The sequence below is a fragment of the Marmota flaviventris genome, chromosome 9, assembly GCF_047511675.1.
Source record: "Marmota flaviventris isolate mMarFla1 chromosome 9, mMarFla1.hap1, whole genome shotgun sequence".
Classification (NCBI taxonomy): Eukaryota; Metazoa; Chordata; class Mammalia; order Rodentia; family Sciuridae; genus Marmota; species Marmota flaviventris.
Genome location: NC_092506.1, coordinates 108,596,970 through 108,669,058, shown reverse-complemented (window position 1 = coordinate 108,669,058; position 72,089 = coordinate 108,596,970). Strand labels below are relative to the sequence as shown.

Genomic DNA, 72,089 nt, shown 5'->3' with positions numbered 1-72,089 from the left:
ATATTTCCCTGGGGAAACACAAGCGCGGACTAGACTAGCCCAATCTGAGGGAGTCATACAAAATCTAGTAAGTCCCTCCACCTGAGTGAGAGTGAAAGTGGCATCCATGCCATAAGTGCGGACGGATTCTGCCAAGGTTTTAACTATCTTAAAGTCTAAAGGCTCATGATATCTTCCCCTATTATTGTCCTGAAACACCGGGTACGCAAGTCCCATATCTGTATTAACTGTCCTCCAAACTTGTGCATGAAAAGATCTCCCGGAACCTTGGCTCCCCCCCACATACGGGGGTGGGGCAACAGGCATCATATCTTCTTCTAAATTTTCAACCTCCTCCTCCTCAGAGTTTTGTTGACCAATATTACATCCCTCCCCCTTCTTACAGTAGGCATGTGTGCCTTGTGTCTCCTTTTTCTTCTTTTTCATTTTTATCTTATGTAGTTGTTGTAACAATAATCAAGGTCCTCAGAACTCTCTGAGTCGCTTGTGTTCTCAGGCGTTCTGAATTCGGTCAAGTCTGGGTAGAGCCTTCTCCTATTTTTATCTTCAGGCTCTTTTGCCTTCTCACTACTGTTACTTTTGATACTCTCTGCCACTTCACTATGTGATCCTTCAGATTTTTCCTCATGTAGTTGCTCAAGAACGGCCTGACCCTCACTCACAGCTTCTTGGCATTTACCATCTGTAAGGCAACTACGGACCATTTTCCAAAGGGGTATCACCCCACCCTCTAATATGCCCTGCTCAGAAGCAAAGTCAAGATCTTTGCCTAATTTATCCCAACTAGGTACAGTAAGGCTGCCCGAAAATGCAAACCACGGTGCAGCGATATCTATCTTCTGTAAAAATCTCTGTAAAGTACTATGTTTCACTTCCAGGCCCTTGGAACGCAACAGGCCATCTAGGGCCAGGAGAAGCGGACTTGAAGATGCGGCACCCATGACACAACAACAAAGGAAGCACAAAAAACAAAAGTGAAAGTACACAGTGCAGCTGCAATAAAATGTAATGCTCTCTCTTTCTTTACAGAGGAGCTGCCCCGCTTTGGTCGCGGATCCCACTTACCTGGGACTAACCCCGCTTTGATCGTGGATCCCACTTATTGGGACTAACCCCGCTTTGGTCGCGGATCCCACTTACCTGGGACTAACCGGTGCACCACCCCTGACTGCTGAAAGTTCTGGTTCCCGGGTCTCGGCACCACTTGTCGCGACCCCTTGCCCGCAAGGAAGATGCAACTCAGGAATCTTCTTTCAGCAGTTTATTCAGGTCCTTGATATTTCTTCTTCTTTCTTCTTCTCTCCTCCCGGATGCCCTCCCAGCCTTAATAAAGCATCCCAAGCCCCAATGCAAAGCTGCCGCGTGGAGCTTTCTCACAGGGTGGTAAAAAATCATGTGCCAACTCTCTCAGATAAGGAGTTGTTTGTCACATACCACAGCGGAGCCAGCGCCATATCGTAATGGCGACCATAGTCTGCAGAAACGGCAGAAGCGGCTCACCACAGTTCCATTCCAAGTTTTCTGAGGAATCTCCATACCACTTTCCAGAATGTTTGCAACAATTTGCATTCCCACCAACAATGTATGAGTGTACCTTTTTCCCAACATCCTCACCAACATTTTTTGTTGTTTGTATTTATTGCTGTTTGTATTCTTAATAATTGCCATTCTGAATGGGATGAGATGAAATCTAGATTACTTTTTTTCTATATTCCTTTCAATTATTAAAACTTTTGATTATATGCATTTATCTGTAATTATATTTAATAAGGTCTACTATTATTTCTTTCTTTTTTTTTTTTGGTACTGGGGTTTAAACTCAGGGGTACTCTACCATTAAGCCATATCTCCAGCCCTATTTTATATTTCATTTAGATACAGGGTCTCACTGAGTTGCTTAGCACCTCACTAAGTTGATGAGGCTGGTTTTGAACTCACAATCCTCCTGCTTCAGCCTCCTGAGCCCCTGGGATTACTGGCGTGCACCACAGCATCAGGCACATTTATTTCTTTAGTACAGTTTCCTCTCCATTTTGGAAATTTTCAACCCCAGGATTGCAAGCAACCCAAGTTTATTGTTTATTGATTTCAAATAAAGAACTTAGAGGACTCAACAGAGAGTTTCTAGATATTTTACTACTCACATACTCCTCGGTGGCAACAGGTCGGGATACAGTGAAAGGCTGCCAACACCTACAGGCAGAGAGGGAATATGTAGCATAGGTTGCATGCCCACTGCGCAGGTGGAGTTTCACAAAAGTTTATGTGTACATTCAATCAGGGGAACGCTGTTTAGATCCTCACCTAAAGCCTGGACGTAAGGAAAGTGGTCAGCTTTCCCTCTCCATCTCCTATGTCATTGCATTACTTTAATGTTTTTATCTCACTGCAAGCTTTCTGAGGCACTGATTAGTGTTTAACATAACAGGAATCTATCTGATAGATTCCTATCTGACTTCCATAACCCTGTGCAAATATTTCAATAACATATATTTCACAAGTTCTCAGAATTACTAGAGGCAGAACAGATATTTCTGTTTTCTTAAAAAAAAACAATTTCAATTCATAAACTAAGGCTTGGAAATGCAAACAACATTTCAAGTCATTTAATACTGATTACCCATTAATATGAAATGAAATGCTGGAGGTGATTTGTTTAATTCCTAGAGTATCATCTCACAATTCTATACACAGAAACCTTGTAAACACATCCAAGCAAAACTAACAGAAAGCCCATAGGTATGTGCTTGCTACATATTGGCATGGTTTCATATAAGCATCTTATACATACATACACATATATTGAGATATATAAACACATATATTGTTGTAGTATCATAAATTGGAGTATACAATCAAGTGAACAGGACATAGAAAATCAGGAAGAAAATGTCTTCTAGTTTGCAAAGTGGGGAATAGCCTCCCCTTTCTCATGACAATTATGCTTTTATGGCATGAGAAAAACATGACACTACATTAAAATGTTTGTTATGCATTTGAAAGCAAACTAATGGCAAAGCAAGTGCTGTTTTATGCCTGTTAAATGAGGAAGATGATTTTTTAAATACAAATTATAAATTTACATGCTCATTTTGGGCAAAGAGGAATAACGTCTGATGCTCTGCCTCTGGGAACAGTAGTGCAGAAGAGCACTGGAAATCATGTGTTACTTGGAGACATCCATGTTTCTCTACTTAAAGCTTTGAAGCTTAGATACACATAGAACACAGCCATGACCTTCACATAAAAGCAATTTATCTGACTTCCATAACTCTGAGAAACCTTTCTTTCTTTCTTTTTTAAATTTTAATTGCTTTTATTAAAAAAAAAAAAACACGACAGTGGAATGCATCACAATTCTTAGTACACACACATATATAGAACATAATTTTTCATATCTCTGTGTGTGTGTGTATATATATATATATATATATATATATATATATATATATGTATGTTCACATCAATTAATGTTCTGAGAAATCTTTATACTGAGGGGAAAAAAATCATCTGGATAGAGCCATCAACAGAATAGAAGAAAGGGGAGATGTGCAACCAGTGGATGCCACAAAGAGCTTCTGGGTCTTACTGATAGGGACAGTGAGTTACCTCTCAGGAGGACTTACTCAGTTTTCTCATTACTATTATTTTAAGGTCACCTTTGGAAAATTACTAGGGTAGGGGGAAAGAGGAATTATTTTGGTAGCAATTTACTTCTTTGCACCATTAAAGACATCATTTTTTCCTTCAAAATGGATAGTGAGTTTTGGGGTGAGTGGTATTCATCTTTATTCTGAAAACAATTTGAGAATTTTAACATTCCTAACTATATAAATACCCCACATGACTGCATGTTTCAGTCAGTTTTTCTGCCACTGTATCCAAAAGAATGGACAACAACAATTAGAGGATGGAAGTTTATTTTGGAGCTCACAGATTCATAGGTCCTAGTCCATAGACCCTGTTCTTTGGGGACCAAGGTGAGGCAGGAGAGTGTGGCAGAGGAAAGTAGCTCAAGACAGGCACCAGGGAGAGGATGGGGGAGAGGGGCGGAGGAGTGGGAGGGAGGGAAAGAGCTCTTAACAAAGACAAAATATAGAGCTCCAGGATTCACCTCTGCCACCTACCTGCCTACCTTACATCCAGTTAATCCCTATCAGGGTATTATTGCACAGATTGGGTTGAAACTCTTGTAACCTAATCATTTCACCTCTAAACTTTCTGGGGAGGGGGGTGGTACCTTATGTTTAAACATCACAACACAAGGGTAAAATAATGACACTACTAAATCCGAAACAATACATGTGTGAAGAAAAAGACATGGTTTCTTTCAGACATGGGAATATCTGTATGAAATTATCAGGAAATAGTGATGGTAGCATAATCCCAAAGTTATATAGCAAGGAATGTTCTATACACAAATATCAAGAATATAAAAGGATATCATCAAATGTATTTATTCTCTAAATTAAGACAAATAAGTCATGCTTAGAGTCATGTTTTATATGTATTATGCATAATCAAACATGTTGAGGGTTTTGAATTATTTTTAAAAACATTCCATTGTAATACAGGTTAATCCAGCTAGATGAATTCTGAAACACCCAAGTGCCTTTTCTGTGTGTGATCCTGTGATTTCAGTCCACCCTTGGCACCTTTCTTCCAAACAATCAAGTAATGGCAGTAATCTCATGTCTAATTGATAAACATTGTTTTCTCAATTGTTTCTTTATCAAAATTCTATGATTTTTAAACTTTTTCTATGGAAAGTACACTTTTCATAAAAACTACTTTTTTGGAGAAGCTTATTGAAGGCAACTTTGACATCTTTGTTCCTCAAGCTGTAGATCAGAGGGTTCAGCATGGGCACAATAATGGTGTAAAACACAGAGGAGACTTTTCCTTCGTCCATGGAGCTGACTGCTGATGGCTGCAGGTACATGAATGCAGCAGATCCAAAGAAGAGAGCAACAGCTGAGATGTGGGAGCTGCATGTGCTGAAGGCTTTGGCTCTGCCCTCAGTGGATCGAATGTGCAGGATGCTGGTTATGATGAAGATATAAGAGCTTAGGATGGACAGGGCTGGGACAAAAATATTGAACACACTGAAGCACAGAACTACTACCTCATTAACAAAAGTGCTAGAGCAGGAGAGCTCTAATAGTGGAAGAACATCACAAAAGTAATGGTTTATTATATCATCCTTACAGAAAAGCACCTTTAGCATGCAGGCTGTGTGGGCTGTGGAACCAATCAAGCTCATGCTATACACCTCAGTTAGCAACCAGGAACAGACTTGATTAGACATGGTTACATTGTAAAGCAAGGGGTTACAGATGGCAACATAGCGGTCATATGCCATTACAGCCAACATGTGACACTCTGCAATTGCAAAAACAATGAAGAAGTAGAGCTGAGACATGCATTCCGGGTAGGAGATGGTATTTTTCTCTGTCACAAAGTTCACCAACATTTTGGGTGTGATCACAGTGGATTGACAGAGGTCAATGAAGGAGAGACTGCTGAGGAGATAGTACATGGGTGTGTGCAGGTGAGAGCTGAGCCCAATCAGTGTGATCATGCCCAGGTTCCCCACCACTGTGAGCACATAGATTCCTAGGAAGAGGAGGAAGAGGGGCAGCTGGAGCTCTGGTTTGTCTGTTAATCCAGAAAGGATGAATTCAGTCACTATGGAAAGATTTCCTTCTGCCATTTTTCTTCTGAGAGTTCTAAGCAGAAAGAGAAGAAATAGTTTGTAATAGATATTATTGATCCATTGCACAATGCAGATTGAAATATAATTAACATCTATTCAGCCGTGTATCTCCAGGTTTCTACAAGTTCTTTCCCTGTCATTACTCATAGATCTTGTGATACCAATAATTCCTATAAACATCAAGCAGAACTGTCTCTATTTGTGTTCCATGCTATGAGAGTGGATTTTAGTAAAACTTCTCCCTGACCATCCAAGAAAATGCCACGATAACTTTTATTGACTGTTCCAAAACTTCCCATGGTTTTTAGTAGTCTTCTCAAGAGTTGGGCAAAGAAATGTGTTTTTCTTACTGTTAAAATAACAAAGGGTCTACAAAGAAACTATTAGAGCTAATAAATGAATTCAGCAAAGTGGCAGGATATAAAATCAACACGCATAAATCAAAGGCATTCCTGTATATCAGCGACAAATCCTCTGAAATGGAAATGAGGACAACCACTCCATTCACAATATCTTCAAAAAAAATAAAATACTTGGGAATCAACCTAACAAAAGAGGTGAAAGACCTATACAATGAAAACTACAGAACCCTAAAGAGAGTAATAGAAGAAGATCTTAGAAGATGGAAAAATATACCCTGTTCATGGATAGGCAGAACTAACATCATCAAAATGGCGATATTACCAAAAGTTCTCTATAGGTTTAATGCAATGCCAATCAAAATCCCAACGGCATTTCTTGTAGAAATAGAGAAAGCAATCATGAAATTCATATGGAAAAATAAAAGACCCAGAATAGCAAAAACAATGCTAAGCAGGAAGTGTGAATCAGGCGGTATAGCGATACCAGACTTCAAACTATACTACAGAGCAATAGTAACAAAAACAGCATGGTACTGGTACCAAAACAGGCGGGTGGACCAATGGTACAGAATAGAGGACACAGAAACCAATCCACAAAACTACAACTACCTTATATTTGATAAAGGGGCTAAAAGCATGCAATGGAGGAAGGATAGCATCTTCAACAAATGGTGCTGGGAAAACTGGAAATCCATATGCAACAAAATGAAACTGAATCCCTTTCTCTCGCCATGCACAAAAGTTAATTCAAAATGGATCAAGGAGCTTGATATCAAATCAGAGACACGCCATCTGATAGAAGAAAAAGTTGGCTACGATCTACATACTGTGGGGTCGGGCTCCAAATTCCTCAATAGGACACCCATAGCACAAAAGTTAATAACTAGAATCAACAAATGGGACTTACTCAAACTAAAAAGTTTTTTCTCAGCAAAAGATACAATAAGAGAGGTAAATAGAGAGCCTACATCCTGGGAACAAATCTTTACTCCTCACACTTCAGATAGAGCCCTAATATCCAGAGTATACAAAGAACTCAAAAAATTAGACAATAAGAGAACAAACAACCCAATCAACAAATGGGCCAAGGACCTGAACAGACACTTCTCAGAGGAGGACATACAATCAATCAACAAGTACATGAAAAAATGCTCACCATCTCTAGCAGTCAGAGAAATGCAAATCAAAACCACCCTAAGATACCATCTCACTCCAGTTAGATTGGCAGCCATTATGAAGTCAAACAACAACAAGTGCTGGCGAGGATGTGGGGAAAAGGGTACACTTGTACATTGCTGGTGGGACTGCAAATTGGTGCAGCCAATTTGGAAAGCAGTATGGAGATTTCTTGGAAAGCTGGGAATGGAGCCACCATTTGACCCAGCTATTCCCCTTCTCGGTCTATTCCCTAAAGACCTAAAAAGAGCATGCTACAGGGACACTGCTACATCGATGTTCATAGCAGCACAATTCACAATAGCTAGACTGTGGAACCAACCTAGATGCCCTTCAATGGATGAATGGATAAAAAAAATGTGGCATTTATACACAATGGAGTATTACTCTGCATTAAAAAATGACAAAATCATAGAATTTACAGGGAAATGGATGGCATTAGAGCAGATTATGCTAAGTGAAGCTAGCCAATCCCTAAAAAACAAATGCCAAATGTCTTCTTTGATATAAGGAGAGTAACTAAGAACAGAGTAGGGTCGAAGAGCATGAGAAGAAGATTAACATTAAACAGGGATGAGAGGTTGGAGGGAAAGGGAGAGAGAAGGGAAAATGCATGGAAATGGAAGGAGACCCTCAGAGTTATACAAAAGTACATACAAGAGGAAGTGAGGGGAAGGGGAAAAATAATACAAGGGGGACAAACGAATGTCAGTAGAGGGGGCAGAGAGAGAAGAGGGGAGGGGAGGGGAGGGGAGGGGGGATAGTAGAGGATAGGAAAGGCAGCAGAATACAACAGACACTAGTATGGCAATATGTAAATCAATGGATGTGTAACTGATGTGATTCTGCAATCTGTATATGGGGTAAAAATGGGAGCTCATAACCCACTTGAATCAAATTGTGAAATATGATATATCAAGAACTATGTAATGTTTTGAACAGCCAACAATAAAAAATTAAAAAAAAAAAACAACAGCATGAAAAGTACTTACACCAATATTAAACTTAATGATGATGACTGAAAGACTTTCCCCTAAGATGTTGAAACAGACAAAATGTCCATTCCTTGCACATTTATTCAACTTTATACTAGTGAATCTAGCTAGGGAAAAATCAGGCAAGAAAATAAAACTACAAAGTATCCTAATTGGAAAGCAAACTGTGACACTATTCCTATTTGTAAATATAAAAAGCTTGTATACAGAAAACTGTAAGGAACCTATAAATAAGGGGAAATCTATTTAAATATTTTAATTCTTAATCCTATTGTAGAATACAAAGTCAGTATAGAAATTCAATTGGTTTTACACATTTACAATTAACAGTAAATAAATCTACTTATAAAACATGGAAAAGAATAAAATATTTAGAATAAACTAAATAAAAGCCACCAATGCATTGTATATTAATGGCAAAATGTCCAATTGTTATAAGTGTTTCATGGCAATGCAATAGGTAAAGAATATTTTTTTTCAACAACTTTGGACAAGATCGCTACTTGCACAGAATTAATTTGAACATCTTTCTCATGCAACCCAGAAAAATTAACACAAAATGTGTCATAAAACTAAATGTGAGACATGACAGTAATATTAGAAGAAAAGTCTAAATAATTAGAGCTTTGTATTTGATAGTAATTTCTTAGGTAAGATGCCCAAACCAGAGAGTATCATATTTTTTTTAAATAGTCCTTTAAAGGGTACCATTAAGAAAGAGATTTTGTAACAATACACAAAATTGTGAACATACTTTCAATGCAAATTAAATTTTGTGGATACTAGCAATATCACAGAGGAGCTTGTGGTCAGGATCTATCAAATAATTTAAAAATGAAAAGTTCAATAACTCAATTTAAAATTTTGGAGGATTTTAATAGACATTATTCTAAGTATGATACATGAATGACTAATAAACATTTATAAATATGTCCAGCATCATTAATTGTTAAGGAAATCATGCTGATAAAACTTTTCACATTATTTTAATCAGATTTTCTGCACTGTGACCAAAGATCTGACAAGAACAGTTTTAGAGGAGGAAAAATTTATTTGGGGCTCTCAGTTCCAGAGGCCTCCGTCTACAGATGGCAGCTCCATTGCTGTGGGCCTGACGTTTGGCAGCAACAGGGCAGATGGGTGTGATGGAGGAAAGTGTCTTAGGACATGATAATCCTTAAGCAAAGAGAACAGATAGCACCAAATTCATGCTTCCAATGACCTACCTCCTCTAGCCACAGCTTACCTGTCTAGTTACCACCCAGATAATCTTTATCAGGGGATTAATGCATTGATTAATTTAGGCCCTAATAACCCAATCATTTAACCTCTAAACAGTCTTGCATTGTTTCACACATGAGCTTTTGTAGGATACCTAATATCGAAATCATAATACACATTCATCTGGAAGGTTATGATCAAAACAAGTCTTGGCAAGAATGGGAAGGATTGTGAATCTTCATCCATTTTATCAATTTCTGGTAGGACTGCAAAATGAAATAAACTGTGAGGAAAACAGTTTTTCAAAATATGAAATGTAGAGTTATCTCCTGGCCCCAAAATTTTACTGCTGTGTAAGTACTCACAAGAAAAGAAAACATACTTCTATAACAAAAAGTTATATGTGAATGTCCAAAGCACCTCTGCTTATGAGAACCAGAGAGTGAAAGCCACCAAAATGCCCATTCAGGAATGAATAGTCAAACAAAAGGTAGCATATTCTTATAATGGAACATATAAGAACAATAAAAGGTACTGAGATATGGCACATCATGAATGTTCCTGAAACACTTTAAATGAAAGAAAGCAGACAGAAAAGAGGACACATTGTATAATTCTACTGATATAAAGTGACAGATCAGTGTCTGCCCGGGGCTGAGCAGGAATGTGCTGGATGGGACTGCTAAAGGGCATGGGTCTTATTTGGATTTTCAGGAAGGTGTTTTATCATTAAACCATGGTGATAGGTGTATAACCACATGAACATACAAAAATCACTGAATTAAAGAGTTGAAAAGGTAGATTTTATGTCAGCTATATTTCAGCAAATATTTTATAAAAATTTAAATGACTACAAAATAATAATGACACCATTCTAAACACAAAGAGTACTCTATTATGACTTAACTTTTTTTAACTCTCCTGTAAACCTTGATGTTCACATGTGTATTTTTGTCAAGTCTGTCCATTAAGTTCTCTCCAAACAATGTACAAATTTCTCAGGTAACACACAAATTGTGCTACATAACACAAAACAGGAAAAGCATAGCCCTATCTTGCTATTGACTATTAAGAAATTGTAGCTGCAAAACAGAAACATACCCAGTTAAAGTTTTTATTTCTATGTCTTTATCAGACAAAAATCAATATGTTAAAAATAGATATTATTAAGCAAGATTGAATTGCAATACAATTGTAAAATTGTCAGAAATACATAGCAGCTTTAAGTGAAGTACCAGGAATTTGCTTCCTGATATCTGCTTTGATTTTCTATTTGGTCACCTCCTATAGAGCACAAACTTCCCTAATTTGGGTCAATTCAATGTTTACTACAAAAGCTGTCCAAAAAGAAGAAAAGCTGAAGTATATCTACATTAGGAAATCGTTTTTTCACGATTGTGGCTGATTCTGTAAACCCAACTCCCACAGTTTTATATTTATCTCTTCAGTTTTTAATTTTAATACATTTTCTGATTTTGCCTGTAATAATAAAGCTGAGTTCCCATACTACTATGGTTTGAAAGTCCTCAAAATTCCATGTGTTATTAATGGGGCTGGGGATGTAGCTCAGTGTCTTCTATGTCCAAACAAGTATCATATGATATGATGATTATCTGAAAGGACCTATGGTAGTTCCTCAGTATTAACTCATAATTCTTTTTCTTTTTTCCTCTATCATTTAATCCTGTGAGATACCATATAATACTGACTAATAAAGAATGATAAAAATAGTTTTTCCATCTATAAGTTTAAAAAATTTTGCCGAACACTGATGTATGTGATATACCATCTTTAACAGTGACATCACAGATAACATGAATAAATTTTGTGTGCCCCTGGGTATGTTACTTTTGCCTCTATGTAGCATGTACTGATTCCAGTTGATCTTTTCTACACTTAATTGTAAATTTATTACAGTGCTGGTAAGTGCCTTGCATTTAGCAAGTCTCAATGAAGATGTGATCAATAACATAACTGCAAAAAGTGTATAGATAAGTTTATACAGAATCCAAATGAATGAGCAATGCTCACACTACCTGGGTTGTAATGAGTAAACAAAGAAGCATTTTCCATGATTCATTACTGCAAGACACTGAGAGATGATAAAGGAATCTATGCTCACCAATGTATTTGACTCTTCCCTGAGAACAGGGAGAAACAGATAAAACAACCATGTGCATTTCTATGAAGTCTGAAAGAGAGAGTTCAGCAGAAGATTTTAAGATTTTAAAAGTCAAGATCTGAAATTCAGACTCACCTCTCGTTCTTCTCAAAGAGTTCAGTATTGTTTATTTTTTCTTCTTAGTTGCTCTGGAGGAAAAATGACTTTGGTGGTAAGAGGTGATCACAGACCAAAGGTATTCTTTGAGTCACTAATCTTGAGATCTTATGAATCTGATGCCCAAAGCCACTTGGCCCTCTGCAAATGTTGACTGATATGATGATGATTATTATTTTTTTGTATACTTGGTATAGTTAATAAGAGTGTGATTAGGAGTAATCAATGATAATGGCCTCTCATGGGAATCTCATACTACAATTGTGTACTCTGGGGAAAATTCACAAGTTTCTTTTTTCAAATTTGGTTCTAAATAGTTGAACATGGTCACATTTGTGCAATTCATTGTTCTTGTTTGATTATGGATTAAAAAGAATGCGGTAAGAGATATTGTTAGAACTCAGTGACTTTCATGACAACACATTTAAAAATTAAAATTTTCAAAAAAAATTGAGATTGCACTAAAATAATTTTCTTAAATCATTATCCTACTAGTGAAAAATAGAAAAGCAGAAAATACCACCAAAGTATATAAATTTGAAAGTTTTTATTTTTTTATCTCTATTAGATACATTTAAATTATATATATTAATAAACAAGGAATTCTAGGGTTTGGTAACTTGGGGGCTGAATAGAATGGTTTCATTCAGACATAATCTTAAAATTTAGATATTGGTGAGGAGGTTCCTGACTAATAAAGAATAATAAAAATTGTTTTTCTATCTATAAATGATAGAAAAATTTTGCAGAACAATGATAATATATGTAATATAAAAATTCTCTTCACAATAAATTATTCATTTGGAAGCAAATTTACATTTAATATTGTTATCATTCATTATAAAATAATGTATGAATTTTGAGATAAACATTGCAATAAATTCTTTGGATCCATTTCTAGGCTCAGGTGCACAGATTTCTCTGCTACACAGGTGCTTGATGATCCAAAAGGAGAATGCTAGAAACCAGAATATGGAACTATTAAATTTCAGGGAAATCGTCACTGACTTCCCTCAAGAGGAATGGGAATGCCTGGACCCTGTTCAGTGAAATTTATATAGAGATGTTATAGAATTGCAGAAACTTGGTCTTCCTGGATCTTGCTGGCTCTCCACCATCTCTGGCCACATTTCTGGAGCAAAGGAAAGAGCCCTGGTGTTAGAGTCTGTAAACAAGTAAGGATGGCTCCTGGCAAATGTTAGAGTCTGTAAACAAGTCTGGATGGCATCTGGCATTTTGCCAGAGGGAGTGGTTTGTGAAGTAACGCCAGCGAGCCATTAAGTGTGGAAATTCCTTATTGGTTGACTGCTGTATCGAGTGAGTTTATGTTAATTAGATAAGCTGTGTGGAATGTATATATACACCGCTCCTGTCCTACAATAAACGGTGGTTTCTACTCCTGCTATATCAATCTACACAAATTATTCGTCACCCCCCGGTTATTTTGCTGCAGCCGGACTGCGGCACCCTGAAATTTGAAGAGGCAAGAGAATGTAGCCAAATTCTCAGTTCTTCCACTGAAGATAGCAGAGTGGATCTGAGCAACAACCCTTGACACATGCCCCCACACACAGCCCAGAAGGGAAGTAGTAAAAGAATAGCTGACCAGATAGTCTCCACAGGAGCTCAGGCAAAGATGGGCAAACTGATATCATATACCCAACATGGTGATGGATAAAACCCTGGTGAACTTTATAACCCTGATCACAGGGTTTTGAACCATAGATGGCCCACAGACAGCCTACACCCATAGATGCTGCAGTTCTAGGCAGCCATCACATGCTAAGATAGCAACGCTCAAAACAAAACCAAGAAAAGACTCAGTGGAGGTCAGATACAGGTTGCCCAATGAACTATATATCCCAGTCATAGTGACAGTACCCTGGAAATCTACATGAGTCAGAGAGGGGAGGATTCCGAACCACAGACTAACCACAGAAAACCTGAAATCAGAGGTTTTATGCTTCCAGATAGCCACTAGGTTTTATGCTACATTAAAGAAGGTCCCGTGAAGGGGACGCAGTGCACAGCATCCTTCAGCAGCCAGTGCAACAGCCCTGAATCTGCACCCAATTGAAATAACCACCAAATACAGTAGAACAAATACCCTGTGAACATGTAGCTGTAGGCCCCTGTACTGACAAAAAAGAAATAGGTGGTGAGAAATCCACAGCAACCAGGGAACAGTGATGGTGGGTATCTTCTAAAGGTCCCAAAGCCTAATGGAATTTGAGCTAGGAAGACTCAGTGAGAATTTTTCTCTACCTTGGCATAAATTATTATAAATATCCCTCATATCCATTTTGATCATTTATAATATACACACGTATGTATTCATGTTGCTCTTCACTTTGCATTGACTGTTGATTCCTTCCTATTTGATATTGTACCCTCAAACCTTTTTAATATTTTAAAGCTTTAACTGAAATCATTTTATCTTTGATTTCCTAGCTCAGATTTACACCTACTCCTCTTATCCAGTCTTTTCTCTCTTGCATTAACCACTACTGCCTCAAATCTCCACTGGCCATCTTTTTCTTCCTTATACCTTGGTTAGTATTATTCTTTTCTATGCTTTCTATTTCTTCTCTTTTTCCTTTTGAAGATTTTATCTTTTCCCCCATATAATGTAAGCACCCATATAATGTAAGCAGAAATTTACTATCTTTAGTAACTAATTTCTCAGCCCTGTCTAGAATATTATTAAAGACACAGATATAATATAAAATTGTCACAATTTTATTCCTGGATTAGAGGAACTATGGGTGGCAATATTTTCAACAAAGTTTGCTTCTCCTAAAATTGATTAGTACATGCCTTTAGTCTGAAATGATTTAGTAAGTAAGCTTTAATGTTTCCTTTCAAAGTGGTGCTGATACTGGGTACAGCAGAGGAGACACATTCAGGGGGAGTTTCGATACCTGGATATTTGCCAGCTCTAGGCTCTTAAAGAAAGAAACTCACTGTGGTGTCAGCAGAATCAGTCATTGAAGTGTTCTCTGCTGTGTGGGGTAGTTTGTTCATTTGTTTTTTTGTACCTCGTGTATGTCTAAGTAGAAAATAAAAGTAAAAGTGATAATCATCCCAGCAGATGAGTAAACATATAAGTGGTGTGAAAAAGCAAAGGAAAAAAATCACCTCAAAAGGCTCAAAACATTTCAATTGATTCTGTTGACACCACAGTGGAGAAAATGTTGGAAAAAGAATTTAGAAAGTTCATAGTTAAAATGTTCAATGAGTTAAAAGATAATGTAAATGATGAACATAGAGAGAAAATAGATAAAGTTAAAGACAATATCCATAAAGAGATAAATATTCTGAAAAAGTACCAAACAGAAATCCTGTAAAAGAAAGACTCAATACATCAAATTAAAAAATTCTGTGAAAAAAAATCACCAATAGATAAGACCACACATAAGACAGATTCTCAGGCATTAAAGACACAGATATAATCTTGAAAATAAAGTTAATGATGAAGAAAATGTTTTAAGAGACCATGAAATTTGGGATAATATTAAGAGAAAAAAACATAAAAATTATTGGAGTATACGAGAACAACAAAACACAAATAAAGGAATGCATAATCATTTCAATGAAATAATATCAGAAAAATCACCAACATCAGGAATGAGGTAGGCATCCAAATAAAAGATGCATTTAGAACCCCAACAGGAAGACCAGAGAAGTTCCTCTGTAAGGCATATTATAAATAAAATGCCTAATTTACAGAATTAAGATAGAATTTTAAAAGCTGCAAGAAAAAATGGCAAATCACATTTAGAGATAAGTCAAAATGGATTTCAACTCATTTCTCAACCCATACCCTAAATGCCAGGACTTAAAATTATATATTAGAATCCCAAAGAAGAAGGTGTCAAACAAAATTACTACATGCAGCAAAATCTTCCATGATAAGTAGAAACTAAAAGAATTACTATGCCTATGGGACAAAACCTACTTAATGAAATATTTTATGCAGAATAAATGAAAATAGAAATAAAAACCAGAAAAAGGATTAAATTTACTATAATATAGCCAATTAAAGGTGAATCAAGACTGAAATAATCATTCAATAAATGAAAATGACAGGAAATAAAAAATTGCTTTTTCTATAAAACATTGAATGTAGAAGTTCTAAAATATACAATAAAAAGATATAAATTGACAGTTTGTATTATAAAATGAAACCCAACCATATGTTCTTTATAAGGGACTCATTTATAGGCTAATATATCGACAAGTTAAAAGTGAAATGATGGAAAATGATATACCAAGCAAATGGAAATGGAAAAGTAAGCAGGGGTAATTATTCTTATATCAGACAAAGTAGCCTTTAAGCCAAAATTAATCAGAAGAGACAAAGAAAGTCATTTCATTCTAATTAATGGACTCATCCAACAAGAAGATATAGTGATTGCAGACACTTTGCCCCAAACATCTGTGGACCTCCATACACAAGCCTTCTCAATATAAAAAAATCAAATAGGTGACAATATAATCATACTGATTTCAGCACACTTATCTCACCATTAGATAGGTCATCCAGACAAAAGTTAAGTAAAGACTCTTCAGATCTAAAACAAAAAAATATATTATTAATCAAAAGAACTTAACAGATATCTATAGAACATTTCATCCATCAAGAAACTGAATTTATTTTCTTCTCAGAGGCACACGGAAATTTCTCTAAAACAGATCAAATTTAGGACACAGAGCAAGTCTTAGAAAATGCAAAAAATATACAGTAATTCCTTCCACCTTATCAGATCACAGTGGAATAAAAATAGAACTCAATAACAAGATAAAAAAAACAGAAAATATTTACACAGAGAGATTAAATAATATATTTTTGAATATGGAGTGGATCATAGAAGAAATCAGGGGAGAAAAATTCTTAGAAACAAATGAGAATAGGGATATAACTCGTCAAAACTCTCTGGGACAATATGAAGGCCATTCTTTTCTTTTTCTTTTGAAGTGAGAATATATACGTTTTGATATGTAATACAACAAAACTGGGCCTTTACTATATTTACTATAAATTCTTCATCACTAGATGAGCATCTGAATCACCAGTGTCCAAGGACAGATTGGTCGCAGTGTGTACAAAGGTTAATATTTTCCAACTTCAATCTGTTCAGCAGGTTTGGAGAAACTCAGACATTCCAAGATGGAAGAAGCCCATCAGAAGTAGAAATACCTTTATTCACTAGTAGTAACTAATTGGGGAAGGGTTAGGTAGGATGAAGAATTGAGTTGCTCTCATGACCATGTAGTTAAAATCCTCTGTGATCTACTTTCTCAGATTTTGATAGTAACCACATAGGGGTATTAAATATGAAAGTCTGAATTTAGCTTTTACGTAAATCTTTGGCTGCACAAATTTTTTCTCATACATTGCTGGCAGAACTGCAAATTGGCAACCACTATGGGAAGCAGTACAGACAGTCCTCAGAAAACTTGGAATGGAATGGAATCACCATTTGACCCAGTGATCCTGCTCCTTGGTCTATACCCAAAGAACTTAAAATCAGCATACTATGTCAATACAGCCACATCAATGTTATGTCAGTTCAATGTACAATTGCTAAGGTATGGAACCAACCTATGTGCCTTTCAAAAGACGAATGAATAAAGGAAATGTGATATATATATATACACAATGGAATATTACATTAGCCATAAAGAAGAATGAAATTATGGCATTTGATAGTACATGAATTGAACTGGAGAATATCATACTAAGTGAAATAAGCCAATCCAAAAAAAACCCCAAAGGCCAAATGTTCTCTCTTACATGAGGATGCTGACATAGGCTGAGGGGAAATGAGTGGGGGGAAGAGAAGGGATGAGAATGGGAAAGGCAATAGAATGAATCAGACATAATTTTTCTATGTTTATATATGAATATACTACCAGTATAACTCCACAGCATGTACAACCACAAAATTGGAAAGTTATATAACATGTGTATATATATATATATATATATATATATATATATATATGGTATATATATATATATATATATGGTATGTCAAAGTACATTCTACTGTCATGTATAACTAAAAAGAACAAATTCAAAAAAAGAAGTATGAAAGTCATTCTAGGAGTAAAGATTAGAGCACTGAGTTCCCACACTAAAAATACAGAAAGATCCCCCAAATAATCTAACCTTAGATCACAAAGTCCAAGAAAAATAAGAACACACTGATTCCAAAATCAATAGAATACAGGTAATAATTAAGATCAGAGCCAAATGAAAATGAGAATAAAAAAATACAAAGTATTAATGCCACCAAGACTTGGTTCTTTGAAAAGACAAACAAGATTTATAAGCATGTAGGAAGAAGAAGAAGGAGGAGGAGGAGGAGGAGGAGGAGGAGGAGGAGGAGGAGGAGGAGGAGGAGGAGGAGGAGGAGGAGGAGGAGGAGGAAATGAAGAGAATAGAATTGAGCCAGAAAGCCCTTTCTGGATGGGGATGCTATAAGAATAAATACAAGCCCATAGAAATAAACACAGAAATTCTGAGACATTATGTAGACTACTCCACCCAGCATGGCATATACCTCATTTAGTGAGTCTTAATAGAGATTAAAATATTGTATTTGTATATATACATTTCATATTGCATTTTAATCACATTTAATGCTCTTATCCCTATTTGATGCAATGCTACATACAAATTTTAAACTCTAGAGAGACAAAATTGAGTCATTTATGGTTTAATACAAGTACCAGATAATGCAGAAGGAACCTGTTAATAATTCTTGATATTTACTCTCTTGCTTCCTCAAAAATAAATGTCTTTAGTCTTGATTTGATGCACTGTCATCTAAAGCCCACATCATTTCTCAACTCCTCTTGCAGCTGTGTTTTTGTGTGACTAAATCCTTACAAGGTGGAAGTGAGATCTATTACTTTTATGCAGTGTCCTTCAAGTTAGGGGATGTTCTCTTTTCCTTCCATATATATCTGTCTAATGATCAGATGGTGGAAGTGAAGGAAGTATCAATGTTATCTGATACCAAAGATGGAAGATACATTAGCACAGTAGAGCAATTATTTAAAGATATAGATATATATCTGATGAGTCACCTTGAATCCTTTTCCAGTTTAAGACAATATGGTGTGTGCATGCATATGTGATTGTGTGATATACATCGAAACCTAACCATAAGCAATACAGAAGGTAAGAAATGATTCTGCATAATGTTCACTCCTGTGATATTCTCATGATCCCCCAAAATTCTACTAGTAATTGTGGAAGTATATTCTTTTGTAATTAATCCATGCTTCTATTAGAGAAATAAAAGACGACTCTGAGAATGTTAGCATAGTATCTAGTATTAAAATGTATTTATTCTTAAATTACTTTCAATTATTTGAACTTTTGATTATTTATATTCTTCTATAGTGGTGTTTAATATGTTCTTTATATTTTCACTTTTTTTCTCCTTTGCAATAACTCTTCTTCTTAAATATCTCTTATCAGTCTATTTTTAATTAGTACTCCACTTCTATTTTGGATACTGTTAGTTGTGCCAATATTTAAATAATGTATCTTCCAGCAGTTCTCTGATTATTAGACAGTTCAGGTATTTTTTCTAAACAGTTTTTATACCCTTAATGCATTAACAAATTATTGGAAAGATAATAAATATTTCTTAAGTTGTCATTCTATATTTAGCCCACTAGTATAAAAAAATCTCTGGATATCACTTGCTTAATTCTTAGAATATTGTCTTAAAATTACATGCATACATAAACCTTTTAAAACAGAAGAAATAGAAACTCAATGCATACACATACATATGTGTGTTGCACATTAGCTTATATATACATGAATATTACTTACATACGAAACCAAATATGGTTAGATACACAAAAATATGGATATCTTTATTGAAATATAAAATTAGGTAAGATGTTAAGAACCATTTAATATATATAAAATCAGAAAGAAAGTGTGTTCAAGGTTTCAAACTGTGGAATATCTTCTTTCTCATTACAAGTTTTGATTTTATAGGGGACGTTACATTGAGGTGTTCATGTCACATGTTGGACAGAAAGCAGATGACAAAGCAGCAAGCATTGTTTTATGTCTGTTGGATGAGACAGATGCTTAAAAAATATGATCTTACCAGCTTAAATGTTTGTGCAGGGTTAAAGAATAATAAATAACATGTGCTCTGCCTCAGGGCACAGCATAACAGAGAAACAGGGAAGAATATGCTGTTACTTAGAAATATCCATGTTTGTTTCTTCAATACAGCATTTTTTTTTAATTATGGAAAGCTTACAGGCATAAGGAAACACAAACATGATTTGCTACCTAGAAGTGGCTCTCACATAAAACAAACTCTTGGTCTCTAAAGAATCAGAAACTCTGCTGAAGATGAGAAAAATCATCTAGATAGTGCTATCACCATCTAGAAATGGCTCTCACATAAGATAGAAATATTTGGACTCTAAAATCTGAGAAATTGATGGAGAAAAATGAGAAATATCATCTGGGAACTATACCATGGCAGAAGGCAGGGGAGCTGAGCAACTTGTAGATGCCACCATGAGCCACTGAGACTTGTTGATGGCAATAAGCACCTCTCAGGAGGAGTATCTCATTTTTTTTTTGGTGGTTGTTTTCCAAAGCACCAATGGGAGTTTAATAGGGCAAAGTGAGAAAAGAAAATTTATTGGCTGAAAGTCTCCTACATGAACCATAAAATAAGTATTTTTTATTAATTAATAGTGAATTTAGATAGCACTTATCTGACTTTTAACTTTTCCTTCAGGTTAAGTAAAATATAAATGCATTAGCTAAAAATGCTATTTCTCAGTCTGAGACTCTACACAAGGGATTGGAAAATGAGCACTAACTTCTTGGGTTATAGAGTAATGTGCAGAGAATTGTCAGAAAAATAGAAGTGGTAACATACTCCAAAAATAGTCAAGCACAGAATGTTGCATGGATAGATGTCTAAATGCACATAACATTCAGTCTTGCTTTTTTATTGTCATTTATTGCATTCTATTGTTATCTCCTGCATAGAAATGTTCTCATCACATTTTATGTGCATCAATATTCCTTAGTTTAGTTGTTTACATTTTGTAAGAATTAGAAGTTATTCTTTGATAGTCTCAATATTTTCTGGACCTGACTTTTTAAACTAAATATATTGGAAAGCAGTTCTGAAATTGTGATATAAATAAACAGTTTTAGCTAGAGAATATACAAAATATAATGACCATATGTATTTATTCTCTGATTTAAGGTAATGAATTTTGCCTAAAAAGACCAATGTCCCAAATGTATAAAACATTAATGACCATGTAGAGGATTTGAAGAACTGTTTAAAATATTTAGAGGAGTTACAGATTATCCAGGGCAGATGGAATCTGGGATTTCCCAGTGGGGTGCTATCCTCAATGTGTCTGATTTTGTTTATCCAGTCTTACCCTTGGCACTGTTTTTTTTCTTTTTACTTCCCAAATAATCAAGTACTAGCAATAATCTCATGACTTGAGGACATTCCTTTTTTTTCTTCCCCCAGAATTGCTTCCTTACTGAATCTGTACAAATTACAAATTTTTCCTAAAGCAAAATAGCCTCTTTCACAAACTTCTCTTTTCAAGAAGTTTATTTAGGGCCACTTTGACATCCTTATTCCTCAGGCTGTAGATCACAGGGTTCAGCATGGGCACAACAGTTGTATAAAACACAGATGATACTTTCCCTTGATTCGTGAAGCTGACCGAGGATGGATGCAGGTACATGAATGCCAGTGAACCAAAGAAAAGAACAACAGCTGATATGTGGGAGCTGCAGGTGTTGAAGGCTTTGGCTCTGCCCTCGGTGGAGCGAATGCAAAGGATGCTGGCTATGATGAAGATGTAAGAGCCAAGGATAGTCAGGGGTGGAACAAGGATATTAAATGCACTTAAGCATAAAACTACTAACTCATTGATAAAAGTGATGGAGCAGGAGAGCTCCAGTAGTGGAAAAAGATCACAGAAATATTGGTTTATTGTATGAGCATTACAGAAAAGCACTCTAAGCATGCAGGCTGTGTGAACTGTTGCGCCAATCAAGCCCATGCTGTATACCTCAACCACCATCCAGGAGCATACTTGAGTAGACATGGTTACATTGTAAAGCAAGGGGTTACAGATGGCAACATAGGGTCATATGCCATTACAGCCAACATGTGACACTCTGCAATAACAAAAACAAGGAAGAAGTAGAGCTGAGTCATGCATTCAGCATAGGAAATGGTGTTTTTCTCTGTCACAAAGTTTACTAACATTTTAGGGGTTATCACAGTAGAATGGCAGAGGTCAATGAAGGAGAGACTGCTGAGGAGATAGTACATGGGTGTGTGCAGGTGAGAGCTGAGCCCAATCAGTGTGATCATTCCCAGGTTCCCCACCACTGTGAACACATAGATTCCTAGGAAGAGGAGGAAGAGGGGTAGCTGGAGCTCTGGTTTGTCTGTTAATCCAGACAGGATGAACTCAGTCACTGTGGAGAGATTCCCTTGTGCCATTTTCTTCTGAGAATTCTAAATAGGAAGAGAAAAGAATTTTTGAAATAAGTATTTATTGTGAAGTCACACAATGGAATACGAAATAGAATCCAAATCTTTTCACACAGAGAATCTTCATTTCACATCTTCTCCTTCACTGTTAGCTGTCAATGATGTTGCAATAACAGCAATGTGTGACACATAAATAAGTATAAGTAGAAACTTTTCCTATTTGTGCTCTCTGCTTTACTATTTGATATTCAGTCCCTGAAGTCCCACAGAACTGTCCTGAAAACTTTGATTGAGTTATCCAAGTAGTTCTCATGCATTATATATAATCTTTTCAAGTGGAAGAAAGTACCTTTTTATGGTAAAATAACAACAGCATACTAAAAAAAATCAATATTACACATAATGATGAAAGCACTGAAAATCTTTCTTTCTAAGATAATGAACAAGGAAAAATATTCACTCCCTGTGTTTTTATTATATTTAGTGATGACATTAAAGGTCTGGCAATGACAATCAGGAAAGAAAATTATATGAAAATTTAGATTAGAAAAACTATCTCTATTTATAAATGTCATAATCTCATACATAGAAAATCCTAAAAATATCTTTAAAAAGAACTGTTAGAATGAATTGAAAAGTGAAACAAAGTGGTAGAGTAAAAAAATCAACCAAATAACCTAGTTGTTTTTCTACACAAAACTCCACTTGCAATAGCATGAAAAAATGAATATGAACAAAACAAACAAATGAAAGAAATGCAAGTTATTCCTCTAAAATTAAAGCAATAACTATAATAACTATTATTGGGGAGATACTGCCATTAATGGAAAGACATCCATGTCCATAAATCAAAAGGCTCAAACTTTTTATTCAGTGTCATCCTTTCCAAACTCCCATTTCTTTTTGTTTGTCTGTTTGTTTGTTTGTTTAAGCATTGGCAGACTGATGATATAATCTTTCTGAAAATTCAAGGGTTTCAGAGTAATCAAAACAAATTTGAAAGAGAAGAATAAAGCTGGGGGGTTCACATTTCCCCATTTGAAACCATACTACGAAGTTCCACTTCCCTATTTAGAATCTTATTACAAATTTACAGTGATCAAGATGATGTGGTTTTGTCATAAGGATATGCACACAGATCAATGTAAGAGTATCAATCCAAAAGTAAATAGACATCTGTGAACAACTGAGTTGTTATATGGATTCCATGTCAATTCAATATGAGTAAAAACTTTTTTTAAGCCAATGTTGCTGAGTCAATAAAAAATATAATTTGGGCTTGGAAATGTAGTGCAGTGGTAACACACTTGCCTCGAAGGATGAAGCCCTGGGTTCAACGTTCAGTATTGCCAAAATAATAATAATAACAGTAAAAAATAGTAACGATAACAATAATAACAATAATTTGGTGCTGATAACGCCAAGGTCGCGGGTTCGTTCCCCATACGGGCCACCAAATGCCGCAGTCTGGCTGGGCACAATTCAGGAGCCACTTATTAAGCAGGAACAAACTTTATTTTTTGAATGCACACGCCGCACCATGCGAGCTCTTCAGGAATTCTCTCAGAGCCCAACTGCCATCACCACCACCGGCTTCCCACAAGCCTCTCTGTATCTTCTCGTGTATTCTGTAAATTCATGTGTTTTGTCAACTTTATTTATAGGCTTATGGCTTTCTAAGTGGTTATGGAAACTTACTTTCTTGTTAGTTGTAAAGTCACAATCTGTACACTGATATTTTTTTCTCATCAAATGATCAGGATAATGCTTCATGTGTCTTTTTAAGAATCCCCTGGATTTAAACTTTTTTGTGCAAATATGGCAAGGGTATACTCTCAGCGGCTGTCCATCAGGACCTATTATAACAGCTGTTTGCCACTGCCTTGTTTCTCCCTTTCTCCTCTTCTTGGATTTCTGTGTAAGTACTTTGTTTGTATTAATGCTATCACAAATTTGAAGGTACTGTGCTGTTATACTACTCAGTAATAATAATTTAGACCTCTTTCTCACACTCAGCACAATAAATGAACTACAAAATGCTCCAAGAACTAAAAGAAAAAACTAACTTTATGATAGTAATAATAATAATAATAAATGACTAAATCATTGAGGTCTAGGATTTGATGATGTTTTCTCAGATAAGATGCTAAAACCAGAGACCACCATAGAAAAAAAATAGTTAGAAACCATAAAAAAGTTAAAAAAATAAAAATAAAAATGTGTACATTAAAGAACAATATCTACAGTAATTCTGTAAAACACATATATGGAAATTACTTTTTAGTAATAATAGGTTTTTGGAATACTAGTGACAGCAGGGAAGTACTCATGGTCAGTATACATAAAGAACTCTTAAATTTAACAATGAAAAGGACAAACAGCACAGTGGAAATAGGTCAGAGGATTTAAATAAATATTCTTCCACTTGAGTCACACAAATGACCAATAAGCCCCTGAAAATATCCACCTCATCATTTATTATTAAGGAAAATTAAATTGTAACCACAGTGAAAAGACATTTCACATTTATCAGAAAGACTATAACTCAAAGGACAGGTATATATAAGGTTTGAAAAGAATGTGAAGACATTGAAACCCTCATCCATTGCTGGAGGGACTGTACAATGTACAAACTGTTAGGCAAACAGTCAGTTCTTCAAATTATGAAGCATAGTGTTATCTCGTGGCAGCAATCTCATTGCTGGGTGCATACAAGAACTGAAAACACATCCACAGAAATCAAAATGTGTATGACCAGAGCAATGGTAATTACAAGAGCCAAAGGGTAGAAGCCACCCAAATATCCATCCTGTGAGGAATGAGCAAACGAAATGTAGCATGCCCACATGATAGAACATCATTCTGCAATAAAAAGGAATGCTAAGTGAAAGAAACCAGAAACTGTACATTGTGTTGTTCCACTTATAGGATGTGTCTGCAACAGAGAAATACATAGAGAAAGCAAGCTTAGTATCTGTCTTGGACTGTGGGGAAGGAGGTATTGGGGTAGGACTGCTAATGGTATGGGACTTTATTTTGAGTGCTGATTCAAATATTCTGTTAGAACAAAAGGGATGGTTATAGACTTCATGAATATTGCTAAAAAACACTGAACTCTATATATGAAAACATGAATTATATAATGTCAGTTATATTTCAATAAATGTGCTATAAACATTAAAACAATAAGAAAATAATATTGATAACTTGCTCACCATTCAAAACATTCCATCACATCATACTGATGTGTGGCCATCTGTAAGCCTTCCTCATCTATTTTATGCCTGGTGGATGTATGCTTCTGTACTTAGGTCAAATATGCCCATTAGGTGTCATAATTCTCTCCCACATACACTCAAAAATGTGCTATATAGCTTCAAAAACTATAATAACCTTTTGCTATCATGGGAACTTTTCCCTTGATATATTATCAAGGAAAACATAGGCATTTTTAACTGCTATTAAAATGTAACAGACACAATGCAGACACATGGTCAATTTAAAATGTTCCTCTATGTCTTCATCAGAGAAAAATATCAGCAAGTGAGCAAGGGGTAATAATTATCATTATTATTATTATTTTCTATAATAATAATAATAATAATAATAATAATAATAATAATAATTATTATTATTATTAAAGAAAACTGAATCACAGTACCTGGAAAAATTGTCAGAAAATATCCAACATTTAAGTAGGGACCCAGTAATGTGCTTCCTGATACCTGCTTTCTTCTGACTCTTCATTGGGCCAATTTCTGCAGAGGACAATCTCCAATACTGTGCCTATTCTATACTAGAAAAGCTGAAGAGTGTCTCACGTAGAAATTGTTAACTAATGACCAAGCCCAAATGTTGCTGATATTGTAAATCCAGACCTGGGAGCTTCCTACTTAGTTCTTTGAAAAGACCCACGTATTCATTTTAATATACCTCCTAGCTGTACCTCTATTAATTAAGCTGAACTTCCATACTTCTGTGGTTTCAATGTGTCCTCCAGAGTTCATACATTGCAAACTTGATTCCATGTGCCAAAGTATTGAGAGTTGGGTCCTTTACAAAGAGATGAGGTCATAAAGTGAACTGATTAGTGGTTTTTTGAGAATGGGATAATCATCACTGGTATGGATTCCTAATATAAGAATTAGTCTGCCCCCTTTCTTCTATCTCATGTGTTTACTCTTGTCCCACCTGATCATTGTCATGAAATGCAGCAGATATGACCTTTGACCTTGAACTTCCCAGATTCCAGTATATTAAGCCAAATAAATTTCTGTTCATCATACGTTACCCAGTTGGTGGCATTCTGCTACAGAAACACAAAATGGACAAAGACACATATCCTTCCATATTCTCTACTCTTTACAATTTTCTTGCTGAAAACTTTTTCAGTGTACTTGGCCTCCCACAAGGCTGTCCCACTGAGTGCTACCCGCATCACAGAAGCTCAATTATCTCTTGCTTAGTCATTGCAACTCTGACAGTAGGTGTGGGACTCTGACCCATTCCATGTGACCAGTCCCCACTAAAGTCTGACTCTGACACATATTGTTTATGTCTATTGCTTCTGGTCCTGCTTTGCTAACACTACCTGTGTGCTTCAATATCTTGGACCTTCGTAGAGAATTTCCACTAACCTGCCCTGCATTAATATTCTTAGCCTCCATTTGTCTGATTCATCTTTGGGATCAATGAATTACAATCAAAATACAAAAACAACTTAAGAGAAAAAAGTTATGTTTGTTTCTTAACAGTTTTATTGAGGCAGAGTTGATAATGCAAAATTTGTACATTTTTATTGAATACAATTTATTTACTTTATACCTAGCCAAACACTAGTAATATTACCATCACACTCAAGAAAATTGACATATATATCACCTCCCATAATTTGTTTCCCTTTGCTTTTTTCTTTGTTTTCCTTCTGTTGCTTGTGGTAAGAATACTTAATATAAGATCTCCTCTCAACTTGGAAGTTGTTGTTAGCCTTAGGAACCATACTGAACACTTTCAGGACTAGTTTATCTAACATGACTGATGAATAATGAACAACCATTCCCTATTTCTCTCAACATCCTGTCCCTGGTTTCCATTATTGTATCCTCTGCTTCTATGAGATTGACTCTTTTAAAGAACTTAAAGGAGACTCATGGAGTATTTGTCTGTTTGGACTGGTTTATTTTACTTAGGATAGCATCCTTCATGTTCATCCATGTTGTATAAAATGTCAAGATTTCCATTGGGGAGAAAATAGTTTTGAGTGTTTATAAAAGAAAGCAGCATTACTCAGAATCATCATAAGGTTGATAAAATATACCCAAAGTTTGTGTTTCATTAGATTTTTGCTGTATTAGTAGGGTGAAAGAATAGGATGCTACTTGGTTTTCCTGATTTTAATAAAATATTGGCTAAATCTCTTGTAGTGACCTGATGTTATGTGAAAATAGAGAATAATACCTCATAGCTATGTGGACTCAGCTCATATCTGAAGATAATCAATCATAAGTGAGAAATGTTGAGGTTTTCTCACCATAGGAATTATAGTCAATCTTGTCTTGAAAAAAAAGCATTCAGTCATAAACTTGGATTATGCCACACCAGAAATTATTTTGAAATTCATAAATAATAGTAATGAAGGGTTTTATTGGTGGTAATGCTTCATGAAGATACTGCTAGGATGTAAATGTGGATTCATATTAAAAGGAGTTTAATACTGATAAGCAAAAAGTTTGTTGTCAGAGTTTAGGATAGAGAGATAAATAAAGAATAATTACTCTTTGGAGTGTTAGAACCTAGAAGGGGACAAGGAGGTCGACTACACATTGGTAAATAGCATGATTGGGAAGAGGCTAAAGAACACCATTGTTATGGTCCTAGACCAGAGTGGGTGCCCCTGAAGGTTTTTCTGGACTAACTTGTATTCTTAACAGTGATATGACTAATACATGAAAGGATTTTGGTTGGCTCACAGTTTTAATTTGTAATGTTCTTTTTGTTTTTTGTTTTCATCTATCACCTTATCCTGTGTAATCTTATTTACTAGTTAGGACCCTTTCTTTAAGATCTTTAATTGTTCCCAGTGGCTCGGGAGGCTGAGACAGGAGGATTGTGAGTTCAAAGACAGTCTCAGTAACTTAGTGAAGTTCTAGGCAACTCAGATAGACCCTGGCTCTAAATAAAACATTAAAAAAGGGATGGAGGATGCAGCTCAGTGATTGAGTGTCCCTGAGTACAGTTCCCAGTAACAACAACAAAAGATATTTAATAGTCTCATTTAATAAGACCCAATTCTGCAAGCCCTTGACTATGTTATATTTTCCTCCATGTAGCATGTCCTAATTCTGACATAACTGAGTTATTTACCAGCTTTTCTTCTATACTTAATTGTAAATCCAATATAGTACTGGCAAAGTGCCTTGCATATATTGTCTTAATATAAAGTGATTAATAAAATTACAGTAAGAAACTTAGAGATAAGTTTATGCAGAATCATAATGAATGAACAAAACCATTACAGGCCTGAGTGGAAATAAATAAACAAGGAGGCATTTGTGTTCTTAAGATGGTGTGGCTGTAATTATAAAGACTGAGAAAGACAGATAAACAGCTACATGCAACTCTATAATCAGAAGATTTCAAAACGTAAAAATCAAATTTTGGGATCCAAACATACCCCTCTTTCTTCCCAGATAATTCGATGTTGTCTATTTGTTCTGCTCAGTTGCTCTGGAGGGAAAATTACATGTATGAGAGGAGATAGACCAAAGGTATTCTTTGAGTCACTAATCCTGATCTCTGCTAAAACTCACTCCCAAGGACAATTGGTTCTCTGCAAAATTTGGCTGATGCAATGATTTCTTAAGCTGGGTATAGATAATAAGAGTCTGATTAGGAGCAAACATTGATAATGACCTCCCACTGGAACCTCATCTCTCAAGTGTCAACTGTGGGGAAAATCCACAATGGTTCTCATGTGTTTAATATTACCAATGTTCTTATTTGATTATGGTTGGAAAAGAAGGATGTGAGAGATATTGTTAGAGTTCTACTAAATTTCATGCCATGATATTAAAAATAAAAATTTCTGAAAACTTTTGAGACATACACTGAAGGAATTGTTGAAAGAATCATATTTTTTTGCAAAAGAAAAAATATTATATAATCAGGAAAGAAACTAATTTTATAAGACTTGAAATTGTTTTATCTGACCTCTATTCTCTGTATATAATACGATACACTCATAAAATAGTAGTTCTTAGAATTTTTGACTTGGCTTGAATATGAATAAAAGCTAAATTTTTCATTGAGCTTTTATGCTCAAATACATTTGACATTGACAAAGACCAGTGATGAATACCTAACAAGACTGAAAAAGAGAGATGATTACTTCTTTCCTTATAAAGATAAACTTAAATATTGAGAAACAACGAACATATATACTATAAACATTATTCTCATTCTAAAATGATTGAAAGTCATCTTGTATTTAATGTTTTTACCAAATATCCACTAAGTATAATATAATTTTGAGACAATAATTGAAGTAGGTTTTCACAATTAAATTTACCTGAAATGTTTTGAATTTTTATTAGTTATAGACCTTTACTCTGGTGTTATAAGGTATTTTGGGAATTGCTAAAGTTTCCACTAAGTTTTTCTTTTCAATTATTTTTTAGTATAGATGGACACAATATATTATTATAAAATAATTATTATTTACTTTTTTATGTGGTGCTGAAGATTGAGCCCAGTGCCTCAAACATGCTAGGCAAGTACTCTACCATTAAGCCACAACCCCGGCCCTACCATTAAGTTCTAAAGTGAAAAAACTTAGTAACATAATTTATGGCTCCATAAAAAATGTTGCTCATCAATAAAGATCTAACCTTAGAAATAAAAATAGGATGAAAACAATACACAACTTTTGTTCTCAAGAATTTGATTATTTTTTTTATTATTTAATTGATTGTATTTTTTAAATACATGACAGTGGAATGCATTACAATTCTTATTACACATATAAAGCATAATTTTTCATCTCTTTGTATATAAAGTGTGTTCACACCAATTCATGTCTTTATACATGTACTTTTTTGCATTACAATTCTTATTAACATATATACCACAATTTTTCATATATGTTTGTATATAAAGTAGGTTGACACCCAATTCGTGTCTTTATAAGTGTAATCTACAGCAGTTGTTAATAGTAAACAATACCAGTGGACACATCATTACAGTAAGGATCATGAACCAAAGGTGAACCCAATTGCGACCTGGACTGGTGACAAATGCATGAGAAGTAACCTGTTGGTTTCAGCAGGCCATTCGAGATGGTGAAGCTGTGAGACTGAAGAGAAGACCACAGGAATGGACACAGAATTGTAGAGATAGTATATAGACTATTTCACCCAGCATGGCATGCACCTTTCTTGTGGATTTTGATAGATGTTAAAAATATTTTATGTTTTATGTATACTTTACACATTTCATATTTTTCATATTTTAACTGGTACATTATAGTTATGCGTAACATTGTTACTTAGCCAAACATGCATGCAATACAATAATATAATTTGTTCAGTATGATTTATCAGAACTTCCTCTTTCCTTAAACTCCTCCTTCTCCCTGGTACTGTTCTTCTATTCTACTGGTCTCCCCTCTGTTTGAATAAGATCCATCACTATAATTCCCCCCCCTCTAGTTTCTACATATAAAAGAAAACATATGTCCTCAATTTTCTGAGCTTGACTTACATTTATTAATAGAATTCTCTCATGTTTCATCCATTTTCGTGTAAATGACATAGGTTCACTCTTGCTCATGGCAGAGTAAAACTCCATTGTGCACATGTACCACATCCCCTTTATCCATGCATCCATTGATAAACACCTAGGCTGAATCCATAATTTGGCCACGGTAAATTGTGCTGTTATAAACATGGGTATGAGTGTATCATTATAGTATGCTTCCTTAAAGTCTTCAGAATAAATACTGAGAAGTGGTATAGCTGGGTCATATGGTAGTTTAATTTCTAATCTTTTGAGGAACCAACATTCTGATTTCTATAGCAGCTACACTAATTTATAATCCCACCAGTAATGGGAAAATGTTCCTTTTCCCCTATATCCTCTTCAGTATTTATTATTGTCTGCATCCTTAATGACTTCCATTCTAACTGGAGTGAGATGAAGTCTCCAATTTTTATTTCCATTTCTCTGGTTGCTAAGAATGTTGAAAATTTTTTCATATATTTGTTTTACATTAGTATATTTTCTTTTGAGAAATTTATTTTTAGTTCATTTGTTTATTTATTGATTGGGCTATTTGGGGGGTTGGAGTTTTTACAAAAGTTTTTGTGTATTCTGGATATTAATCTTCTTTAGGAATAGCTAACAAAATTTCCTTCTCCTGAAGTCTGTTCCTGTAATATCCTGATGGTCCACGAAAATGCTAAGAGTAAGTGAGGAACTATTTTTTAAGTTAATGTTTATATTAGATAAATGAAGACAAACTACATAAGAACACTATACAAGTTTATCAGAGTACCCAGTGACAAACTGTGTTATAATTCTATGATCCTTTCAATTATTAAGCGTTTTTATTGCCTATGTTCCTCTACAATTATATTTAATATAGTCTATTTGTTCCCTTTTCCTATTCTGTAATAGGTTTCATTCTTCAAGTTTCTCAATCATTTTTTAAATAGAGATCCCTTTCCATTTTGGAAATTTTCAACCTCAGGAAAATGTCAATCCCAGAAAAATAAACACCCAATGTTTACTATTTACTGATCCCAAAGAAAGAACGTAGAGAACTCAAAAGGAAGTTTTTAGATGTTTTACTACTCACACACTCCTCCATGGCAGCAAGTTGGGATACAGTGAAGATCTGCACTACACCTATAGGCAGAATATAAGTACAGGATATTTTACATTCCCACTGCACAGGTTGAGATCCACAGATGTATTATAAGTACATTCCTTTATTTTACATCCAGGGTAACTCTGTTTAGACCCTGATGTAAAGATTGGAGATAAGAGAAGTGGCCTTCCTCCCTACAACTCCTTTGTCATCACATTTTTTATCTTACTACAAGCTTTTCTAGGCTCTGATTAATATTTAACCCAACAGGAATCTAGCTGATATCTATGCAAGTATTTCAATAGCATATATTCCACAAGTTCTCAGAATTACTAGAAGCTGAACAGTTATTTCTGTTTTTCTAAAAATGAATTCAATATATAAATAAAGGTTTGGAAATGTAACCATCATTTTATAAATAGTCATTTAATACCTATAAACCATTAACATAAAGAAAATGCTGAAGGTGATTTGTTTAATACCTAGAGTATTATCTTACAATTATATACACATAAAACTTGTAAAACATACCCAAGCAGTATGAATGGAAAACCCACATATATACATGCTTGTTACATATTGACACATACTCATATAAATATCATATACATATATACTCATGTATGGAGAGACATACACACATATATTTTTGTAGTATCATTAACTGGGTATAAAAATAAGTGACTAGGACACATAAAATTAGAAAGTTTCTTTTAGTTTTCAAAATAGGGGATTAGCCTCCGCTGTCTCATAACAATTTTACTTTTATGGCATGAGAAGTACAAGATGCTGCATTGGAATGTTTGCTATGTATTTTAAGGCAAACTAGTAGTAAATCAAGAGCTGTTTATGCCTTTTTAATGAGACAGATAGGGCTGGGTATATAGCTCAGTTGTTAGAGTGCTTGCCTTGCATGCACAAGGCCCTGGATTCAATCCCTATCACCATAGAGAGAGGGAGGGAGGGAGGGAGAGAGTGAGAGAGAGAGAGAGAGATGATTTCTTAAATGCAACTTATAAATTTACATGCTTATGTTAGGCTCTGAGAAATCCTTCTAGTGAGGGTAAAACTCATCTGGATAGAACTATCAAGAAAATGGAAAGGGAAGTTAAGCAACCAGTGGATGCCACAAAGAGCTTTTGGTTCTTACTGATGGAGACAGTTAGTTACCTCTCGTCTTACACACGTTTTCTGGTTGCCATTTTTAAAGATACCTTTGGGAACTTAATAGGCCAAAGCAAAAAAGAGAAATTCTTTTGATAATAATTTACTTTTTTAACCATAAAATAAATCATTTTCCTTTCAAAATGGATAGTGAGTTTTTGGGTAGGAAAGGTACTCATCATTCTTCTGAAAATAATTTTGCAATTTTAACTTTCCTAAGTACATAAACACTCCCCATATGAATTCATGTTTTAGTTGGTTTTTCTGTTACTGTAAACACAAGATCAAAGAAACACAGTTATATGATAAAATGTTATTTTAGAATTCACAGATTCAGAGGTCTTAGTCCATGTACTCCATTCTTTGGGGCCTCAGATAAGGCAGCACATCATGTTAGAAGAGTGTTAGGATATAGCACATAGGGGTGTGCAGGTGAGAGCTGAGCACAATCAGTGTGATTATGCCCAGATTCCCCACCACTGTGAGCACATAGATCCCTAGGAAGAGGAGGAAAAGGGGCAGCTGGAGCTCTGGTTTTTCTATTAATTCAGCGAGGATGAACTCAGTCACTAGGGAATGATTTTCTTCTGCCATTTTCTTCTAAGAATTCTAAGTAGGAAGAGACTACAATTTTGAAATTATATTATTCATCCGTCTCACATTGTGGTATGAAACAGAGGTCAAGTCTTGTCAGCCATCTACCTCCAGGTTTCCACAAGTCTTCCCTTACCATCTAAGACTTTACAATCCCAATAATATATGTCTTGTAAACAAACATAAAACAGAACTCTCTCTACTTTTGTTCTATGCTGTGATGATAATTTTTAGTAATACCCAGTCTCTCACCACCCAAAGAACTATTCTGATAACTTACATTGAGTGCTCCAAAACTTCCATGACTTTTTAGTAATCCTGTCAAGTCCTGATAAAGGAAAGCTATTTTTCTTACTGTTACAATAGCCACAGCATAAAAAGCATTCACACCAATATTACACTTGATGATAAAAGACTGAAAGATTTTCAAGATGTTGAACAAGATAAGATGTCCACTCCTTGTACTTTTATTCCAATTTACTAGTAGATCTAGCTACGGAAATCAGGCAAAACAATAAAATTACAAAACTTCCTGATTGGAAAACAAAATGTGACACTCTCTCTAATTGTAAATGTCAAAAACTTGTATACAGAAAAACATGAGGAACCTGTGAATAAGAAAAAATATTATATTGGAAATATTTCAATTAATAAGTCTAGTTGTGGAATACAAATCAGCACATCAATTTAATTGATTTTACACATATGCAATTAGCAATGAGGAAATCTACTTATAATGTCATGAAAAGAATAAAATGCATAGCAATAAACTAAATAAAAATGATGAAAGACATTGTACTTAAAATTTTAAAACTTTCAATTGAGTTGCTATAATGGTTTCATGGAGATGCAACAGAGAAAGAATAAATTTTTTCAATAATTGTGTGCGAGAATAATGGTGCACAGAATTAATTTGGACCTCTTTCTCATACCACCCCCAAAACTAATTCAAAGTGGGTCATAGAATGAAATGTAAGACATGATGGCACTATTAGAAAAAAATTCTATATAGTTGTGGCTTTGTTTTGATAGTAATTTCTTAGATAAGATGCCAAAACCAGGGAGTACCATACAAAAAATTAAAGTGGGTATTGTGAAAAAGTTTTTAAATATTCCTTTTGGGAACACCAGGAAGAAAAGGATTTTATGACAATGCATAAAATTGGGACAATGCTTTTAATGTATATTAAATTTCATGGATAATGATAATAGCCAGGGAGAGCTTATGGTCAGGATTCATAGTGAACAATATAACAATTAAAAGGTCAATAACACCCTTTTAAAAGTCAGAGGATTTTAATAGACATTATTCTAAGTGAGATACATGAATGACTAACATAGCTACAAATATATTCATCATCATTCATTATTAAGAAAATATAAAGGAAATCATAATAACAAAATATTTCACATTGTTTTAATCAGCCTTTCTGCCATTGTTACCAAAAGATCTGACAAGAACAATTTTAAAGAAGGAAAAGTTTATTTGGAGGCTCACAGTTCCAGAGGTCTTAGTCTACAGATGGCAGCTCCATTGCTCTGGGTCTGAGATGAGGCAGAACAACAGGGCAGATGAGTGTGATGGAGGAAAGTGTTTCAGGACATGATAATCCTTAAGCAGAGAGAACAGATAGCACCACTCACTGGGGACAAAATATATAGTCCAAAGTCATGCTTCCTATGACCTACCTCCTCCAGCCACAACCTACCTGCTTATAGTTATCACACAGTTAATCTCTATCAGTGGAATAATGCACTGATCAGATTAAGGCTCTCATAACACAATCATTTAAACTCTAAACTGTCTTGCATTGTCTCACACATGAACTTTTGGAGGATACCTAGCATCTAAATCATAATACACATTCATCAGGAAAGTTATGATCAAAACTAGAGATCAAAACAAGTCTTGGCAAGAATGGGAAGAATTGTGAACTTTCATCCGTTTCATCAATTACTGGTGGGACTGCAAAATGGAATAAACTTTGAGGAAAACAACTGCGGCAATTCTTCAAAATATGAAATGTAGAGTTACCTCCCGGCCCAGAAATTTTACTGCTGTGTAAAGTACTCACAAGGAAATAAAACATACATCCATAACAGAAAGTTATATGTGAATGTCCAGAGCTGCTCTGCTTATAAGAACCAAAGAGTGAAAGCCACCCAGGAATGAATAGAGAAACAAAATGTAGCATATTCTTCAATAAAAAGGCACTGAAGTATGGCACATCATGAAAGCACTTGAAACATTTTAAGTGAAAGAAAATAGAAAAGAGCACACATTATATGATTTCATTGATATAAAGTATGCAAAACAGGAAAATTCATAGGGACAGAAAGTAGCTTATTGTCTTCCAGGGACTTTGGGCAGGGAGGTGCTGGATGGTACTGCTAATGAGCATAGGTTTTTGTTGGGGATGTGATGAAGGTGTTCTATAATTAAAAAACAGTGATGTGTGGATAACTACATGTACACACAAAAATCACTGAATTGAACAGTTGAAAAAAGGTAAATTTCAATAAATGCTACATTTCAATAAATGTTTTATAAAAATTAAAACAAATACAAAATAATAAGGACATCATGCTGAACAAAAGAGTATTCCATTATAAATCACTCACTTTTTACTGTTCTGTAAACCTTGATATTCATCTTTGTATTTTTTTTTCAAATGTATCCATTCAGTTCCCTCCAAACAATGTACAAATCTCTGGTGTCACACAAAAATTATGCTATATACTCTCAAAACATGAAAAGTATAGCACTGTCTAGCTATTAATTATTAAGAAATTGCAGACACAAAGTAGAAACACTTAATTAAAAATATTATTTCCATGTCTTTATCAGAGTAAAAGATCAAAAAGCTAAGAGAGATATTTTCAAGCAAGATTGAATCAAAATACACTTATAAAATTGTCAGAAATACACAGCAGATTTAAGTGAAGTACTACAAATTTGCTTCAGGATACCAGCCCTCTCTGACTCTCCATTTGGTCATCTCTTGCAGAACACAAACTTCCACAATTGTGGGCCAATTCTATGCTTGCCTATAAAGCTGAAGTATGTCTACAGTAGGAAATCATTATTTCATGATTGAGATAAAATGTGGCCAATTTCATTAACCCAACACTACAGTTTTCTAGTTGTATTTCATAAAACGTCAGTTTTTTATTTTACTGCATTTTCTGATTGTATCTGTAACAACAAAGCAGAGCTCCCATACTAATATGTTTTAAATGTCCTCAAAATTCCATGTATTGTAAATTTGGTGCCCAAATTTAATTGTGTTGAGAATTGGGACCTTACACAGGAGATTAAGTCATGAGGTGACTGAATCATCAGTGTTTTGAGAACAGGTTAATTACCATAGGTGTGGGTTCCTAATTTAAGAATGAGATGGGCTGCTTCCCTCTCTCTCTCAAGTGAGTGTCTTGTGTCCTTAAAAATTCCACTATGTGATTTTTGTGGCAAAGGCCATTGCCATATGTGACCGTTTGACCTTGGACTAGAATCTAGCCTTCAGAACCTTGAGACATACAAAGTTCTGACCATTGTACATTACTGGATCTATGGTATTTATTTATTTGTTTTTGTACTGGGAATAGAACCCAGGTATGCTTAATCACTGATTCACATGTTCAGCCCTTTTTATGTTTTATTTTGAGACAGTTGCATAGGGTCTCTCTATGTTATTGAGAATGGCCTTGAACTTGTGATCCTTCTGCCTCAGCTTCCCCAGGCACTGGGATAACAGGTGTGTGCCAACATGCCTGGCCCGTCTGTGGTACGCTCCTGTCACAGAACAAAACAGACTAAGAAATCTGTCCCCCACATATCTGATTCTTTACATTTCTCAGTCAACTTCTTTTTCTGTGTTCCTTGCATCTCAAAAGTCTGTCCCACTAATACTGGTTCCCAACAAATAAGGCCCATTATCTCTAACCCATTCATTCCAATTTTGACAGCTGTTATGAGCTGTGACTCATTCCATGGATTGAGATCCCCCAATGCATCAGTGTGACTCTGACACATTATCTTAATTCCTACAGCTTCCTGTTTCTCTTTACAAGTGTGTGTGTGTGTGTGTGTGTGTGTGTATTTGCACGTGTGTGAATGTCTTAGGCATCAGGGGAATTTACAAATAACCTGTCCTTCATAGTGATCTTGGCTCTGTTTGTCAGATCCTTCTTGGAGATAAATGTACCAAATGCAAAATACCAGAACAGTGTGAGGGCAAAAAGATTCTGTTTGTTTCCTAACAGTTTTATTGAGGAAGAATGTATATACAAGTAACTGTACATATTTAGTGTGCACCATTTGTTGAGTTTAGACCTATCTAACTCTCATAATATTAGTACAACATTCAAAGTAATTGATACATCTACTGCCTCCTAAAGTTCCCTTATGTTCTTTTGTGGTTTTTGTTGGTTTTGATTATGTTTTTTGTTTGTTAAGAATATGTAATATGAGATCTGTCTTCTTAAAGAGAGGAAATGCACAATATCTACTCAATAGAACATCTTTAGAACTTGTTCATCTAACATAAGTAAATGTTTATACCCATATAAACATTATATATGGGTATATATTTCCTACCTCCCACCCCTGCCTGCTTCCTGTTATTTTTTTTCTCTGCCTCTCAGTTTGCAATTGTAAACACAAAATATATGCAGATTTTGTTTCTTTGGACATTTAATGTACTAATAGAGTGAAAATATGGGATAATCCTGAGTTATCCTGATTTTTGTAAACTTTCTGATAAATCCTTTGTAGTTAGTGATCTTATAGACACAAACTACGGATGTGGTGTAGATGAACATAGAGAACAATGTGTCATAGTTAAGTGAAATCAGGTAACGTCTGAACAATAATAGTAAGGTGAATATCTTAAGTTACAAATCTAGAAATCTTATGTTTAGAATTATTTTGAAAATCAGAAGAAATCAACTTGAACTAGCAATCCTTCTGCCTCAGCCTCACTAGCCTAAATTTTAAACATTACTTTGAAAATCAAAGGAATTCAACGTATACATATATAGAATACAGTGAAACAGTTTGTCTTAGACATAAAATAAAAACAGCTTTCATTTACTTCTCTGCTAAAATTCTGTATATTGATACATACCAGCAAAATATATATATCAATATATATGTATGTATATGTATGAAAGCTGTGGAGACTTTAACTCATTATATCTTTTGTTTCTCTTCTATCAACTTATCTTGTGAAATCCTATTTAATAGTTAAGGCCCTTTAGTTAAGATCTTTAATAGTGACGTCATAGTTAATAAGACCAAATTCTGTGTGTCCATGAGATGTTATTTTGATTCTCTGTAGCATGTAGTATTTCTGGATTCACTGAGTTACTTACCGGTGCTTCTTCCATACTTATTTGTAAACACATTACAGTGCTGGCACAGTGCCTTGCATACATCGAGTGTCAATAAAAGGTGATCAATAAAATTAATGCAAGAAGCACAGACATGAGTTACTACAGATTAAAAATGAATGAACAAAACTTCACCCTGCCTGAGTTGAAACGGTTAAACAAAAAAGGGTTTGCCATGATTGCACATTGTAGAGGACCAGTTGATAACATGGGAACATGTGCTCACCAGGGAGTGTGGTCTTACATTGAGAATAGGAAGAGTCATAAGCAACTATGGGCATCTCCTGAAGCAGAAGACTATTATTTTTATAGTCAAGGTCTGGGATTCACACATACTCCTCCTCCTTCCCAGAGTGTCTAGTGTTATGTATTTTTCTTCTCAGTTGCTCTGGAGGAAAAGGATTTTTTTAAAAATTTTTTATTGTTGGTTGTTCAAAACATTACATAGTTCTTGATATAACATATTTCACACTTTGAATCAAGTGGGTTATGAACTCCCATTTTTACCCCATATACAGATTGCAGAATCACATCAGTTACACATCCATTGATTTACATATTGCCATACTAGTGTCTGTTGTGTTCTGCTTTTTGATGATGTGAGGAAGTGACTTTGTGTTACTAATCTTAATCTCTGTTGAAGCTGATGCCCAAAGCCACTTGCCACTTGGCAAAGTTTGGCTGATGTGATGATTTTATATGCCGAGTATAGATAATAAGAGTCTGATTAGGAACAAACAATGATAATGACCTCTCACTGGAATATTATCTCACAAGTGCCTACTCTGAGGATAATCAACAGTTAAGGTTTTTTTTTCCCTCACATTGGTTCTCAAGTGTATAGTATTTTCAATATTCTTACTTAACAATGGATTAAAAGGAAAGATACAACAGATATTGTTAGAGCTCTAGTGAATTTTATGAGAAGTCATTTAAAAATTAAAAATTTCAGGAAATTTTTGAGACACTGAATGAATTATCTGAAGTTATTTCTTTTGAAGGAAAATTATAAAAGTATAATGAGTAAGCAATGTTTGGAAGATTTGTTTTTATTTTCATTGATCTGTACTAACTATATTCAATTAATATGATAGGATACAGTGAAACAGTATGTCTTAGACATTAAATAAAAACAGCTTTCATTTACTTCTCTGCTAAAATTCTGTATATTGATACATACCTGCAAGAAGTGCCTAGCAAGACTAGAATGGAAAAATGTCCTAATTTTTTCCTCATGAAAGATAAAAGAATTTTTGAGGAATAATGAAAACGTGTTATAGAAATTATTCTCATGTAAACTATTATGGAGTAAAATTTATTTAATATAACATTTTACCCAATGTTCATTAAATGTTACATAATTTTTCTTTTAGTTTTATTGATTTTATTTTTTTAAAATACATGACAGAAGAATGCTTTACAATTCTTATCACACATATAGAGTACAATTTTTCATCTTTGTATATAGAGTATGTTCACACCAATTCATGCCTTTATAGATGTACTTTTTTCATTACAATTCTTATTACACATATATATCACAATTTTTCATATCTCTGTTTATATATAAAGTGTGTTGACACCCAATTAGAGTCTTCATACATATACTGTGGATAATGATGTCCATCACATTCCACTGCCCTTTCTAATTCCCTGCCCCTCCCTTTCCTTCCTACCCCTCTTCCCTATTTAGAATTCATCTATTCCTCCCATGCTCCCCCTCCGTACCCCACTATGAGTCAGCCTCCTTATGTCAGAGAAAACATTTGACATTTGTTTTTTTGGTATTGGCTAACTTCACTTAGTACTGTCTTCTCCAACTCCATCCATTTACCTGCAAATGCCATGATTTTATTCTCTTTTAATGCTGAGTAATATTCCATTGTGTATATATGCCATATTTTTTATGCATTCATCCACTGAAAGGCATCTAGGTTTGCTCCACAGTTTAGCTATTGTGAATTGTGCTGCTATTAACATTGATGTGGCTGTGTCCCTGTAGTATGCTGTTTTTAAGTCATTTGGATATAGACCGAGGAGAGGGATAGCTGGGTCAAATAATGGTTCCACACCCGGATTTCCAAGGAGTCTCCATACTGCTTTCCATATTGGCTGCACCAATTTGCAGTCACACCAGCAGTGAATGAGTGTACCTTTTTCCCCACATCCTCGCCAACACTTCTTGTTGTTTGTCTTTATAATAGCTGACATTCTGACTGGAGTGAGATGATATCTTAGAGTAGTTTTGATTTGCATTTCTCTGATTGCTAGAGATGATGAACATTTTTTTCATATATTTGTTGATTGATTGTATATCCTCTTCTGAGAAGTGTCTGTTCAGGTCCTTGATTCATTTGTTGATTGGGTTATTTGTTTTTTTGGTGCTTAGCTTTTTGAGTTCTTTATATACCCTAGAGATTAGTGCTCAATCTGATGAGTGAGGGATAAAAATTTGCTCCCAGGATGTGGGCTCTCTGTTCACCTCACAGATTGTTTCTTTTGCTGAGAAGAAACTTTTTATTTTGATTTCATCCCATTTATTGATTCTTGGTTTTAATTCTTGTGCTATAGGAGTCTTATTAAGGAAGTTGGGTCCTAATCCCACATGATGAAGATTTGGGCCTACTTTTTCTTCTATTAGACACAGAGTCTCTGGTTTAATTCCTAAGTCTTTGATTCATTTTGAGTTAAGTTTTGTGCATGGCGAGAGATAGGGGTTTAATTTCATTTTGTTGCCTATGGATTTCCAGTTTTTCCAGCACCATTTGTGGAAGAGGCTATCTTTTCTCCAGTGCATGTTTTTGACACCTTTGTCTAATATAAGATAATTGTAATTTTGTGGGTTAGTCTCTGTGTCCTCTATTCTGTACCATTGGTCTACCAGTCTGTTTTAGTGCTAATATCATGCTGTTTTTGTTACTATTGCTCTATAGTATAGTTTAAGGTCTGGTATAGCAATGCCACCTGCTTCACTCTTCTTGCTAAGGATTGCTTAATTATTCTGGGTCTCTTATTTTTCCAGATGAATTTCATGATTGCTTTTTCTATTTCTATGAGGAATACCATTGGGATTTTGACCAGAATTGCATTAATTCTGTATAGTGTGTTTGGTAGTATGGTCATTTTGATAATATTAATTCTGCCTATACAAGAGCAAGGTAGATCTTTCCATCTTTTAAGGGAGAATTCTTTGATTTCTCTCTTTAGTTTTCATTATATAGATCTTTTACCTCTTTCATTAAGTTGATTCCCAAGTATCTTATTTTATTTTGAGAATATTATAAATGGGATAGTTTTCCTCATTTCCTTCTCAGAGAATTTGTCACTGATATACAGAAATGCCTTTGATTTATGGGTATTGATTTTATATCCTGCTACTTTGATGGATTCATTTACAAGTTCTAGAAGTTTTTGGTGAAGTGTTTTGGGTCTTCTACGTATAGAATAATATCATCAGCAAATAGTGTTAATTTAAGTTCCTCTTTTCCTATACATATCCCTTTGGTTTCTTTTGTCTGAATAATTGCTCTAGCCAGTGTTTCAAGAACTATGTTGAATAGAAGTGGTGAAAGAGGGCATCCCTGTCTTGTTTCAGTTTTTAGAGGAATTGCCTTCAAATTTTCTCCATTTAGAATGATGTTGGCCTGAGGCTTAGCATAGATAGTCTTTAAGATGTTGAGATATGTTCCGGTTATTCCTAGTTTTTCTTGTGTTTTGAACATAAAGCGGTGCTGTATTTTGTCAAATGCTTTGTCTGAATTTATTGAGATGATCATATGATTCTTATCATTAAGTTTATTGATGTGATAAATTACATTTATTGATTTACATATGTTGAACCAACCTTGCATTCCTGGGATGAATCCCACTTGATCATGATGCACAATATTTTTGATATGTTTTTGTATTCGATTTGCCAGAATTTTATTGAAAATTTTTGCATCTATGTTTATTAGAGATGATGGTCTGAAGTTTTCTTTCTTTGGTGTGTCTTTGTCTGATTTGGGGATCAGGGTGATATTGGCTTCATAAAATGAGTTTGGAATTACTTCCTCTTTTTCTATTTCCTGAAATAAATTGAAGAGTATTGATATTAGTTCTTCTTTAACAGTCTTGGAGAACTCAGCTGTGTATCCATCCGATCCTGGACTTTTCTTGGTTGGTAAGCTTTTGATGGCTTCTTCTATTTACTCACTTGATGTTGGTCTGTTTAAATTGTGTATGTCTTCCTGATTCAATCTGGGCAAATTGAATGACTTAAGAAATTTGTTGATGCCTTCAATGTCTTCTATTTTATTGGAGTATAAGATTTCAAAATAATTTCTAATTTTCCTCTGTATTTCTGTAGTGTCTGTTGTGATATTGCCTTTTCATCATGTATGCTTATAATTTGAGTTCTCTCTCTCCTTCCTTCTGTTAGTGTGGCTAAGGGTCTGTCAATTTAATTTATTTTTTTCAAAGAACCAGCTTTTAGTTTTGTCAATTTTTTAAATTGTTTCTTTTGTTTCTATTTCATTGATTTCAGCTCTAATTTTAATTATTTCTTGCCTTCTGCTACTTTTGATGCTGTCCTTTTCTTCTTTTTCTAGGGCTTTGAGATGCAGTGTGAAGTTATTTATTTGTTGACACCGGGTATCAGTGGAATCACACTACATATGGCCTTTCATGTCTGGTTTCTTTCCTTGTTTCAGGTCCACTCATGACATGGCATACCTCAGTACTTATTTCTTCTATTACAGAATAATGCTCCATTGTATGGCTATTCTACATTTTGCTTATCTATTCATCAGTGGATGGGCATTTGGGTGGCTGCTAAATTTTGGCCTTTATACATGAAGCTACTTTGAATATCCATAGACAAGATTTTATGTGGATATATGTCTACAATCTGCCAGGCCAAAAGGTAACTCTGTTTCATAATTTGAAAGGCATCCAAACTCTTTTTCTAACAGTGTGTGACATTGTGCAGTCTCATCAACAATAGATGATGGGTCACATTTTCTTTTGTCCTCTTTTCAAACTCTCCTGATGGATGTGCAACATTATTTCCCTGTAGTTTTGACTTGAATTCCCTGAATAATAAATGATGCTGAACATATTTTCAGGTAATTATTGGTCATTTGTGTATCTCAATTAGAAGAGTATTTATTCAAATCCTCTGTTTTCAATTGGGCTGTTCATCCTTTTATTTGTTAAATTGTAAGATTTCTTTATCTAACCTGAATAAAATTATACCTTAGTTATGTTAGTTAATTTTTTTTTTCACTTCACTTTCTGATCTGCATTCTTAAGGAAAAAAATGAACTTTTGTGGTGTCCAATTTACTTTATTTTTTCCCTAGGTAGCTTTGATTTTGGTATCTTATTTTAAAAACAAACATCAAATTCACATGCACAAAAATTTAGTCTTATGTTTTCTTTTAGTATTATTATGTTTCTTACATTTGTTTTTTTGTTCCATTTGAGTCACCTTTGTGTATGGTATAAGAACATGGTTCAAAGTGATTTTTTTTACATGTATCTACCAAATTTAGCCAGCAACATTTGTTGATGAAATTGTTCTTCACATATTGAATTGCCATGAAAACAATAGAACAATTCATTCATCTCAGATGTGAATTTGTTTCTGAAATGTCAATGTTCCATTGATCTATGTACATCTATATTGGTGTGTAAACATATATTTACAATAATAAAACACTGCCTTGATTACTGTAACTTTGTAGCAACTTTTCTAATGAAAAAATGTAGGCTCACTCAATTAATTCTTCTATTTAAAAAAATATTTTTGATGTAGTAGATGGACAGAATGCCTTTATTTTATTTGTTCATTTTTATTTGGTGCTGAGTATCGAACATACTGCCTCATGCATGCCAAGCAAGCACCCTGCCACTGAGCTACAGCCCTAGCCCTAATTCTTCTATTTTTGATTTTATTATCTCTTTTTTTTGCATTTAAATAAAGATTTTTTTGATCAGCCTGTCTAAATCTGAGAAAAACAGTCCTGGAATTTGATAAGAATTTCAATGCATTTGTAGAAAAATTTGGAAATTTTTACCATTTACCCTAGGTTGATTTTTTTTTTTTTTTTTTTGGTACTGGAAGTTTGAATCCAAGGAAACTTAACCACTGAACTACATCCTCAGCCCTTTTTTCCTTTTTATTTTGAGATAAGGTCTTGTTAAGTTGCTTAGGGCTTCACTAAATAGCTGAAGCTGGCTTTTGAACTTGTGATTCTCCTGAGTCACTGGGATTACCAGGCATGTGCCACAAATGCTAGGCAGGTTGAGTCTTTTGATTCATGAAGATGGATTTTTTTTCCTTTTATGAATGGCTTCAATTCCATTTGACATTACATAATAATTTTTTGTGCAGTGTTTTCCATAAAATATTTTCTTATTTTTTTATGTTACTACAAATCCATATTTCATTGTTCAATGAAAGTTTATAGAAATACAATTGAGTTTTTATGTTGGTCTTATATGCCACCATCATGTTAGAATTTTCATTATTTTAAAGATCCTCTATGCAAATTCTATGAAATTTTTCACCTTGAAAATTATGCCACTTACAAATGTGCAAATGGAGAGAGTAATACTTCTTGTTTTACAATCTGGGTCTTTTTTACTTTTATTTTATTTTTTCCTAATTGCTCTTGCAAGAAATTCAAGCAGTGGAGGGAGTGGACATCTTGTCTTGTTCATTATATTAGGGGCAAAGTCTTTTTGTCTTACACCACTGTTGACTATGGGTTTCTTGTGAATGCTTTGAATACATTATTATTTCATTTTGTTATTTATCTGAGTAGTTTTGTGGGAGTTCAGGAACTGGATAATACTAATATCAAATCTTAAAGCAAAGACCACAAATAGGGACAGTTCTGATATTAATTTACATGTCACATATTCCTGTGATCCTAATGTCCTTTACTGCTAAAAGTGCAGGAGCCAGAAACAAATGGAGACAACTGTCTGCAAAGACTTGAACTTTATTTCTCACAAAGTTATTGGATAATAAATGCCTCTTTCATAATTTTTCTTCTCTTCATACTTAGGATTCTCAGGAGAAAATGGTAGAAGGAAATTATTGTACGGTGACTGAGTTCATCCTGGCTGGATTAACAGACAAACCAGAGCTCCAGCTGCCCCTCTTCCTCCTCTTCCTAGGAATCTATTTGTTCACAGTGGTGGGGAATCTGGGAATGATCACACTGATTGTGCTCAGTTCTCACCTGCACACCCTCATGTACTACCTTCTCAGCAGTCTCTTCTTCATTGATCTTTGCCAATCCACTGTCATTACCCCCCAAAATGCTGGTGAACTTTGTGATAAACAAAAACACCATCTCCTACCATTAATGCATTACTCAGCTCTACTTCACCATTTTTGCAATTGCAGAGTGTCACATGTTGTCTGCAATGGCATATGACCATTATGTTGCCATCTGTATCCCTTTGATTTACAATGTAACCATGTCTAATCAAGTCTGTTCCTGAATGGTAGTTGGGGTGTATAGCATGAGCTTGATTGGTGCTGCAGCTCACACTGTTTGCATGCTAAGGGTGCTTTTCTGTAAGGATGATATAATAAACCATTATTTCTGTGATTACTGGTGCTCTCCTGCTCCAGTACCTTTATAAATGAAGTAGTAGGTCTGTGCTTAAGTGCATCTAATATCTTTGTTCCAACACTGACCATCCTTAGCTCCTACATCTTCATTATTGCTAGCATATTGCACATTCGCTCCACTGAGGGCAGAGCCCAAACCATCAACACCTGCAGCTCCCATGTGTCAGCTGTTGCTCTCTTCTTTGGTTCTCTAGCATTCATGTACCTGCAGCCATCATCAGTCAACTCCAAGGAACAAGGTAAAGTGTCCTCTGTGTTTTACACTATTATTGTGCCCATGCTTAAGCCTCTGATATATAGCCTGAGGAATAAGGATGTCAAAGATGCTCTAAATAATCTCTTTGGAAAAAGAAATTTCCCATAAAGAAAGGATCTTGCTTAGGAAATAAACTATGGAAGTTTGGTAAGGAAATAGTGCATTGGGAACAATAAATATCCACAAGTCATCAGATTGCTTCTAGCAGATGATTATTTGTAAGAAAGGTGCCAATGGTAAGACTGGATTCACAAGATTAGAACACAAAGGGCAGCACCAAGCTAGGAAGCCCTGAGTCTATTTACCTAGCATGACCTGGATCATATCTAAATATTTTTTAAAGTTCTTCAACATCCTCCAGATGGTGGATTATATTTTACATGTTTGGAAGATGAGTCTTTATGGGTCACATTCACTTTCTTAATTCATAGAATAAATACATTTCATCATTAACTTTTGGTATTTTCATTGCTTTGTGTACCTGGCTTTTTAAACTATTAGTAAATAATTTTGAAAATTTGATTTTTAAAATAAATCATTCTAATATTTGGATTATAAAAATATAATTCCTAATACTTATGAAGTTCATAGAACTACATTAAGGAATATGGAGGCATATAATTGGTAATAAAATAATTTCAACCCAGAAAAAATTATCACAAGGCAAGATATTGCCAACAAGAGACAAGATTGGAAATGCCATCAGTATTTTGACATGTATCAATGCAACTTTCTTTAATGTACAATATCAGAACTGTTCTACCTCTTCTATTTCCTGATAATTCCATACTTGTTTTTACTAATCTCCCCCACATCATGTTTTCTTTCACTATTATTATATAATTTCTGATTATCTAACTCATCTAAATTATGAAAACATTGCATATTTTCCTTCAAAGGTGTGACATAAACACCTCAATGTCATGTCAATGTATGTCACCCTATAAAGCCAAAAGTACAATGAGAGAGGAGGTTATGTACCTTATTGAAAACTAGGAGAAAATCCTGCATTTTTCATGTACTAATCAGTCATTTTCTTCATACCCTATTATTTTCCTATCAACATATCCTTATGTATGCACATGTATCTATACATAAGTGTGTATATATATATATATATATATATATATATATATATATGATTCCTATTGTATATATACTATTGTGTACTGCATGTATTTATTTGTATATTGCATATATCTTGCTTGGCTATGTTTTATGAAGTTTATGTATATATGATTTTGATTCTATTGCTCTAGATATTAAACAATCAACAAATAGTATATTTTTATATTGGTGATAACTGACAAATATAACTTTATTAAATTTTATCTTTCCCAGCATTTATGTACGCATTTATACTGTAAAACATGTTTTAAAGAATAAAAATATCTGAAATTACTATAGTAATTTTGCTGAATATCATGCTTTTAAAATAGTAACATTACTATCTGATAGATTCCATGGAAGATTTACAACAACAACAACAAAGAGTAGTTTGTCTTTCATTGCTCTGACACAAACACACATTATTTCCAAAACAAAAGAATTCCTCTTACAATGAGTTTTTTTTCAGATTTATTTGGGTGGTCACAGGAACAAATGTTAGGTAAAATCATACTTTACGTTCTGTATTAGTTTGTATTACTTTTGGCTGTGCATTACACAAAGATTTACACACACACACACACACACACACACACTAGTGTCTTGAGCCAGTAAATGATTCAGGGTTAGTTTCATGACTCATCATAGATGTAAGCTTATTTTAAATTATTGTTCTATTCCATTTCTTGTAGTATCCAACTTTGTTGTCAATGTCTCCAGATCCATTATTCATATCCACCAACTGACCATCAGACAGAAACATATGGACAGAGAAGGGAATGTCTCTTGATCTGTAGAGCACTGTCTGACAGATTCCTCAATCTGTATCTCTTTGAAAAGGTGAAACTCACATAGACAAATATAGTGACAAAAATATCATGAATATGTAGATAGTAGTGTGTCAATCTAAACCTCAGGATGTTTATTATTGAGGAATAAAAGAAGAATGAACATCAGAAATGACTATATCATCTATGTTATCCAATACTTGTATTAAGCCAGAAATGAGTCACTTTTGTTTTTCCTAGAGCTTAACATTTGGATAGAGTGTTGCATCTATCAGGAATAATAGTGTTACTTGTGGTTCAAATGCAATGTGGAAAGAAGTAAAAGAACTGTACAAGGAAAATTACAGAGTACTGAAGAAAGAAATTGAATAAGACCTCAGAAAGAAAAAGACTTTCCTTCAATGTTCATGAATAAGCAGAATTAATATTGTTAAAATGACCATACTACCAAAAGCTACATATAAATTCAATGCAATCTCCATCAAAATACCAATTTTTAAAAATAGAACTAGAAACAACAATATTAAAATGTATTTAGAAGAATAAAAGATCCAGAACAATCAAAGCAATTCTAAGCAGAAACACAAACTGTTGGAGGTATCAGAATAAGTGTCTTCAAATTGTACTGCAGCACTAGAGCAAGAAAAGTTGCCTGGCACTGACCTAAAAACAGACACATAGATAAATGGAACAGAATAGAAGACACAGAGACAGACCCTCACAGATGTAATCATTGATCCTGAACAAAGGGGCAAAACACATGCCATGGAGAAAAGACAGTCTTTTTAATAATTAGTGTTGAAAAAATTGATTATTCATATGTAGAAGGAGGAAAACTAAATACCCATCTTTCACCCTACACAAATATCAACTCAAAATTGTTCAAAAACCTAGAAATTAGAGCAGAGACCTTATAACTACTAGAAGAAAATGTGGTGTTAGCTCTCCAAAATATAGGTGCCAGCAATAAATTTCTTAATAGGACCCCTAAAAGTCAGGAAATAGTGCTAAGAATTAATAAATGTGATGCCATAAAATTAGAATCTTCTGCATAGAAAAGGAAACAATGAATATTAAAAGACAATCTACAGAAAGGGAGAAACTCTTTGCTAGCTACTCTCTTCCAGAGTATTGATATCCAGAATATATTAAAAACTCAATAACTTAACACTGGAAAAAACAAATAACTCAATCAATAATTGGACAAATGAACCAAACAGAAATTTCTACAAGGAAATAACAAATAGCTAATAAATGTTTGAAAAAATTTTAACATTTTTAACGATCATGGAATTGGAACTCAAAACTACCCTAAGATTTCATATCAAGAAATAGCTAAACAGACATTTCTCAAAAGAAGAAACACAAATGCCCAATGCCTATATGAAAAAAATGTTCAAAGAAATGAAAGAAATGAAAATCAAAACAACACACAGGGTTTATTTCACTCCAGTCAGATCAAGAATTCAAGTAATAATAAATTCTGGAGAGGGTGTGGGGGGAAATGTACACTCACACATTATTGGTTGGAGTAAAAATTAGTACACTCTGAAAACAGTGTGAAGATTTAACTAGCAACAGAAACACCATATGACTCAGCGGTCGGTCCCATTTCTTTGTATTTATCCCAAAGAACTAAAATCAGTAAACTCTAGTGATACAACCACACAAATATTTTGAGCAGGGCAACTATAGCGAAGATATGAAACCTGTCCAGGTGTCCATCAATAGAAGAATAGATTAAGATGTCATATATACACATATTACTTAAGCATAAAGAATAAAATTATGGCATTCTCTGATAACTGGATGGAAATGGAGAACATCATTGCTGCATGAAATAAACTCATCTCAGAAAATTAAGGGTCAAATATTTTCTCTCATATGCAGAAGCTAAACAAAAGTAATAGAAAAAGTAGTGGGTTGAATATCAAAAAGAAAAAGGGAATATCACTGGAGTAGAAGAAGGAGATTGAGAGGAAAGAAGGAGAGATGAGAAAGGGGAGGAAATGCGGAATGAATTTGACAAAATTATGTTATGTGCATGTATAAATATACCACAGTGAGTTCAACTCTTATGTATATGCATAAAGTGCTAATATAAATAAATAAATTAAATACTCAAAAGGAAGATTAGTAGAGTAGAAAGAGCGTACCAGGGGGAGGGTAGAGGGAAGGGGAAGAAAGTGAAGGGAAGGAAAGAAACGAGAAGGCAAGGGGGTATCAGAAACTGAAATGGAGTAAATTAAACTCTATGCATGAATGATTATATCAAAATAAATAATATACCAATAAAAGCAAAAACCAACTAACTAACTAAATAAAATACAAAAGAGCATTGATAGTACCTTGAAAATGTAATGAGGAAAAGGAAATTCAAATTGTCAGTTTTCCCCAGAGTTCATTCTTGTGAGATGAGGTTTCAGTGGGACGTCATTATCATTGTTTGTTCCCATTTATACCCTTATGTCCAGCATAAAAAATCGTCCTATCAGCCCAGCTTTGCAGAGTCAAGTGGCTTTGGGCATCAGCTTCAGCAAAGATCAAGATTAGTGATTCAACAGACTCCTTTGGTCTGTCACCTCCTCACATCATCACAGTAATTTCCATCCAGTGTGACACAGAAGAAAAACTATACAGCATTGGCCTGTCTGAAAAGAAGGAGGGGTATGTCTGAATTCCAGACCATGACTTTTAAAATCTTAGAACATTCTGCTGCAGTCTTTCCCTAAGTGTTAATAGACTTGCAGGTGTCTGTTTACCTGTCTCTCCTTGTCCTCACTCTCAGAGCCACATTCCTTGGTGAGCACAGGTTCCCTAATCATCTCCCCGTTCTTCACAGTATGAAATCAAGGCAGATACTTATTTTGTTTGCTCATTTCAACTCAGGCAATACATGGGCTTTGTTCTTTCATTTTGAACCTGTATTAACTCATCTCTAAGCTTCTTGTAACCATTTTATTAGTCACATTTATACGGAGACTCACTATATACAAGGCACTGTGCCAACCCTGTCATGAATTTACAATTAGGTGCAGATAAAAAACTGGTAAGTTACTGATAGATAATTCCAACTAGTACATGCTGCCTCAAGGCAAAAGTAACACACTCATGGACACACAGAATTTGGTCTTATTAACTGTGATGTCACTATTATAGAAAGGGCTTTAACTATTAAATAGGATTACACAAAATAATGTGATAGAAGAAAAGAGAAACAAAAGGAAATTCTTCATTAAATCTGAGGGCAAACATAGTTCCTTTCATGTAATAGGCCCGTCATGTGATATATTTTGGGAAATAGAAGAGGAAAACTTTTGTTTGTTTTAATACAGAAGCCTTCATAGACACCCATCATGGTCTAGAACCATGTTAGCATGTCCAGTAGCACTTGCCCTATCAAGGTGTTTACCACAGTAGCTAATCATCCTCCCTGTCCCCTTCTAGGCTCTACCATTCTGAACAGGGGATATTCTTTATTCATCTATCTATCCTGAACACCCATTGTCAACTTTTTGCTTATCATTGTTAATCATTTTTTTTGGTACTGGGAATTGAACTAAAGGGCATTCAACCACTGAGCCACATCCCCAGCCTTATTTTGTATTTTATTTACTAACAAGGTCTCACAGGGTTGCCTGATACCTCACTGTTGCTGAGGCTAGCTTTGAACTTGCAATCCTCCTGCCTCAGCCTCCCAAGCTGCTGGGAATACAGGGGTGCTCCACAGTGTCAGGATTATCTTCATTTAATATAAGTCTACTTTTACCCCTTAACAATACCTTCTTGAAGCATTATCCCCAATATAAATCTTCATTATTATTATCTATGATGTCATAATAATTTATTGATGGCATCATCCAAGATTTTGGTAGAATGCTTTCTGAAGACAAAACTAAAGTCTATGGAAAAAATAATTCAAAATTTCTGACTTATGTTTAGTCAAATATATTTCCTGATTTCACATACCTATGAAGTATTATTCTCTATTTTCACCTACACCACAGAACAGTTCAATGTCCATAAGACTACAAGATATTTGTAGTAAAGTCTAATACTTTACTAAATTCAGGATAACCCAGGAGTATCCAACTATTTTACTTTAATAATGCAGTAAGAATCTAATTAAATGCAAATTTTTGGAATACTTTATCAATCTTATGATAGTTCTGAGTCACACTGTTTCCTTTTATAAGAACTAAAACAATTTTCCCCCAATAGAAACTTGCCATGTTATACAACTTGGATGAACATGGATGATACTACCCTAAATAAAATAAGCCAATCACAAAAGAACAAACACTCCATGATCTCCTTTAAGGTATTTATAACAGTAAAACTCATGGAAACAGAGAATATGATAATGATAACCAGGGATTGGGAGGTGGGAGAAACAGGGAGTAGTTGTTCAATAGTTACTAATCATAGGTTATGTTAGATGTACAAGTCCTGAAAATGTTCAGTTCAGTATGATGCCTGAGGTAAACGATATGGTATTGTACTTCAAAATTGAGAGGAGATCTCATACTCAATATTGCCACAAACAACAATAACAACAAATAAAAAAAACAAAGGGAAACAAGTAAATATTTGGAGGAGATAAGTATGTCAATACCTTGATTGAGGTAGTGGTGTCACTAGTGTTTGCCTAGGACTAAACTAAACAAATTGTATATAATAAACATGTACAGTTTTGCATATCAATTTTATCTCAATGAAAATGTTAATCAAGCGAACAAATCAAACTTTTTATCCCCTTAGACTGTTTTGGTATTTGGCTTATGATTCATTCACCTTGAAGATGTACCATATAAATGGAGGCTAAGATTACTCATGCAGGGTAGGTTGATAGAAAATCTCCAGGAAGTTTTAAGACATTGAAGCACAGAGGTACTGTTAGCAAATCAGAACAGGAAGCAGTAGTAATGAAGAGCATGTGTCAGAGTCAGACTTCAGAGGGAGCTGGTCACATGGAATGGGTCAAAGTCCCACATATTTTGTCAGAGTTGCAATGACTGAGCAAGAAAAAATGGAGCTTCTGTGATGGGTATTGGTATTTCGTGGGACAGCCTTGTGAGAGGCCAAGAACATAGAAAAAGTCATCAGCTAGAAAATTGTAAAGAGTAGGAACTATGGGAGAATATGTTTCTTTGTTTGTTTTGTGTTTCTGTAGCAAAGTACCACTCACTGGATTATGTATAATGAACGGAAATTTATCTGTCTTACTATTCTAGAGGGTGGAAGTTTAAGGTCAAAGGGTGCTTCTGACAAGGGTCTTCTTGCTGCAGCCTATGGTAGAATGATAAAGGACAAAAGAGGACATACATGAAATAGAGGAAATGGAACAAACTAATTCTTATATTAGGAACCCACACCTCTGATTATTAGCCCATTCTCAGAACACCACTAATCCAGTCACCTCATGACTTAATCTCTTCTTAAGGTCCTAGCTCTCAATACTGTTGCACTGGGGATCAAGTTTGCAATGTATGAACTCTGAAGGACACATTCAAACCATAGCACTATGGAAGTTCAGTTTCAGGAATAGAGGTAAAGTAGAGAGATGTGCTGAAATAAATAACAGCTTTTATAAGAGGTAAGTAGGAATCTCCCAGGTCTGGGTTTACAATATCAGTAACATTTGGGCTTGATCATTAGTTAACAATTCTACTTGAGACATACTTCAGCTTTTCTAGTAAAAGTATAGAATTGGCCCAGAATTAGGGATAGTTGTCCTCTGCAAGAAGTGGCCCGTGGAGAGTCAGAAGAAAGCAGGTGTCAAGAAGCAAATTGCTAGGTACCTACTTAAATCTGTTAGAGATTTTCTGACTATCTTTCTAGGTGCTGTGATTCATTCTTCTTTAATTATTTTTATTTATTTTACTATTTGATGATATTTTTCTCTGATGAAGACATAGAAGGAATATTTTAAATTGAGTATATGTCTGCATTATGTCTATCACTTTTTAATAGAAGTTTAAAATGCCTATGTTTTCCTTGATGATGTATTGAAGAGAAAATTTCCCATGATAACAAAAGATTGTTACAGGTTTTCAGGCTAACCAGCATATTTTTTCATATGTGGAAAAAATTTACTTTATTTTTTTGGAGAAAAGGACAATGAACAGATTTTACACAAGTACAGAATATACCAGGCCTAAACTAGATGAGGAGACTTATAGGGTGACATTCAGCAGAATGTTATGATGGAATGTTTGGTGTCAAGAATGGTGATGATGATGATGATGATGATGATGATGATGATAATGTGTTACCAGGGACAGAACCTTGGGGTGTTTAACCATTGAGTCACATGCCCAGCCCATTTTTAATTTTTTATTTAGAGACAGGGTCTTGCTTAAGACCTTGCTAAGTTGCTGAGGCTGACTTTGAATTTGCCATCCTCCTGCCTTAGCCACCCAAGATGCTGGGATCACAGGCCTAAGCACCAGGGTAAATGATTTCATTATTATTTTCTTGTTTTAATTTAATAATAAATTTATTTAAATATAAGTAACACTGTATAATTTATCTTTCTATGTATGCATTTCAATTTTTTAGCATGTTTATGAAGTCTACAACCATCACTGTGTTCTAATGTAGAATGTTTTCATCACCATCCGAAATAAAGCCCTATACCCATGAGCAGTCCCACCCTAATAACTCCCTTTTCCACAGTCTCCACCAGACTCTAAGCTTGCTTTCTGTATGTATTTCTCTGTTGTGGACCCATCCTATAAATAGAATAATACAATGTATGGTGTCTGGTTTCTTTCATTTAGTATGTTTCAGGTTCATTCATGATTTGACATATCTTAGTTCTTCATTCCTTTTTATTGCAGAATAATACTCTTATCATATGGGCATGCTACATTCTGCTTGTTCATTCTTCACTGGATGGACATGTAGATGCTTCTAATCTTTTGGCTCTTAAAAGTACAATTACTCTGGTCATACACATGCAAATTTTTGTGTGTAAGTGTTTTTTTTTTAATTCTCATATGCACCCAGTGCTGAAATTGCTGGGCTATGTGGTAATCCTATGCTTCATAATTTAAAGAACTGATAAACTGTTTGCCTAAAACTTTGTATATTGTACAGTCCCAGCAGCAACTGATGAGGGTTCCAATGCTGTCACATTCTTGTCAACCCTTATATTTATCTGTCCTGTTGGTTATAGACTTTCTGATGGATGTGAAATGTTTTCTCACTATGGTTATGATTTGAATATCCTTAATAAATTATGAATGATGACTAACATATTTTAAGGGGCTTATTGGTCATTTGTATACTTCAAAGAGAAGAATGTTTACTGGAATCCTCTGATATATTTCCAACTGGGCCATTTGTCCTTTTCATTGTTAAATTGTTAGAGTTCTTTTTAAAATTTTTTAAAATTTGTTTTAATTAGTTACACATGACAGTAGGATGCATTTTTGCACTTTGGAATATTATACATAGATGTATACTGACCACAAGTATTTCCCTGCTATTACTAGTATCCAGCAAAACTACTATTAATTGAAACTACTTTCCAATATAGTGTGTTATTATAGAATTACTATGGGTATTTTTTTCAAGGAAAATAACGTGATTTTTAATGAGGACATAACTGAAAATTTATATGAAGATCAAATTTATTTCTCTTTTTCATCTATGAAATTAAATATATTATTTTATGAATGGTTTCTTTGTTTTTCTTTTAGAAAATATGTTTTTGGACTATAATGTCTTTATTTTCTCCTTTTAGTTATACATGACAGTAGGTTACATTTTGCTATATTACATATACCTGAAGTATAAGCTAGGTGGATTAGGTGAATAGTGTTATTTGAAAGACATTTTTCTTTTTTACATTTTTATGGTGTCCAACATACTATTTTTTATGGTGGTCTCTGGTATTTTCTCTGAGAAACCATTATTAAAACTTAAGTCACAAGGATTCAGTCTTTCTAAAAAATTATTCTTATGTTATTCCTTTTAGTTCTAGGAGCATTTTGTAGTTCATTTATTGTGGATAGTGTGGTTTAAAAAAATAAGTCCAAATTAATTTTTATTTTATTTATTTATTTTTTGCAATACTGATGATTGAACCCAGGGCTTTATGGTGCTGGTCCTGTGTTTTACAAAGGAGCTGCATTCCCCAGCCCAAATTACATCTTTTGCTCATAGTTATTGTTCTAGCACCATTTGCTCAAAAGAATATAAAAGAATATTTTCCCCACTGAATTGCCATGAAATACCTATAGCAACTCAATTTACCAGAGATGTGTTTTAATTTCTGGATTGTCACTCTTATCCCTTGGATCTGCATGTCTATACTTGAGACACAAATCACACCATCTAACTTTGTAATAAAGTTTCAAATAGCAAAATGAGAGCCCTCCAACTTTGTTCTTCTCTTTCAATTTTTTTTGATACTCTGAATCCTTGCATTTTTGTAAGGATTTTATTATCAGCCTGGATTATGGTTTAGATAGTAGGTGTCTCTGAAAGCTCATGTGTGAGATAATGCAATAACATTTGGAAGTGAAATGATTGGGTTATGGGAGCCTTAACCCATTAAGTGAATTAATCCCCTGAATGGCAAGTGAATACAGGTAGGGCGTGCCTAGCGGAGGTGTGTTTTGGGGGTGTGCCTTTGTGTATATATTTTGTATTTGTGAGTGCAGTCTCTCTGCTTCTGGATCTTCATGTCTTGAGCTGCTTCTCTCCATTGCATTCTTGAATTATGATGTTCAGCCTCACCTCAAGCCCTGAGGAATGGAGCTGGCTGTCTATGGACTGTGACCTCTAGAGCTGTGAGCCCCCAGATACTTTTCCTTCTCTGAAATTGTTCTTATCAGGTCTTTTAATCACAGTAGTAACAAAGCTGACTACAACAGCCTATCAATGCCCACAAAAAACAGGGCTGGGAGTTGGAAAGAAATGACACTGAATTCCAGATCCATCTGGGTAGTACTAATGTTTACACAGGTGGAGTCACTTGATTAAAGAAATTGGATGTCTTTCCATTTATGGAGATCTTTTTTAATTCAAAATTATTTTTTTATTTTAAGTTAAATGTATTGCATTTAATTTTTTGTTTATTCTTATTTATTTTATTTTATTGTTCATGCTATTTCAAAAGGATTTTTGATTGCTCAGTGCTGAGTTATTTGGCTGATAGGCTATTCTACCACCTTCCTTCACTTTTATTTAGTTACAGCTGTTATTTTGGTAGATTCCTTGTGAAATTTTCTATACATAAGATTATGCTATTTATAAGAAAGATAGTGTTACTTCTTGTTTTCCAATATTAATTTATTATACATTTTTTATGATCGCCGTAGCCTGACCTGTAGTATGCTGTTGAATAAAAGTGCAGGGAGTGGATATCTTGCATTGTTCATTAGGAAGAAAGCCTTTCAGTTTTTCATCATTACATGTGTTATTGTTATTTTTCACATAAAAATTAAGAATTTTCTCTGCAGAGGACTGGAGAGGATTACAGAAACAATGGAAAATACTCAGAAAACTCAAATTTACCAAAACAATTCCTTGTGTGTTCAGAGACTGGGTCCTACTAATAACATATTTTAAGGCATGTAACACACATAGGTATAGTTAAGTATGATATTTATTGACATGTCACATATTCCTGTGATACCAACATCATTGACTACTGACAATTCAGGACTGAAAAAAAAAATACCTGGCTAAAAAGACAATTAAAGTTTCTCTTATACAAATCATTGTGTGATCAGAAAATAAATAACTATTTAATTTTTTTTCTCTTCCTATTTAGAATTCTCAGAAGAAAATGGCAGAAGGAAATTATTCCACAGTGACTGAGTTCATCCTCTCTGGATTAACAGACAAACCAGAGCTCCAGCTGCCCCTCTTCCTTCTCTTCCTAGGAATCTATGTGTTCACAGTGGTGGGGAACCTGGGGATGATCACACTGATTAGGCTGAGCTTTCACCTGCACACCCCCATGTACTATCTCCTCAGCAATCTCTCCTTCATTGATTTCTGTCAATCCACTGTGATTGTCCCCAAAATGCTGGTCAACTTTGTGATGGAGAAAAACATCATCTCCTACCCTGAATGCATGACTCAATTCTACTTTTTCATTGGTTTTGCAATTGCAGAGTGTCACATGTTGGCTGTAATGGCGTATGACCGCTATGTTGCCATCTGTAACCCCTTACTGTACAATGTTACCATGTCTAATCAAGTCTGTTTATGGTTGGTATTTGGGGTATATAGCATGAGCTTGATTGGTTCCATAGTTCACACAACCTACATGCTAAGAGTGCTTTTCTGTAAGGATGATATAATAAATCATTACTTCTATGATTTTTTTCCTCTACTAGAGCTCTCTTGCTCCAGTACATTTATAAATGAGGTATTAGGTCTGTCATCAAGTGCATTTAACATCTTTTTACCAACCATGACAATTCTTAGCTCCTACATCTTCATCATAGCCAGCATCCTGCGCATTCGCTCCACTGAGGGCAGAGCCAAAGCCTTCAGCACCTGCAGCTCCCACATCTCAGCTGTTGGTCTCTTCTTTGGTTCTCTAGCATTCATGTACCTGCAGCCATCATCAGTCAGCTCCATGGACCAAGGGAAAGTGTCTTCTGTGTTTTACACTATTATTGTGCCCATGCTAAACCCTCTGATCTACAGCCTGAGGAATAAGGATGCCAAAGTGGCCCTAAGTAAACTCCTTGGAAATAGAAGTTTCTGAAAGATAATTATTCTTTAGCAAACATTTATAATTTGTGCAGATTTAGTAAGGAAGCAGTTCTGTAACAATGGATGTCCAGAAGGCATGAGATTGTTTGCTTGCACTTGATTATGTAGAAGAAAGGTGCCAAGGACAGGATTGGATTCTCAGCATCAGACACATTGAAGACAGCTCCCCACTGGGAAACCCCAGAATCCATCTACTCTGGGTAACCTGTAGAACCTCCCAATATTTGAAAAAGTTCTTCAAAGTTCTCAAAATGTAAAATATTATTCATATTTTATATGTTTGAGACATGAGTATTTTCAGGCAAAATTCATTTACATTAAATCAGGAAATAAATTTATATGATCATTATTCTTTGTAATTATCAATAGTTTATGTACCTGGCCTTCTTAACTAAGTGTCTCAGCAAGCATTTCTGAAATAGTGATCTAAAATAAATGGGGTTGTGGCTCAGAGGTAGAGTGTGTGCGTTCCCCATGTGGAGCCCTTGGTTTGATTCTCAGCACCACATAAAAATAAATAAAAAATAAAAAAATAAATAGCTTTAACTATTTGGAATATACAAAATATAACCTCTAATTTTTACTAAGTGTATAGAACAATATTAAGGATTACTGAGGAACATAAAGAGTAATGAGATTATGTCTATTCAGGAAATAATAGTGACACCAGTCTTGGATATGAGAACAGGTTCCACTGGTTTTGAAGACTGAACACTTGATAAATTCCATGACAAGTGTAAAAAGCACATTTTATTTGAGAAAAGAGATAGCAGTAGACTTCTCCAAACAGAAGGGGTCCCAAAGCTGGGTGTCCATAATAGTGGACATGACTTGCTCTTTAATAGACATCAGAACCCCAACCTTCTCTTTTTTGGTGGGTGGTATCAGGGATTGAACTCAGGGCACTCAACCACTGAGCCACATGCTTCCCAGCTCCAGATTGTATTTTATTTAGAGTCAGAGTCTCACTGAGTTGCTTACCACCTCACTTTTGCTGAGGCTGGCTTTGAACTCACGATCCTCTTGCCTCACCCTTCCAAGCAGGCCAGGCAAGCTGCTGGGATTACAGGTGTGTGCCACTGCACCCCGCCCCACCTTCACTTTTTTCTCTGCACCCCAGCCTAAGAGCAGGAAGGAGCAAGTGCAGAGGGGTAATCTTTAGCAACCCATAGAACTGGGAAGTGTAATCCCAGAGGTTAGCTATTTGCAACCCATCGTCCTCTCTGTTTGATAACCAGTGATAATGAGTCACCACCCTCTCTCAACTCCCATTATTCCTCATCTATACTGACTACTAAACCTTCACCCCCTGCCTCATTTTGTTGATGAATGTGACATATCCTGTCCCCTCAGGCCAGGTGGGGCTGCTTTTCAGCAAAAGAAAACATGTAGGAATTCTGTACATTGTGCTCCTTTAACCACTTGTTCCCACAATCCACACTTATCTGTCCCCTTCCATCCCCCCTCAAGGATTTTGGGTCCCTAAATTCTTTATGGTATTTGGATGTTGACTCATTCTGACTACTTCCTGCTGAAAAGACATGACATCTAAAGGAAGGAAACCCAAAGTTCTTATTCTCCATCAGGAGTGGCATGTAGAGTTAAGGGTTCTTAGCATCAGGATAGTCCAAATGTCCATAGGACTATTGCATGTGTGACTGAATAAGGAGTACACAAAGCAGGAGTTTGATAATAAAATAATCAATAAGACAGCAAATCATACTTTTTAGAAACAATTAGCATGAAACAATGAGTATTATTGGCTCCTCTCTGAAAATCATGAAGATGGTAACTCATTAACGCTCTATGGATTATTAACATATAGATCCAATATAGATGGGATCCATATGTCACTGATTAGTGAGTGCAGGCCAGTTAAAGATTTAGAAACATTAGCAGAGTTGTTAGAATCATATACACAACATTTAGTTTTTATAATGCCACAGATGTCCCCATAAGATTTAGTTAAGCTATTAATGCCATGTGATTTTTGCAAAATACCTTTCTATTGGCATTACCTCTGTTTTAAGCAGGGACCCCTTTATTTCTGTCACTTAAGTTTACACAATCATTCTAGCAAACACAGACTCAGTCTGCCTATAGAGGAAATTATGAATATTTGTAGGTCTTAAATTGACTCAACAAAAAACAAAACAAGAATAACAACAAATAACCTCTGACTATGATAATCTTTTGATAGTTATCAGGCACTCCTGCCTAAGAACCCTTCTTTATACCCTCCAGTTTTACCTACTTTTTGTGTGGCTGACACAAACGTACATCTCAAGTTACATTAAAAGAACTAATGTCTTTCCTTTTAAAATGTCCATATATTGCTGTGTTTTGATTATAATTCTCCTGCATGTTTAAGACCAAGTTGGTCAAATTGAGCATGTTCTTATATACTATTAAAATCAGTTGACATTCATCAAAGTGTCACTCTTGGTAACTTTGGAACAGCCTCTTAGCTTCTCAAGTGTCATATGCCAGGATATGTCATGGTCTTCCTGATGACATATGGCTTCTCTTGGAAGTACCAACAACATTTTCTTCTCCGATAATGCTCATCTTTACAGCATGGGCACTGGTTGGCTTCTTGTTCTCCATGTCCCATTGATCCCCCTGTTTGGAAAGTCATGTGGCCCAGACTTGCACAGCCCTTAGAGAGATCCTCTTGTTCCATGGATTTCAGCTAATCTCAGAGAGAAAGAGCTAAATATTGGCTATTTTCTTTCTTGGCCCTTTTATTTTCCTAGCTTTAGTCTTCAAGTTTTAGTTTTAAACATCTAACAAGCCAGCTCTACAAATCTTAAAGTTCAAGTACTGGATTTCAATTTTAATATCAAAGATTTTATAGCTACTTAACACTGCCTTTTTAATTTTAAAAAAAAATTCTAATTTGTTGTATATAACAGCAGAATGCATTACAATTCATATTACACATATAGAGCACTTTTTCATATCTCTGGTTGTATACAAAGTATATTTCCACCATTCATGTCTTCATAAATGTAGTTATGGAAATGATATCCATCTCATTCCATCATCTTTTTTATACCCCTTGCACTCTCCCTTCTCCTCCCTCCCTGTTGCCCTATCTAGAGCTTATCTAATCTTCACATGATTCCCCTCCCAACCACACTATTAATCAGCCTCCTTATATCAGAGAGAATATTCAGCATTTGGATTTTTGGGGATTGGCTAACTTCACTTAGCATTATATTCTCCAACTCCATTCATTTACCTGAAAATATCATGATTTTATTCTCTTTAATTTCTGAATAATATTCCATTGTGTATAAATACCACATTTTCTTTATCCATTCATCTACTGTTGGGCATTTAGGTTGATTTCACAGTTTGGCTATTGTGAATTGTGCTGCAATAAACATTGGTGTGGCTGTGTCCCTGTAGTATGTTGTTTTTAAGTCCTTTGGGTATAGGCCAAGGAGTGGTATAGCTGGGCCAAATGGTGTTTCCATTCTCAGATTTCCAAGGAATCTCCATACTGCTTTCCATATTGGCTGGACCAGTTTGCAGTCCCACCAATTTCTCCCCACATCCTCTCCAACACTTATTGTTGTTTGTATTCTTAATAGCTGCCATTCTGATTGAAGTGAGATGAAATCTTAGAGTAGTTTTTATTTGCATTTCTCTAATAACTAGAGATGTTGAAAATTTTATATATTTGCTGATTGATTGTATATCACCTTATAAGAAGTGTCTGTTCAGTTCCTTGACCCACTTAATAATTGGGCTATTTGTTATTTTGGTGTTTAGCTTTTTGAGTTCTTTATGTACCCTAGATATTAGTGCTCTGTCTGATGTGCAAGTGGAAAAAATTTGCTCCCAATCTGTAGGCTCTCTATTCACCTCACTGTTTTTTTTGCTGAAAAGAAGCTTTAGTTTGAATCCATACCATTTATTAATTCTTGATTTTAATTCTTGTGCTATTGGAGTCTTATTAAGAAGTAGAGGCCTAATCCAATATGGAGATTGGGGCCTACTTTTTCTTCTATTAGATGCAGGGCCTCTCTTTAATTCCTAGGTTTTTGATCCACTTTGAGTTAAATTTTGGGCATAGTGAGAGATAGGGGTGTAATATCATTTCTTTGCATATGGATTTCCAGTTCTTCCAGCGCCATTGGTTGAAGAGGCGATTTTTTCTCCAATGTATGTTTTTTTGGTGTCTTTGTCTAATATAAAATAATTATAATTATGTGGGTTAGTCTCTTTGAATAGTTATTGGGTCTGAATGGCCTGGTGGTCCCATGAGATTTTAGAGTTTGGGCTGAGAAACTTTTGAACGCTGGTGAAGACAGTTTGATTTTTCCATTGACATTTATTTTATTTTATTTTTTTATTCTCTAACATCTCTACTATATTAGGGTGGTTTTTAAGCATCAGTGTGTGGAGAATGGTGATATATGAATGGTGTTTTTCAGTGTTGTATTCTTATATTTTTTATTATTTTACTTTGTATCTTCCTCTCACTTGTCTGTTTTCATGGATTTCCTTTCAACATTTTCTCCAACCAATAGCCAATCTCTTTTGGCTTATTCTCCTCTCTTCCTATGAGTTTTTGCTTCTAGTTTCTCTCTTCCTCCCTCGTGAATATTGTGTATTATGCTACATCTGTTCTCTCATCCACCATTTGAAATTTTTAAATCATTTTAGCAAATTTTCTGTTTATCCTGTAGATAGTTATTGAATTCATCATTTTAGTTTATTGTGAGAAAGTAGAAGATGCCTTTGTGTGATTATGATTATGATTATTATCATTAAGGCTATATATTGTTTACACTGGATGTTGTTGATATTGCTCTCACACTTAAAGGCAAGGTACTGGATGCTTTTAGGGACAATTTAAGTCCACAGAGTAGAATCTGTACTGCCTCAGGTCCATACTGATAGATGGAAAAACATACAAGTAACATTAAAAAAAAAAGGGAAAATAACACCCCAAACAAACCAAGATGCTCCAATAACAGAATCCACTAACAACATAGTAGAAGAAATGTCTAAGAATGAGGTCATATTGTACATAGTTAAATTGATCTAGAAAGTAAAGGATGGTATAAACAGTGAACTCAAGAGAAAATATAGAAAGTGAATTATAAATTCAACAGAGATTTAAAAAAAGCCAAGCAGAAATTCTTAAAATGAAGGAGTCAATAAGCCAAATTATAAATTCAATGGAAAGCATCACCAACAGACTAGATCACTTAGAAGACAGAACTTCAGGTAATTAAGACAAAATATATAATCATGAAAATAAGTTGACCATGTAGAGATGATGGTAAGAAACCATGAACAGAACTTCTGAGAATTATGGAATAACATGAAAAGGCCAAACTTAAGAGTTATTGGCATAGATTAAGGAGCAGAGATACAAACCAAATAAATGCACAATATTTTCAATGATATAATATCACAAAATTTCCCAAACCTAAAGAAAGAAATGGAAAATCAAATACAAGAGGCTTATGGGACCCCAAATGTAGAAAATTAGAGCAAATCTGCAACAATACATGTTATAATGAGAATGACTGATACAGAATTAGGATAAAATCTTAAGGGCCATGAGAGAGAAAAAACAAAAAAGAAACCAAGTTACATATAGGGTCAAACCATTCAGATCTTGACTAATTTCTCAACCCAGACCCTCAAAGCTAGGAGGTCCTAGAATAATACATTTCAATCTCTGAAAGAAAATGGATGCAGGCCAAGAATTTTATATCCAGCAAAATTAAGCTTCAGATTTGAAGATGAAATAAAAATCTTTGATGATAAACAAAAATTAAAAAATTCACAACCATAAAGTCTTTACTACAGAACATGCTTAACAAAATATTCCATGAGGATAAAAACACATTGAAAACTATGAAAGGAAGCAACTACCACTCAAGGAATAGTCAGTAAAAGAAGAAATTACATCAAATTAAAAAGCAGAAATAAATTAAAATGACAGGAAATACAAATGTATCTCAATAATAACCTTGAATGTTAATGGCCTAGACTCATCAATCAAAAGAGAGACAGGCAGATAGAGAAAAGAGCCTATTCAACAAACAGTGCTGGGGAAAAAAAGTACTCTAAGATTTCATCTCATTCCTGTCAGAATGGCAATCATCAACAATACAGTCAACAGTAAGTGTTGGCAAGACTGTTGGGTAAAAGTTACACTTACATGTTGCTTGTAGGACTCATATGTTGTTGGTGCAACCACTCTGGAAAGCAGTATGGAGATTCCTCAGAAAACTGGGAATGGAACCACTAGTTGACCCAGCTATCCCACTCCTTGGTTTAAAATCAGCATACTACAGGAACACAGACACATCAATGTTAATAGCAGCTCAATTCCCAATAGCTAAACTATGGAACACACTTAGGTGCCCTTCAATATATAAATGGATAAAGAAAATGATATATATATATATATATATATATATATATATATATATATATATATATTTGATGAAATATTACTCAACTTTAAAGAAGAATGAAAACATAGCATTTGCTGATAAATACATGGAGCTGGAGAATATGATGCTAAGTGAAATAAACCAATCTCGGAAAACCAAAGGCTGAATGTTTTCTCTAATATACAGATGCTAATTCACAAAACGTGGAGGGGGGGAAGAGCGCTAGAGAAGTATAACGATAGATTAGGTAGAGGGAAATGAGAGGAGGGGAGGAGAGGGGATGTCGGGATAAGAAAGATAGAATGAAACAGACATTATTTCTTTATTTATATGTGTGACTGCATGACCAGTATGATTCTGCAACATGTACACTCGGAAAAATGAGAAATTATATCCCATCTATGTATGATATATCGAAGTGCATAAATGTATTCTACTGTCATGTATAACTAAGACAAATTTTAAAAAATTAAAAATGTTATTAAAATGATGATGTTTTTAGCATATGGCATTAAATGAAGAACATTAGTAGCTGGGGTTATGATACATGAGTAGAGCAATGTAGCATGTAACAAGTCCTGGATATAATCCTTAGCATCAGAAATAAAATAACATGGGAAAGTGAATGGGACTGTTTTTATTTTTAAAAAATATGGACACTGGAAAATTTTTAATTACATATTCATCTAGCATTGTTTTTATATAGGAAAACACCATTCTTGAGCAAAGAATTAAAGTATGATTTATTAACACTTGCAAGATAAGGCAAGGACCATCAAGTTCTCACAAAGACTCCTTGCAAACAAAGCATGTCAGACTGGTGTTTCCTTTTCCATGGTAACAGAGCTAACAGATCAAGTGAATGGGAGACCTGTTTCACCTGAATTTCAGGAAGGAAACTGAATGTTTTTCAGTGATGATATAATAGACAAAGTATAGGCTAGTTGGAAACTCATAGCATTGAATAATGATTTGATTTCAAAACCATAACTGTGAACACAAGAAGATCTGAATTTTTCAGCAGTCCACATTTTCAATCATGGTTTTACTCAGAATGTAGACCCAAGTTTTTCCACTTGTTAAAGATAGAAGTGAGAAATAAAATTTTAGAAAAAGAATCCTGGTCTCCAACAACATCTGAACAATGAGTTGCAATTATTCATAAAAACATAACATCATCAACAATAATTAGTGAAATTAAAGGTCAAGAACTGGTTATAGTTGTTTATTCTCAAATACATAACAAGAGAAGGTATGGATTTAAGAGCAGTTTGCATGTGAAAATCAGTTTGGTTATTTACAAATAAGCAAATGAGCATAATTGAAACATTATTAGTAGAGGTAACAGGATTATAGGAGAAAATATTTTAGAAACTGTATTTTGAGAATCAATGTGATCTTTGTTTTAAGAATGGTAGAACAAGCATGGGTTTCCTTGGGGTTTTGCTATAAGACTTCCTCTTATGGAAGAATTGAAGGAATTGGATATTCCGGTCTGAAATGAGGCTGATCAGAGAGGACATGACAGCTAGTCCAAATTTAAAATATCATGAGGACTGAGGATGTAGCTCAGTGGTTAAGTGCTTGCCTAGCATGCATGAGGACTGGGTTTAATGTCCAGCCATACACACACAGAGAATAAAAGAAAGAAAAAGAGATCATGGTAAAAAAAATAATTTTTACTTGATTTGCTGACTAAAAACTAAAGATTTTAGGAGAAGTGAGTAAAAACTCATGGCCAGGGCTGGGGATGTGGCTCAAGCGGTTACGCGCTTGCCTGGCATGCACGGGACGCTGGGTTCGATCCTCAGCACCACATAAATAAAATAAAATAAAGATGTTGTGTCCACCAAAAACTGAAAAATAAATATTAAAAAATTCTCTCTCTCTCTCTCTCTCTCTTTCTCTCTCTCTCTCTCTCTCTCTCTCTCTCTCTTCTTTCTCTCTATCTTTAAAAAAACTCATGGCCAACAATATTCTGTTCCATGGCTATGGTTTTATTTTCAGCATTATGACCAGAATCTGAATAATTGTGCTTCAGTTCCCCCTCAATCATGTGTGAGAAGACTAACTTTGGGGGCAAATCATTTAACTTCTGTATGAATTAGTTTTGTCTCATCAAATGTGGTTATTGGTATTTCCTCATGCCTAATTCTTTGGAGAGTAAAAGAAAAACAAAAAGAACATGCATATACTTGTGAAATATAAAGCAAGTATGTGTTAACCTAACTCTTTAATCCTTGTCAGGGTAATCTTTGTTGGGGGTTTCTAGCAGCAATACAATAGTTAATTGGACTTAAAACTTAAGACCTTTCAAGAAGCCATGTTCTATTACCCAGGTGCACATGGCCTGCCATTATGCCTTGCAAGTGAAAGCATTAGAGAGAGGCCAGTTAATTCCATCTAGCAGCAGTTTGAGGCTGGCCAGTGAGGAGGGAATGATGATCCTTTCATGCTATGGGAGCAGCTTCCTGCCCTAACCCAGAGTCTTCAGATAAGTCTCTATCTATTGTGCAGCATGTTGACTCCTCTGGCGGGGCAACTGTCCTGGCTGAGCAATTGGCTACATGACTATGGAAAGAACAGGAAGATGAAGGGGGAGCTTCAGGAAAGGAAGCCATGGCCTGGATTCATATCTGTGCAGGTAGTAGCACAATTTGAGGATCCTTTCCTTCCTTCCTTGGAAGACATCCATATTCCCAGGTGCTATGGCTCCAGTCCTCGTAGGGTGACCACAAGAGGCCCCACAGTCACTTCCCCCGCCATTCTGGACCAGAATGTTTCTGGTCTCCCCATATCCATTTCCATGGTAGAATGAGGGTGAAATCTTTAAAAGGGGTCACTAGGCAGAGCTGGATGGAGAGTGAATTGTAAAAGGGATGCAGAGTGGCACTTACTCTCTCCTCTCTTGCAGGGGGAGGGAGGGGAAGCTGGGTGGGTTTCCACAACCAGTTGTCACCTGTGTAAAGCTCTTTCTATGTTTGATTTTCTTTTTGTCACTTGGGTACACTCTGTTTCAAATAAAGGGTTTGCCAGGTGTGATTGTCAGGCCAGATTCATGTTTGCCAGAAATCAGATCTTTCAGCTGCCAGCCCCTGTGCCATGGCTGAAAGTGGTTCCTTCCTCTGTCTTCTGTATGCTGCTGGTATAGGTGCTGGTTCTTCCCCATGCAAGGATATTGTGCAGCACAACTTTCAGTTTAGTTGAGAAGTGTCTTTGATCTCAAAAATTTCTGTACTCAGACATGCCTCAGTCCTCCTAAAAATATAGGTTTCTTTAATTCCCTTATCCCTTCACTGTGTTTGTGGAAGGACATTCTTCTTTATACCCCTGGTCATGGCCAGGGCTGTAGCACTGGGAATTTCTTCCTTATTTTATTATATCCAACTCCTGGATTCTCTAATCTGTTTTGAGTATTCATTATTAAATTCCAGTAAACTCCTCCCTATTTTTGTTTATTCACCCACCTTGCAGAGAAGATGCCCATTTGCTCTTCTTGATTTCAGAGCACAGAGCAGCCAAGGAAGTGGCCTCTCTATTCTTCCATCTTGAAACCCACTTGATTCTTCTTGAATGCCTGAGAACTCTTGGTAATTCACTCTTCCAAAGCAAAGTCTGCAGTGATTCTAACAGGGAGTTTCCAGAAGCCTTTGGTTTCAGACTGGGGTAGTATTATTGATCTCTCTTGTTCTGGGGCTTTAACATTTTGGACTGTACAGCTACTGGTTCCTACAGCTAGGAAACAGCTGATAGCAATTATATAATATCCAGCTTCTGGTTATTTAAGCCAATCTAATAAAGCCCCTTTTATAATCATACCTTCTGTTGTTTCTGTTTCTTCTAGAGAACCGTGACTAATGCCGGGAGGGAGGGGAGATAGGAATAGAAAAGACAGTGGAATGAATTTGACATGAATTTCCTAGATACATGTATAAATACAGGTAAGGAAAAGCCTTGGTCTTTCAATTAACCTCTTCCTTAGATTCCTCCAGGGAAAGAGCATTAAGTGTTCAATAATCACTAGATGTGTTTCTTGCCCTTTGGAAACTCCTTTTGCCCACAGCAAATGTAAAGTCTTTATTTTAGCCTTTATCTCTAATGATCAGGAAAGGCTTGAACACTGTGGCACTTTCTCATTCTCTGGGGTTCTACAATGGGCTTGTCTCTTCCAAGATGCTCAATGCAATCAATAGTGCTTCTATACCTGGGAGTAAACATAGTACAGAGAAATCAGGGTTTCTCCCTTTAAGAAGGAAGTAACACAAAGGAGATTTGGGGGTCATTCTTTGGTAAGGAGCAACCAAATCCAACCTGCCCAAATCTTTCTCAATCTCAATATGTAAACACTAACATTTCGAGGACCATAGGAGATAAAGGAACCCAGAATGAGGGAACTCTGAAAGATGCATTTGTAAAGGGAGACTAATCTGAATGACTTGAGAGTCCTATTCAGGCCTCAAAGGGTGGTGGCCAACACCTTTAAGGTACACAGGTTATCAAAGGATGCCTTGTTCTGGTTCAGACAGTGGAGAGGTGCTTAGGGACACCTTCTCCCCCCTTCACTTTCAGATAGATAACACACCATCTGACACATGTACTTATGCCTTGAAATTCCTTTGACCTTCAAACCCTGGGAAAAGCTGCCTAATATTTTCTGTACCCAAGCTTGGCCCAAATACTACTTGGAGGAAAGGGAGAGATAACTCTTAAGGGAAATATAAACTATAACTCCGTTTTACAGATAGAATTGAATGAGCAATTGCCCAAAGCAATTTAAGACCAGACCAAAGAAAAGTGTCACATTTAAATTTTAGTTGCTCTGGGACTTAAAAAGCTATCTTATTCTTTTTTTTTTTTTTTTTTTTTTTTTTGAGGTGGGGGGCATCAATTTAAGACCTACAGACCTTGCCAACTCCTCTATAGGCAGGCTTTGTCTGTGTTTGCTAGAATTATTATCTATCCCTAAGTGACAGAAAGTTAGTGATCTCTACTAAACAGAGAGGTAATGCCAATAGAGACATATTTATAAAAATCAGATGGCATTAGATACATTAACTACATCTTATTGGGACATCTGTGGCATTATAAAAACTAAATGTTGTGCATATGTTTCTAACAACTCTGCTGATGTTTCTAAAGCCTTAACTGGCCTCCACTCACAAATCAGTGGCATATGGATCCCACCTAGAGCATTAATGAATTTCCATCTTCATGGCTTTCAGAGGCCAGCCAATAATACTTATTACTTTCATAATAATTGTTTACAAAAAATGCTTTGCTGTCTTATTTTTCCTTAGCATGATTGCTGCCCTGTGTACACATCATCCAGTCACTCACCAGCTATCATCATGGACTTCTGGACTATCCTGATGCTAAATACCCTTGACTCTCCATGCCCCTTCTGAGGGAGAACAAGAACTTTGAGTTTTATTCCTTGAGATATAACCCCTTTTCAGCAGGAAGTATCCAGAATGAGTTGACATCTATATACCCTAAAAGAATTTAGGGGCCAAAAGTCCTTGAGTGGGGAATAGATAGACAGATAGATGAGAATGGTAGGAACATGAAGTTAAGAAAAAGTTTTTGTAAAATGAACCTGTTGTGCTGCCTTCCCACAGGCTTTCTTTTGCTGAAACACATAATGACTATAGCCCCACCTGGCCAGAGGGGACTGTATATGTCACATTCCTCAACAAACTGAGGCAGGGGGTGAAGGTCTGTTAGTGTAGATATTGAGTGACGGGAGTTGAGACAGGTTGATGACTGGTTATCACTAATTATCAAACAGAAAAGACAATGGGTTGCTTACAGCTTACCTCTGGGAACACACTTCCAAGC

General features: G+C 35.1%; 2 protein-coding genes and 2 pseudogenes across 2 annotated transcripts; 2 read left to right on the top strand and 2 right to left on the bottom strand.

Moving 5' to 3' along the window:
• Positions 1-4,732: 4,732 nt before the first annotated feature.
• On the bottom strand, positions 4,733-5,722 carry LOC114084008 (olfactory receptor 8G50-like). Its single transcript, XM_027925214.2, has one exon. The coding sequence runs from the start codon at positions 5,711-5,713 to the stop codon at positions 4,733-4,735; it is 981 nt and encodes a 326-aa protein (XP_027781015.1). The 5' UTR covers positions 5,714-5,722.
• Positions 5,723-21,363: 15,641 nt separating this feature from the next.
• On the bottom strand, positions 21,364-22,304 carry LOC114088838 (olfactory receptor 8G50-like; annotated as a pseudogene).
• A 24,065-nt stretch (positions 22,305-46,369) lies between these two features.
• LOC114088986 (olfactory receptor 8G50-like) lies at positions 46,370-47,293 on the top strand (annotated as a pseudogene).
• An 8,746-nt stretch (positions 47,294-56,039) lies between these two features.
• LOC114088844 (olfactory receptor 8G50-like) lies at positions 56,040-59,815 on the top strand. The gene is made up of 2 exons (XM_071617189.1): positions 56,040-56,051; positions 58,877-59,815. The coding sequence occupies exons 1-2, from the start codon at positions 56,040-56,042 to the stop codon at positions 59,813-59,815; spliced, it is 951 nt and encodes a 316-aa protein (XP_071473290.1).
• Positions 59,816-72,089: the final 12,274 nt, after the last annotated feature.

Bases quoted from the DNA above. Each gene is read 5' to 3' on its own strand.
- LOC114084008 (XM_027925214.2), bottom strand. From the start codon at position 5,713: ATGGCAGAAGGAAATCTTTCCATAGTGACTGAATTCATCCTTTCTGGA.